This window comes from Cnephaeus nilssonii, assembly GCF_951640355.1.
Source record: "Cnephaeus nilssonii genome assembly, chromosome: 16".
Classification (NCBI taxonomy): domain Eukaryota; kingdom Metazoa; phylum Chordata; class Mammalia; order Chiroptera; family Vespertilionidae; genus Cnephaeus; species Cnephaeus nilssonii.
Window position 1 is genome coordinate 12,715,112 of NC_137087.1, and position 67,891 is coordinate 12,783,002.

Consider the following 67,891-nt stretch of genomic DNA (forward strand, 5'->3'; position numbering starts at 1 on the left):
ACCAACTTGAGCAAAGGCTGGAGGGGACTCTGACAGCAGGGTGGGGGTACAGAGCTGGGGGGCCTCTGGGAAGAATGCAGAGAAGCCTGCCAGGAGAAGAAGAATGAGCTGAAATCTGGCCAGGCCGAGTATAAACAGAAATTTTAGGAGCCTGGGTTCTGGCTGGTAAAAAAATAAAAATAAATAATTGCCTCACAATAGAAAACTTCAAACCAAGGAAAGAAAGCAAATCTAAGTCTTATGTGGCCAAGATCAATGATCAAAGAAGGTTCCTTGGGAGGTTCAGAGCCCTGCCTCAGGGAACTGTGGGTCCTGAGATCCAGCAAGGGCCGGTCATAAAGTAAAAACTGTAGATGAAATGGTTGACACACTTGGGGAAACAACTGCGGTTCTGAGGTTAGGTGGACCCAGAACTGTAAAAGGGATTGTTATGTGAAATGAGAGAATGGATGTCATAACCAGGTCCTGCCAGGAAATGGGCCTTGTGGGAGCTCAAGGCTCCTGCTATAGTTTGAGTCTAGCTCTCAGGCCCACAGGACGGGAAGAAGAGGGAATCTGAAGCCTGCTTGATCCTCACAGACTGGAGTTGAGAGAGGAGCCGAAGCTCACACAGGCAGTGAGCTTGCCTTTGCTCCAGGCCACGAGGAGCAGAGCTAGGTCATTTCCAGACCCCGCGGGCTCTCATGCATAGGGCCTGCCTCACCCCTAAGCCTTGTACCCACATGGGCACTGGAGGCCCAGGGAGAACGGGCTCCTGCCAAGTCCTCTTGCATCTACCTTGGCTTTAGCACTGATTGAATTCTAACTTACTTGTCTGTCTCCTTAGTAGCCTGGGAGAAACTCAGAGTCAAAGCTGGTATGTCTGCTGTCCCCAGCACAGGGTCCAACACACCAGAGGTGGTAGCGAATGTTGGCTCCACAGGATGAGATGAAATTTTTTCCCTGCACTCTCTCCACTACCAGGTGAGGACCATGTTCTGGTTTGTATCACTTCCCACCCTTCTGTGTGTGGTGACAGTGTCCTTCTCAGAACCCACAACCTGTGAAGATGCCCAGAAGGCCTGCTCAGTGATTGCCTGTGGCATCCCGGTCACCAATGGCACCCCAGGCAGAGATGGGCGAGACGGAGCCAAGGGAGAAAAAGGAGAACCAGGTACCCAGGCTGGTCTGACTTCTTGAATCTTTACTCCCCAGAGGGATCTGGGACAGAGCCATGAGCAGGCTCCCCTTACATTATGACGGGCATGAATCACTCAGGGTAATTCTTGTACATTGTCATTCCCTCCTAAACAAAGACGCTGCTGTGACCTGGCTCCCACATTCCACGCAGGAATCGGTGGTGTGTGGTTGTCCATGAAGAGGTGGTATCTGCAGCTGGGCAGCTGGCGCTGGAGGCAGGAGGGCTTTCTTTCTCAGGTCACCACTAGTTTGCTGGTGGTTTCTGGCATCAACGTGAATCTAGTGCTGAGCTTTTGGAGGAAGAGAATGAGTGACAGACACTGGGCCACATGTCCTTCATCTTCCAACAGGGCAGGGGCTCCGAGGCTTGCAGGGCCCTCCAGGGAAACTGGGGCCTCCAGGAAGTAGAGGGGCTCCTGGGCCGCAAGGAGTGAAGGGCCAAAAAGGAGATCGTGGAGACAGTTCAGGTAAGGAGCTCATCTCAGCATGGCGGGGCTGAGGGGCCTGGTCCTGGACCAGGAGGACCTGGTGGAAGGGGCCCTTCTCCAGTGCCCCACTGGCAGACCTTACCTCTGCTTCCTGACCCAGCACTCTCACTCCTCCCAGTCCTACTTGGGGTCTGAAGGGATTCCCACAGGCACCTGAAAGCACACTTGCAACCCTGCCTGATACTCCTCATGGATCCTGCAGATGGACCAGCTCCCTCAGCTGGAGCAGCCAATGCCAGGTTCCAGGATGCACAGGAGGAAACCGGTCCCCTCGGGTGTTGGGTTTAAGCTTGTTGTCACAAGAGTGGCATGACGATGGTCTGCTTCATGAGATCCCTGATCAATAAAGTAATGAATAGAGTAACTAAAGAAAGTAATTAGTACCAACAAAACAAAACTGATGACCTCACATAAATATGTGCCCACCGGCCCATCACGATTATAAGAATGTTAAAGAGCTCGCCTGAAATGAGAAATGAAAGCATGATTAAGAAAATTTTTCAAAAAGGAGAAAGAGTTCTCTTTTCCTATAAATGTGTATAATAGCACAGTATTTAAGCAGTAAGGGAAGAAAAGGATCCAGAGCTATAGTATGCAAGTTACCGTTACTGCTATTGCTATTACTAGTTTCAGAGTTACAGTTTATAAGAGGTATGAATTATGTCTGAGAAGGCAGGAATCCAGTTATGTTTTGTTTTTTTTGCTTCCTTTTGTTTTCTTATTTTTCTGGAATAAGCATACTTCTTAATAAGCATTCCCCCCCCTCACCCCCCAAAAATACTCTGTTCTTGAATTTAGGGTCTTTTTCTCAATATCTGCCCTCTCCCGTTGCTTTGCAGTTACGGAGACTAAACTGGCTAACTTAGAGAGCAAGCTGAGGAGCCTGGAGGCGGAACTGGACCGCATCAAAAAATGTAAGCCTTTTCCTGCCCCACTGGGTTCCCGCTCTCCCCATGTCCTTGAGCGCTCTGGGCTTTCAGGAGGGTGGAGGAGAACTGACAATTGTGAACACGGATTATATACCAGAGCCTGTGCTAGATTGGCATTTTCTCACAATATGGTCTCATTCCGTCCTCTCATCACTGCTGTTTGTAAATTACCCTTATTTAATTTACAAGGAAGAGGAAATAGGTCCAGGAGTTGCAGATAATTCATTCAACATCACCCAGGTGGGAAGCAGCAAAGGAAAGATTGCATGGAGGTCTGCTGCCTCCAAATCTTCGCTCCGTCCGCAGCACCCACTGTTCTCAGGTGGCTGTCCCTGCCCCTTTCTGTCCTGGCGTCCCAGCCTGGCAGCGGGGCCCACGCCTGTTTCCCTGTCCACCTGCATGGGGCACTTTGTGCCAGGGACTGTCTCAGGCACAGGCTCCCCAAGGAGAGGCGGGCTCTCCGCCAGGGCCTTCCCCACGCTGAGGAGCTCCTCCTCACTAGGACCTGACCTGAGGGGGTTGCACAGGAGCTCTTTATCAGAGTCCTGACTCCCCGACAAGGGCTTGGTCACCTACTGGCCAGGCTCCAGGCCTAGTCAATCCCACCCATCCTTTGTGATTTCAGTACAAGCCTTCTCCTTGGGCAAGAGATCTGGAAAGAAGCTCTATGTGACCAACGGTGAAAAGATGCCTTTTTCCAAAGTGAAGTCTCTGTGTGCTGAGCTCCAGGGCACCGTGGCCACCCCCAAGAATGCCGAGGAAAACAAAGCCATCATGGACGTGGCCAATGACCATGCCTTCCTGGGCATCACAGATGAAGCGACCGAAGGCCAGTTTGTGTATGTGACAGGAGGGAGGCTGACCTACAGCAACTGGAAGAAGGATGAGCCTAATGACTTTGGCTCAGGGGAGGACTGTGTGCTCCTTCTAAAGGATGGGCTGTGGAATGACGTCTCCTGCTCTTCCTCCTTCGTGGCGGTCTGTGAATTCCCAGCCTGAAGAGTTGGTCCCTCAACCCTGACTTGGCTCTGCTGAGCTTTCTGCTGCCCTAAAGGAAAATTCAGTGATGCTTTCCTCATGCCCAGTGCTGACTCATTCTTTGGTGGGGATGGGAGGAAAATGAAGGGATGGGTTTGATTATGGGGTTAGGGAGTGAAAAGAGGCTGACATGAGGGTTTCTGGCGCAGTTCTTGGCAGAGGACACCCTCTGTCTTGCCTAGAGCATGGCACTGGGTCACAGTGAAATCGTGGAAAGGGCCAGTCTAGCCTTCTCCTTTCTCAGCGAGGACACTGCAGCCCGCCACAGGGACCCATGGAGGGCCACATCTGTGTCAGTCAGCAGCGGATCTTGGTCTCCAAGAGATCCAGTTGCTTTTGTCCAAGTGCTGCCACTACTAGATGCCCTTGATCCCTCCCCATGGCTCGCCCAGTCCTATCTGTGACTTGGATGTGTCTTTATTGCTCACTAGTGGCCCAGTGCACAAAATTGATGCACATTAAAAGAGGATTAATTAGAGGAAATAATTTAATATTGCTATTTGCCCTTTCTCTATAATAGAAGTGTCAGAGATGAAAGAAAATTAGTAAAATGTATATGAAAACCTTCCTCCTGTCTGAGTCTGGGGTACACCACGGGACCCAGAATAAAGTTCCCGCCCACCCACATGTGCCTCAAAATCACATGAGACCCAGACCCGGCCAGCCCCCCCACACCATTGGGTTAGATCCAGACCCAGCCAGTCCCATACTTGTCAAGCCCCACCGGGCAGGGGGCATAGCCTCAGGTCCCCTGGCCTGGTGATGGGGCAGGAGGCATGGCCTGAGGACCCCATCAAACTCTGCTGGGGGGGGGGTGCGGTCTGAGGTCCCCTGGCCTGGTGCCATTTGGGGGACATGACCTGAAGTCCCCTGTCAAGCCCCACCTGGTGGGGGGTGCAGCCTGAGGCCCCCCTACCTGGTGGAGCAGCCTGAGGTCCCCTAGCCCAGCACCAGGATGGGAAGTGCACCTTGAGGTCTCCCGTCAAGCCCCACTGGGTGGGGGGCATGGCCTGAGGTCCCCTGTCAAGCTCTGCCAGGTGGAGGCAGGGCCTGAGGTCCCCTGTCAAGCCCCACAGGGGTGGGGGAGAGCGTAGCCTCAGGTCCCTGTTGATTGCTTCTTAAGGCTCCTTATGAGAACTTGGCCTCAGCTATGGGTACAGCCATCTTTGTGACAGAGTGATGGTCAATTTGCATATTCCCTTTTTATTAGATAGGATATGCTGCACCAGAAGATCCTTCACCTACTGTAACACCTGGTAATATGCAATGTCCATGTTAGAAGTCCAAACCTGTAGAGAATGTTTATAAAGGTTTATCTGAACCGAACAGAGGATACGCCTGGAAGCCAGACAACAGTCCGAGAAAATGCTTTTAAAATGGCAGTTTGTAGCTTCCTTTGTGCACTTGGAATTGAGGAGGGAACTAAGGGAGATAACCTGAAGGTGGAGGAAAGCAAGGCAGGAAATGGATTGCAGGGTAGGTAACGAGATTCCATGCTCTCTTGAGGGTGGTTTCTCTTGAGGGGTCTGAAATGAGGCCGTTCAAAGGTGTGTTAACTCTTTTACTAAAAACACTAGATGCCTGCAGTGTGACTACTCACTGTGACCTGCCCAGTTAGAAATCTGTGATCAGAGCACCCTGGGAGGTTACATTCCATGGAACCCCTTTTTGCTACCACACCAATACGGTACCATGATTAGTCCCAGGAATCCCCAAGTGGCTGTGGCCTCCTTATAGCCACCAGGGCAATCTTGAGAACAAAGCACAGCCTTTCGTTCCAGCATACCTTTAGGACACTGATTTGATATGGCGCATGCCAGCATCACTGTGGGGGGAAGAAGGTCAGGCAGACTCCTGACCTCCCTCTTCACAGGGCACTCTCAGTCTCAGTCTGTCCTGTTCAGTGTTCCCTTCCTTTGGGGACATCCTCATCCCATTATAGGTCAATGGGTCCATTATTAGTAGATACAAGAGGAAAAATTCCCCAATGGTGAGCGTCACTCCCTGTGGGTCAAATGATGCAGCGTCAACCAGAAGGCCGACCAAACCCGCCTATGAGCAGGATTCTGACACTGTGGGCCCACAGTCCTGCTCATGACCATGCATGTTTGTAGCAATCTCAGGGTCGGTGGAGCTGAGATGCTGGAAAACCCATGCAGCAAATGGAGAGAGTGAATTGCAGCTCCACTTCGAGGCCATTCACCAAACAAGGTTGAAAAATAGTTCATGAATGTGCCAAAGGCCACTTAATAAGATGTTTTTGTTAAAATTAGTTTTCTATTCTGTTCTTCTTTGTATCTGAACTCCCAGAGAGAGAACCATAAACTTAGGAAGTGCTTGATGAGTATTTGTTGAATGGGTACCCCCCAAAAAATGCCCACATGGACACACGGAGTGGATTTGACAAGTGAATGTAGGGAGAGGCCTCTCCCAGGTGCCCTCCTTCTGCAGGACTGTGGGGCAGGGGTGAGAGGTGGCCTGGGAAATGCTGAAGGCTGGTAAAGTAGGGGTGACAGGGCAGGACCTGTGTCACATCACTAGATTTTCAAACCCACGAGACGCTCTCCTTCAAGCACTGCACCGGGGGCAATGCCAAGAGTAATTTTGTGATGTCAAGCAGAACAATTCTCTACTTTCAATTAAAGTCCATTCTGCTTACCAGAGGAGTGGGAGGCTACTTCAAGTTTAGAGGCACCTATCAAACCATTCGTCAAGGCAAATAGAAAAAGGAAAGTCCAGAAACTTTCAAGAAGAAAGGAAGATGCACATATGATGACTCAGCAAAGAAGGATTACTGCAACCAAGCATGAAAGTTAACGCCTGAATTTTTCTACAGCCAATAAAACAAGGAGAAAACGGACTGGTAACCATTATATAATTATTTCTATATTTTGTAAGGGGTAGGGGGATAGTGCTCTGCCCTGAAGGGAATGTCTTCGTGTTTATACTGTGCATAAAGGACAGGATCTTTAGGTATAAAATTGTAGAAGACAGTCATGTACTTCACATGGATTGTTTCCCAGTATGTACTAGTCAGGGAGACAGTAAAAATCTACAGGACAAGCTCAAATTCTTCCATTCCCCTTCCAGCCTTCTCCTCTGCCTGTTATTCCCCTGACCTCACACCTGATCATCTTTTCAGAGCTCCTCTCTCTAAATGCATCTGCCTGCCACGATTCTGCCTCCATCTAGGATTGAGGCAACCACCTCCCTGAAATTCCCTTCCCAATTTTTATCAATAAGTAGTGGAACCCATGCAAGTTTGCTTGGGTGAAGATGGCATAAATCTAAAGATACAGGATTCTCGTGAGAGTCTAACGATAGTAACTACAGTTCATCCAGGCTTCCCAGGACCTGGAACAAGAGGGACTTATGGATTCAAGGAGCCTCTCCAGACACTCTCTCACTCCCTCAAGGGCAGGCAGTTCCCTTAATCCAGGGATATATGATGATGACATCTCTTGCAGAGGGGACCTAATGAAACCAGGGGCTCCAAGAACAGGTTGTTGGCCTTAAGCAGCACATTCCCCTTGGACTTCAGGAGTGGGGAGGACTGAGTGACCTCTTGAGCCCCGCTGTTTGCCAATCCCTCCCCAGGCTGGCTTTTGGACCAAGAAACTCGCAGGCCTATCTGAGCTGCAGTTTTTCTCTGCTGCCTCTTGCAAAGAGTGAGGACCCAAATGTCATGGCTCAGCGCATTCCTGGACAGGAGGCTGGTGCTGAGACCTCTGTGGAGCCTGGGCTCTGAGTCCAGGGTTGTGCCCAAGGGAGACAAGGCCTGGGTGTCTGTGCCATGTTGAGGCTGGAGGGGAGGCAGTAGGTTGGTGGGAAATGCAAGGTTGGGAAGCATGTCCCTGCCTAATGCATTGGGTGGCATGTGAGCTCCCCGGGCCTCAATCTCTATATCTAAATTGCTCAGTCAAGGCTTCTCCCTGCTAAAGCTGGAGGAGTCAATGGTCACACAGATTCAGATCCGTGGGGCCTATTTCAGGAGCAAACGCTGCAGGATCTCACAAATTTTTTCAGTCTTGGTTACCTGCCATTTTGTCCAAAGTCTTTGTGGCCTGAATACTGGTCAACTATTTCTCAAGTCCATCTAAAGCCAGACCGAGTAAGTTAGAATGGCGAGTCCACCTTGCTCTCCAGATGGGAACCTGGAATTTAAAGTTCATGTAAGTCGACAGTCTCCTGAGGGAGTACAGACCCAGCCAGTGTGATTTGCTCCCACCACCAGAGGGGAAGCAGCTACCAAAGCTTGCAACGTTCAAGGCCCGGCTCCAGCTGGGCTCTGCACCTGGAATTGCAGGGCCTCACTCCTGCAGGATCATCTTTTTATGGAGCCCTACAGCTCTGCTGTTCTCACTCGCAGCCATGCCCACGCCAGAGGATGGGGACCTGAGGTGCTGGCTAATGGCCTAGCATTCACATTCCTCAGCCCTGGGCCATCTGCTTCCCTCTGTGTGGCCGTCAGAGATCCACCAGTGCTGGGTCACAGCAGACCTGGACTTGTATTTGCACGTGGCAGAGGGCCTCTGACCTGGAAGGTTGTTTGTCATAATTGTGTAACTGATCTGTGCATCAGAACCTGCCAAGAATCAGAGATTCATTTCCCGTTAACGAGGAAGAGACTGAATGTCATCATGGGGATGTCGGGAAGTGAACATTGCAAAGTGATGTTGTCTTTGTAACCCTGAGTGCCACCTCATGTGGCTCTTCAGAGGCGTGCCAGCAGAGCTACCTGGAAGGCTTGGCAGAGTCATAGGGTTAAGTTGGTTCTGCTCTGGACCCAGTGCATCAAAAGCTCAGAGACCTTCACTGGGTGAGGTCCCTAGGCGATCCAGATGTTTGGCCAGTTTTGGAAACCACTGCTCAAGGAAATACAACCATCCTAGCAGCTTTCTGCCTGCCTTTTACCTTCACAAGGAGACCCAGAAGCCAGGGGGCCAGGGCTTCTCCATCCGTGTAGCCCTTCAACAGGTGAAGGGGGTTCTGCTTAACTTCACAGTGTCAGATCCCAAATTATCTCCTTCAGCTGCTCATGGCCCACTAGTAAAATGCAACTGCTGACCCAGACCCTTCCCTCTGCATTTCCAGGGTCTGACTGCCTCCTGGCTTCAGGCAATGTGCCTGAGTCTGGAACATCTCTGCTGAATATCAGAGAAGGTGAGGCACTGCGCAGGTAAAACCCTGAGTGGGGAATTGTGTGCACATGATTTGGGGTCTTTGTGCATGTGTGAGTGTGTGAGTTTCTGTATAGAAACCAGGAGACCCAGTGCTTGAAATTCCCAGCATCCTGCTGTTAGCAGCTTCAGCCCCTACTTCCCCACCCCTAACCCCAGCCTATATCCAGGTGTTTGCTCTGCACACCCCTCACTGAGGAGCTTTGGCTTGGGTGATGGCAGGGGCTCAGTGTGAGGTACGTGCATGCTTGGTCATGGACAAAGTGTCCACAAGTGGCCTTGAGCTGAGTACTACCACCCCTGGGCTCAACAGAGATTGTGTGGGTGATAACATGATCCCCCTCTTATTGTCGCCATTGTCCTCCCCTTCAAAGCCTTTATCTGACCATCAAATGTAAGGCTACTCCAACCCCAGTCCCCATTACTACACCTAGGTTTATTTTCTTATTGGCCGTTGTGGACATTGTAATCATCCTGACCATTTACTTGTTTGGTTTTGTCAGTGTAGCAAAGTCATTAAGAGGACACTGGAGCCCTGTCTGGTTTGGCTCAGTGGATAGAGCATCGGCCTGCAGATAGAGGGTCCCAATTTCGATTCCAGTCAAGGGCACATGCCTGGGTTGCAGGCTTAATCCCCTGTAGGTTGGTGCAGGAGGCAGCCGATCAATGATTCTCTCTCATCATTGATATTTCTATCTTTCTCTCCCTCTTCCTTCCTCTCTGAAATCAATAAAAATATGTTAAAAAAAAAAAAAAAGAGGATGCTGGAGCCAGACTGCGTGGATTCACACCCCGTGCAGCTGAGGTCCTGAGCAGTCACACACACTCTGGGCGTTGGTTCCCTTCGTGGTAAACATGGGATATGACTAGTGCCCCCCTCACAGGGCTGTGAAGAATAAATGGACTGGCACAATAAGGCAGCCAGAAGAGCACTGGCCCTGATGAATGCCGTGCAAGCATTCCTTCTTGGTGTTACTGTGATCAATATGATAAGCTGAGTCATAAAATGAAGTCCCAGGGCCCAGAACAGGGCTGGGGACCACCTCACTCTCAATAACTGTTGAGTGAATAAAGGAATAAACAAACAAACAAACAAACGAAGGAATTGCAGTGCTCCCCCAAAATGTGTGACCCCACAACCTTCTCAGGTGCTTGACTGAGCTCCAAGCTGGAACCAAGAGAGAAGCTGCTTGGAGAGACTTACTTTGTAATATGGCTCTGGGCACAGCTTCCTTTCTTGGATATGAACAGTGGCTTCATGCTGCCCTCTGCTGGTGTCTCTAAGACAGGGCGAGCAAACTCAGAGAGCCAATATGGGGGCCAGGTGAGTGGTGGGGCCCTTGTCTGCAACTTCAGATGTTCCTGCTTTCTTCCCTGCTGCTCTGATTGCAATACCCAGTTAGAATGCCTTTCCTAAATGCCCCTCCCCTGTAGGGCCAGGGCCAGACACACTGTCCCACTGGGTGAGCAGAAAACCTCATGTCCAGCAATCCCTGGAACTGGTGGAATTCTCTGCTCCGGGTCTGTGTGTCTCTCTCATGTCCACACCTTCACTGTGAGCTCTTCAGACATCCCCCCTCCCCCCATCCTCCTTCTTGTCTGCCCGCCTCAGCTCTCTGCGTCTAGGCTGAAGTCAGAATCCCTGCCAGGACAGGACTGGCTCTGTGGAGGCTGGATGTGTGGGCATCCCCCTTAGCTACCTCTGTGTATCTCTGTGACGTTCAACCAGAATCAAGCCCTATGCTTCCCTCTTCCACGCCCCTCAGCATCAGCCAGGAGAGACTGTGGACTTGTCTCTGAGCCAGGTTCCGCTTTACGACATTGCCAAGTGTTTGCCTGTGGCCTTTGTAGTGCAGAGGAGTTCAGGCTGAGGACCTGTAACTAAGGAAACGTGAGAGACGGCCTGGGACCAATGAGGACACCAGAGGAGGGCTCAGCCCACATCGAGATGGTGGGGATCTCCTGCAGGTCTGCAGTGGAGATGACTGTTGTCCCACTAGCTGTCAGTCTGTGTTGTAACTGTCCTTGGGCTTCCTGGAAGCCCAGCTGATGGGAGCACCGGGATTATTGCAGAGGACCCAGAAGGTGCCTTCACTTGCTCACTGATTCAGCTCAGTGGCTCCCCCTGGTTGGGTTCCCTCAGGTCCTGAGGAGCCTTGTCCTCTTATACCAAGAAAGCAAACATTAAAGCATGTGTTGCCCCTCTCCTCCCCCATATCAGCAGCAGACATGGCTACTCAACTACCATATCTCAGCGGGGATGAGACCCTGGGGCCATTTGAACCCTGCAGTGACTACCAATGGATCTGAGATGGTGTGTGGAAAAGAACCCATTGTCCAACTCTGCCTGATGCTTCTGCCAAGTTCAGCTTCTTGTTCACTTAACAACCCGTGGCATTGGTGACCACAAAAGCACTATCAGATTTTGTAGGAGAGTTGCCTGTGTGACCCTTTACCCAGCAAGAACATCCTCTGAAGAGAAAACCTTGGCCACCTGTGCTGACCCTTTCTCGTGCTCTGTCTGCAGTTCCTAGGTGATCCTCTCCCCTTACACTGATGAGGTCTGGTTCCCAAGCATCCCAAGGGCAGGGACCAGGAAAGGTGGGGGTGCATTTAGGATGCACCATGTGGAAGGGGTCTGAGGAGTCCAGAGGCGGAAGCACCCATGGTCTGAGATGGAAGGTGGATAGATGCTTCAGAGGTGGCTTAACACCACACTCAATGTCCATGCTTTTATTTTGTCATTTTTAATAATGAAAGTAAAGTACATTTTCCTCTGAGTATAGCTTGAACTCTAGTCCATAAATTTTTGGATGCTTATTGCTGTTTAATTTGAGTTTCTTTAATTATTGCTAATATTGTACATTTTTCATGTTTCATTACTATTGGCCATCAGTATATCTTATTTCATGAATTTTCTCTTCTCATCCTATCTAATAAAAGAGTAATATGCAAATTGACCATCACTCCAACACACATGATGGCCGCTCCCATGTGGTCAAAGATGGCTGCCCCCATGTGGACACAAGATGGCCACCACAAGATGGCCGGCAGGGAGGGCAGTTGGGGGGACCAGGCCCACAGGGGAGGGAAGTTGGGGGGATCAGGCCTGCAGCAGAGGGCAATTGGGGGCTACCAGGCCTGCAGGGGAGGAAAGTTAGGGGCAACCAGGCTGGCAGGGGAGGGCAGTTTGAGGAGATCAGGCCTGCAGGGGAGGGCAGTTGGGGGGACCAGGTCTATAGGGGAGGGAAGTTGGGGGGGACCAAGCCTGCAGGGGAGGGCAGTTGGGGGCAACCAGGCCAGCAGCGGAGGGCAGTTGGGAGCAACCAGACCTGCAGAGGAGGGAAGTTAGGGGCAATTGTGCCAGCAGGGGAGCAGTTAGGCATTGATCAGGCTGGCGGGGGAGTTGTTAGGGGGTGATCAGGCTGGCAGGCAGAAGCAGTTAGGAGCAATCAGGCAGGCAGGCAGGCGAGCAATTGGGAGCCAGCAGTCCTGGAATATCAGAGGGCTGTCCGACTACCTGGTGAGATTGGGCCTAAAAGGGCAGTCAGACATCCCTCACAGGGTCCCAGATTGGAGAGGGTGTAGGCTGGGCTGAGGGACATACCACCCCCATGCACGAAATTCGTGCACCAGGCCTCTTGTTCTTAGATATTTCTCTTCTCATTCCTACTTCAATATTCATCATTTTCTTTTTAAATTTCTTTATTGATTAAGGTATCACATATTTGTCCTCATCCCCCCATTCCCATCCCACACCCCTCCCCACACATGCCCCCACCCCCCTGTTGTCCTTAACTGCTGGTTAGGCTCATATGCTTGCACACAAGTCCTTTGGTTGATCTCTCCCCTTTACTCCCACCCTTCCCTACCCTCCCTCTGAGGCCCGACAGTCTGATCCATGCCTCCTTGTTTCTGGGTCTGTTCTTGTTCATCAGTCTATGTTGTTCATTATTTTCCCTAGATGAGTCAGATCATGTGCTATTAGAAATACACTTATAAGAACTGAAAATGAGACAAGAAATAATGGTTATGGTGACAGGCAAATGAATCAGTCTGTAGTGAGTTTCTTTCTGGGCCAACAGTTCTTTTGAGATCTAATTTCAATGTCCAACAGTTCCTTATGTGTACATGTCAGCACTGACATTACAGTACTGGATGGTGGACAAATGGTGGTAATGCAGGTCCGACTCTCTCTGATTTGGTCCTGGGCAACCTGCAGTGATGCACAGCTGCTAACTGCTAGTATGGGAAGGCCACATCAGCGTCTTCTGTCTCTGCACTGCTTCTCTTCTGTCTTCATGGCTGGAGTAGTCCTGTCGATTCCTCTCTGTTGCTGGAATCCACATGGTCTCGGAGTTGTTTTCTGAAAATATACAAACATATTCTCGACCAGAAGTTAATAAAGGAATATTTTCTATAAATTTGACTTGGGATCCTATTTTATTTTTTGCCCAAATGATTTTCCTCTGGCTTGTTTTGTCACCTTGTGTGTTTTTCATGGGTGTCTTGCTTTTAGCCTTTTTTTTTCTTTCTTTTTTTTTAAATTACTTTATTGATTAAGGTATCACATATTTGTCATCAACCCCCTCCCCCCATTCCCTTCCCCCCCCCGTTGTCCGTGATCACTGGTTAGGCTCATATGCTGCTTTTAGCCTTACAATTAATTTTCTAAAGTATTAATTTTCTAGATGTAATTTACTTACAGGATATTTTTCCTTACATGATATTCCTCTACTATCCCCTCCTTTTTTGATTTAAATGCTAGGAGGCTTTTGAAAATTTTATAATGTAGTCTTGATGGCTTTTAAAGTTTAATTTTTTGCACCATAATATTACTGTTTTAGGTGCACAATTTTATCATGAGATGAAGTACCAATAAAAATTTTAGTTAACACTTTAGGAACACCTTTTTGTCCAGTACAATTAATTTTTCTAGAATATTCGCTTGTTTCAACTAGCCAATTTAAATTTGCCTGAAAACTTGACTACTATTTTACTGTCAAATTTATTACTCCAACAACAATCCTATTTTACTCTGTAAATATTGGTGGAAGAGATTATTTGCCTTCTTGAGTAGGTCCTGAGCATTCCTGGTGGTAGGCTGGATTTAGATATCGTAAACCCACTTCCCCACACCATGGGTACAAGACAACTCAAACAATTCTTGTTGGAGTGAGAGGCCTGCTGCTGTCGGCCAAGTCTCTGTCTGTCACCTGGGCCCTGATCTGAGCTGGGCATGGGAAGCACGAAGCAGCCATGGGGGCAGGAGACCTCCCTCAGAAGGGGTGAGGGTTCAGGCCCCTGCAATGTTGGGGGGGTGAGGGTCTGTGCCCCACCTCTGTTGATCCCCAAATTCTCTACTGATGGCCCCTCTGCGACTGTGCCTGTCTTAGGTTGTTCCTTCCTTGAGGAATCTTACCCGTCTCAGGCTAACCAGCCATCCTCCTGGGGCCAAGCAGGGTGACGTGAGATTCAGTTTTGTCTCCTTGGTAGCCTATGCCCCCGTGGCCTCCATGCCCAGCACCTGCCTTGGGATCTCCTTGCCTGCTGGCGGGGCCCCAGCACTAATCACATATCTTGTGGAACCCGGGTTTCTTCTCCAGGGAGGGCTCAGTTCGCCCCACTGGGTGAGAGACAGATCCATGGCACCAGTCATCACGAGACTTCAACCTCAACATGAACAGAGAGCTCATGCAACAGCTGTGAGCAATTGAATTGTGAGAAGAGGGTCTCTCTTGGCCTAAAGGGTAAGAGGGACCAATATAGAATGCTCAGGTGCCTTCCCAGGAGGCCCTCTACACAATGAAAAGGATTAAATCCTTACATGTCCTTTTTAAATTGCTGCCAGACATTCAAAGAATTAGTTTGTACGTTTGCTTGGGATAATTGTATATTATGCTGTTGTAATTCTAAAGTATCAAGAGATGTGTTAAGTTTGTCTCCAAGCACCAAACAGATGTTGTTGTGTGTTTTTTTATCCCCAAGGGTGCGAGGAACTATTATAAGTACTGGGGGTGATCCAAATCTGGGAAAAAATTTAATGATAGTGTAGAATAATATCATGTAAGGATATTCTTTGTTCTAGTCCATGGCAATTCCCTTTCAAACTGGCTGTCCATTTCTTTTTATATAGACAAGGTCTTAGTTACATTTTCTGCACCTCTACGGGGGGCACGTAGTGATAGTAACGACACCCTTTCTTTGGTGTCCACACAAGCCAGAAACCTCTCTTTAATTGTACACACAAAGGGGCATTGTTTTGATTTCGTGTCATACAAAAGGGAAGCTGGGTGGAGACCCCTGTGTATTTATACTTTCTTGCCCCACCCATGGATCTCCTGGATGACCAGGGTGTTTGGTATTATTGGTAACTACATTAGTCAGGGGATCAGCCCGTGTAAGGGGTCTTACCCATGAAGGGTCAGGAGCATAAGACCAAAATACTTACCCTCTTGTCCCAGGTAAAATTACCGTACATCTGATGATTGCTAGCATGGCTAGAAAGGCGTTCTCAGGCATTCTTGGGTTTCTGGTTACCTCACAATTTCTTCCCTGAGGTTTGACGTTCTGATTGATGTTTCTCTGTTTCTGGATCTATTTTCCTCCCCATCAGTTTATGTTGTTCATTATATTCCACACATGAGTGAGATCATGTGATATTTATTTTTCTCTGCCTGGCTTATTTCACTAAGCATAATGTTCTCCATCTCCATCCATATTGTTGCAAATGGTAAGAACTCCTTCTTTTTTACTGCAGCGTAGTATTCCATTGTGTGGATGTACCACAGTTTTTTAATCCACTCATCTGCTGATGGGCACTTAGGCTGTTTCCAAATCTTGGCTATGGTGAATTGTGCTGCTATGAACATAGGGGTGCATATATCCTTTCTGATTGATGTTTCCAGTTTCTTGGGATATATTCCTAGAAGTGGGATCACTGGGTCAAATGGGAGTTCTATTTTTAGTTTTTTAAGGAAACTCCATACTGTTCTCCACAGTGGCTGCACCAGACTGCATTCCCACCAGCAGTGCATGAGGGTTCCTTTTTCTCCACATCCTCGCCAGCACTTGTCATTTGTTGACTTGTTGATAATGGACATTCTGACAGGTGTGAGATGTTACCACATTGTTGTTTTGATTTGCATCTCTCTAATGATTAGTGATTTAGAGCAGGTTTTCATATGTCTCTTGGCCTTCCTTCTCTCTTCTTTCGAAAAGTGTCTATTTAGATCAGTTGCCCATTTTTTGATTGGGTTGTTTATCTTCTTTTTGTTAAGCTGCATGAGTTCCCTGTAAATGTTGGAGATTAAACCCTTATCGTTGACATCATTGGCAAATATGTTCTCCCATGTAGTGGGCTTTCTTGTTGTTTTATTGATGGTTTCCTTTGCTGTGCAAAAGCTTTTTATTTTGATATAGTCCCATTTGTTTATTTTCTCTTTAGCTTCCATTGCCCTAGGAGCAGTATCAGCGAAGAAGTTCTTTTGGCATATGTCAGAGATTTTTCTGCCTGTAGATTCCTCTAGTATTTTTATGGTTTCCTGTCTTATGTTTAAGTCCTTGATCCATTTTGAGTTTATTTTTGTGTATGGTGTAAGTTGGTGGTCTAGTTTCATTTTTTTGCATGTATCTGTCCAATTTTCCCAACACCATTTGTTGAAGAGACTGTCTTGCCTCCACTGTATGTTCATGCCTCCTTTGTCAAATATTAATTGAGTATAGTGATTTGGATAGATTTCTGGGTTCTCTATTCTATTCCATTGATCTATACGTCTGTTCTTGTGCCAATACCAGAACAGGGGCATTGTTTTGATTTCGTGTCATACAAAAGGGAAGCTGGGTGGAGACCCCTGTGTATTTATAGTTTTGAGAACAGTGGCTTTGAGAACAGTGGTAGTTTTGAGAACACTGGCTTTGTAATACAGCTTGAAATCTGGTATAGAGATCCCACCTACTTTGTTCTTCTTTGTCAGGATTGCTGTGGCTATTCTGGGTCTTTTTTTTTTTATTCCAGATGAATTTTTGGAAAGTTCGTTCTAGGTCTGTGAAGTATGCCATTGGTATTTTAATGGGAAGTGCATTGAAATTATAGATTGCTTTGGGTAGTATGGACATTTTGATGATGTTGATTCTACCAATCCATGAACATGGTATGTTATTCCATCTGTTTATGTCTTCCTCTATCTCTTTTTTCAGTGTTGTATAATTTTCTGCATATAGGTCTTTTACCTACTTAGTTAAGTTTATTCCTAGGTATCTTAATTTTTGTGGTGTGATGGTAAATGGGATTGCTTTTTTAGTCTCTCTTTCTGTAAATTCATTTTTGGTGTATAGAAATGACATAGATTTCTTAGCATTTATTTTGTATCCTGCTACTCTGCCGAATTCATTTATTAAGTCTAGTAATTTTTTGATGGAGTCTTTAGGGTTTTCTATGTACAGTATCATGTCATCTGCAAATAAGGACAGTTTTACTTCTTCTTTTCCAATTTGGATGCCTTTTATTTCTTCTTCTTGTCTGATTGCAATGGCTAGTATTTCCAACACTATGTTGAACAGGAGTGGTGAGAGTGGGCATTCCTGTCTTGTTCCTGTTCTTAGGGGAAATGGTTTTAGTTTTTGCCCATTGAGTATGATGTTGGCTGTGGGTTTGTCATATATGGCTTTTATTATGTTGAGGTATGATCCTTCTATTCCCAGCTTGCTGAGAGTTTTTATCAAGAAAGGGTGTTGGATTTTGTCAAATGCTTTTTCTGCATCAATTGATATGACTATATGGTTTTTATTTCTCAATTTGTTTATGTGATGTATCATGTTTATTGATTTGCGAATATTGTACCATCCTTGCATCCCAGGGATAAATCCTACTTGGTCGTGGTGTATGATCTTTCTGATGTATTGCTGGATTCGATTTGCTAGAATTTTGTTGAGGATTTTGGCATCTATGTTCATGAGGGATATTGGCCTGTAATTCTCTTTCATTGTGTTATCTTTATCTGGTTTTGGTATTAGGGTGATGCTGGCTTCATAGCAGGAGCTTGGAAGTGTTCCTTCCTCTTGAATTTTCTGGAATAGTCTGAGGAGGATAGGTTTTAGCTCTTCCTTGAATGTTTTATAAAACTCCCCCATGAAGCCGTCTGACCCAGGGCTTTTGTTTGCTGGAAGCTTTTTGATGACTGCTTCAATTTCTTCCATAGTTATCAGCCTATTGAGATTTTTAGTCTCTTCCTGAGTAAGTTTTGAAAGGTTGTGTTTTTCTAGGAATGTGTCCATTTCCTCCAGGTTGTCTAGTTTGTTGGAGTAGAGTTGTTCATAGTATTTTTTGACAATCCTTTGTATTTCTTTGGGGTCTGTTGTTATTTCACCTCTTTCATTTCTGATTTTGTTTATTTGGGTCCTCTCTCTTTGCTTCTTGGTGAGCCTGGCTAGAGGTTCATCAATCTTGTTTATCCTTTCAAAGAACCAGCTCTTGGTTTTGTTGATCTTGTGTATTGTTTTTTTGGTCTCTATGTCATTCATTTCTGCTCTGTTCTTTATTATTTCCTTTCTTCTGCTCACTGTGGGCTTTTCTTTTTGCTCCCTTTCTAATTCTTTGAGTTGTTGAGTTAGATGATCTATTACCATTTTTTCTTGTTTTTTGAAGTAGGCCTGTAGAGCTATACATTTCCCTCTCAGGACTGCTTTCACTGTGTCCCATAGATTTTGGGTTGTTGTGTTTTTATTGTCATTAGTCTCCAGGATGTTTTTAATTTCGTCTTTGATCTCATTGATAACCCAATCATTGTTTAGTAGCATGCTATTCAGTTTCCAAGTGTTTTAATTTTTTGGAATGTTTTTATTATAGTTTATTTCTAATATTATGCCATTGTGGTCTGAGAAAATGCTTGATATGATTTCAATCTTTTTTAATTTGGGGAGACTTTGCTTGTTACCCAATATATGGTCTATTTTTGAGAATGTCCCATGTGCATTTGAGAAGAATGTATATTTCATGGCTTTGGGGTGAAATACTCTGAAGATGTCAATTAGGTCCATCTGATCTAGTGTGTCATTTAGAATTGCTGTTTCTTTGCTGATTTTTTGTCCAGAGGATTTATCCATTGATGTCAGTGGTGTATTAAAGTCCCCTACTATGATTGTATTGATGTCGATCTCTCCCTTGATATCTTCCAGCAGATTTTTTTAATGTATTTGGGCACTCCTGCATTGGGTGCATATATGTTTACCAGAGTTATAGCTTCTTGTTGAATTGCTCCCTTTAGTATTATGAAGTGGCCTTCCTTATCTCTTATTATGGCCTTTACTTTGAAGTCTATTTTATCTGATATAAGTATCGCAAGCCCAGCTTTTTTCTCATTTCCATTTGCCTGAAAAATGTTTTTCCATCCTTTCACTCTCAGTCTGTGTGAATCTTTTGCTCTAAGGTGGGTCTCTTGTAGACAGCAAATATATGGGTCATGTTTTCTTATCCATTCAGCTACCCTATGTCTTTTGATTGGTGCATTTAATCCATTTATGTTTACTGTTATTATTGATAAGTATCTGTTTGTTGACATATTTTTCCTTAGTGTTTGTGTTTCTTCTTGCCTTTCTCTTTCTTCTTTTTACAGCAGCCCCTTTAGCATTTCTTGCATTGCTGGTTTGGTAGTGATGAACTCTCTTAGCCCTTTTTTGTCTGTGAAGCTTCTGATTCCACCTTCAATTTTGAATGATAGCCTTGCTGGCTATAGTATTCTTGGATGCAGTCCCTTGTTTTGCATCACTTTGTATATTTCATTCCATTCCCTTCTGGCCTGGTGTGTCTCTGTTGAGAAATCAGTTGATATTCTGCTAGGAGATCCCTTGTAGGTAACTTTCTGTTTCTCTCTGGCAGCCTTTAAGATTCTTGTTTTGTTGTTGGTGTTCGTCAATTTAATTATGATGTGTCTTGGTGTCGGTCTTTTGGGGTTCAGCTTGTTTGGGACTCTGTGTACTTCTTGGACTTGGATAGTTTTTTTCTTGCCAATATCAGGGAAGTTTTCTGTCATTATTTCTTCTAACAGGTTTTCTATTCCTTGCTTCTCTTCCTCTCCTTTTATCCCGAAGGTTGTTTCGTTTTGTGTTGTCCTGAAGCTCCCTTAGGCTCTCCTCTTGCTTTTTAAGTCTTCTTTCCAGTTGCTGCTGTGTTTGTGTGTTTTTTCCTACCTTGTCTTCTAATTCGCTGATGCAGTCCTCAGCTTCTTCTACTCTACTCTTTAAGCCTTCCATTGTGTTCTTTATTGCAGCTATGTCGTTCTTCATCTCCTCTTGGTTTCTTTTCATGTTGGTGACATTTTCATTCAGCTCCTTATAGTTCTCATTGAGTTGTGTGTATTTGTCATCCATCGTTTAAACATCCTTATAACGAATACTCTGAATTCTTTCTCTGTTAAGCTGCTAGCCTCAAGTTCATTTAACTCCCTTTCTGGTGATTCCTCTTTTCCCTCCCTTTGGGAATTTCCTTTTTTTCTTCCCACGTTTTCCTATGATGTTTTAATTGTAGATCCGCTTGCTTTGCTACCCAGGTTCTTTTGGGGATGGTGCTACTGGTGTAATCTCTCAGTTCTCCTGGGCTTGGTAATCTAGTGTAGCTCCCTACTTGAGCTACTTGGGTTCTCTTGTTGTAGGCCTGGAAGCTTGAGAGGCACAACTGTGGTGTCTAAAAGTCAGCAGCTATGGAGTGGAGTGTCCCAGTTTTTGCTGTCTTGCACCCTTAGTTGAAATCACATGTGTCCAGTGGGGACTCACAGTGGCACCCAGGAACCATCTGTTGGGAGAGCTCCCAGTGGCTCCAACTAACACCCTGTGTGTAGATGGGCTCAGGGTGCCTGCCTGTTGTAAATTCGCTTCTGTGGAGGTGTGTTTGCAGGCGCAGAGCTCTGATGCACTCTGAGGGGCCCTGGCACTGAAGTTAAACAGCTAGGGTGTATGTGGGAAGTTATTCAGGAGAAAGGAGTTCAGAGTTTCTGCTGTGGAACAGCGCGTCCTTGGCTGTACAGAATCACACCCAGCAGGGGCTCAAAGCAGCTCCCCAGAGGACCCTGTGGATATATGGGCTCAGGGCGCCTTCCCTTGCTGTGGCCGTGAGTTTGCCCGCCGTTGAGTGTGCACGAACTGGTGGTGCGCCCACTGGCGCAAAGCTCTGACGCACCCTGGCACTGAAGTTGCACCTCAGGGGTGTCTGTGGGCAGTTATTTAGGAAGAGGCAGTTCAGAGATTCTACTGTAGGGCTGCGCACCCTTGACTGTGCAGAATCACCCCCTCAGGGGCTCTCAGTGGTTCCAAGCACTGCCTGGGTAGTGGAGTGCCTGGGTGCCTATGGGCTGGGGACTCGGCGAATCCTGAGTTCCGGCGCTGGGGAGGGGGAGGTTGTACTTACTGCTTTCAGCGGCGCACTTTTGGAGGTGGAGGTCTCAGGGTCCGTGCATCTGCAGCTGGGGTGGCAGGTCTTCTACTAGAGTGGCTGTAGTGACCAGGTTTGCTTCCGATACCAGACTGGGTGGTGGTAAGGTTAGGATTCTAGTCTCTAACAGTTCCGTTCTTAAAGATGGCGGGGTCTCTATGCCACTGGTGTCCTCCCCGGAGTGTTTGCAGCGGCCGCGGGGTTTTGCCAACCAAGACTGCCTGGATTGGAAGCCCCCTGGAAGAACTGCAGGGTCTAACTGTCCCTATTTCACTCACACACACACCCACACACATCCACACACACCTCTATCACTCCTTCACTCGATCACACACTCACCCTCCCTACCTTCCTGCCGTTTGCCATCTTCCGTCTCCCCCTTCATCATTTTCTTGATTTATCTGTTATATACTTTGCAAATAAATGAGCATTTCAATTTTAATCTTACATTGCTTATATTTTTGGCAGAGAAGTTTTATATTTTAATTCTAATTTTATTTTTCCTCTAAATGCTTACCGATATAACTGAGAATTATTAATTGAACCAGTCATTATTTTCCTATAACCATGGCAATCTATTTTTATCATGCATATATGACGTATATGTATAGACATACTAAGGCCTGGTTTTGGTGGCCTTTACATTTGGCCCATCTGTTCCTGTGTTAGTAACACACTATTACAATTATGTTAGTTTTATAAAACCATTTAACATAACAGGACCAACTGCATTCTCATTGTTTTTTAAGTAATTTTTCTGACTGTTCTAGGTTGTTTATTCTCTCATAAGACCTCCTGATGAGCTCCTCCCAGCCTCACTCTTTTTTGGAACTGCGTCTTTGGAGAACTCACATTCGTCTCGTCCTCTTACTATCCTCTCAGGCCCTCTGTGGCCAGGGCCAGGTGTCCTGGGCTTGCTCAAAACCCAGCACCCAGCAGCGCTTGTACCCTCCCCTTCCTGCCCCGATCCAGCCCTCTGATCACAGAACGCATTCCCTTGGCCTGAAGGTGTCATCTGACCTTTGGCCTCGGCCTGACCCCAGCCACTTACATGTGAAATGAAGCATTCAGGGAATTAATAAAAGTGCAGGGAGGCTGGCAGGGGGTCACTGTGCTATTTCCTCAGGTCAATGGGACTGGAAATGTCTTGAAAACACTTTCTTCAACCATACAAACAGGCTTACAAATAGGAATTCAGGATTTCATTCACTCAACTCTTTCATTTTTTCAAACTGTCTTCTTACTAAACAAATATGATAAGTACCATTTTGCTCAGGTAGGGAGGGCCCTTGTGAGTCCCTCTGTGGCTCAAGGTTGTTTGAGTCAGGCAGCCTGAGAGAGACTATATTGCTTAGGTAACTGAAAGTCACGTAGGTTAATATTCAAAATTTATGCAGTAAAGATGGGCTACATAAGCTGCAGTGACAACCTCCAAATCTCACTCAAGGTCCAGGTAGATCCATCCTGATAAATATTTAACATATAAATATTTTGTCTCCTTTAGTAGATACCTGGATTCTTGGCTCTAGTATATAAGCACCTGTAGCTTGAAAAGGTCAAAAGCACCATTAAGCTTGAATTAAGGATATCCGGAAGATAAGAGTAATTGAGAATGCCCTGAACTTAAGCAACTCAGTTCTCAGTGTTTTATATCAAGGGAATTCAGGACAAAGATAGAAGATCTTAACACCAGCAAACATCAGAGTGCGCCCCACTGTCAGTTTCTGATGGGAAGTGGGTTAGTTGAGTAGCAGGAAGGTTGAGAACCAGGAGGTGATCTGAGAATATACTATTGAACTGAGCAGGGGCTTCCCCATGGAGCTGCTGTGGTTGTCACCCTCCACATGTGGAAGGACCCCAGGCTGCTCCCAGGATGTCACCTGGCCAGGTGAGGGTCATAGCATCTCCTTAAAGGTCAGAGTCACGCAGTCCTGGCTTGACTTGGCACCCAGGCTACTACACTAGGGACCAAGCTACTATGGGTGGGGCAGGGCTAATGCTGTTTAATGCCTGTGTTCACCTCTGCCCATGGATGTGAGTGTAGGAGAGTCACTGTGCTCAGAAAGGGTTAAAACCTGAATTTTCTGAAATACTTGCCTTAGTCCTTGGCTTTTGTGGGGCTGTGTCTACAGAACCCAAATCGCCCTCCTTACTTGCTCTCTGTGCTGGAGATAGAACCAGACCCCGTGCTGAGGTGGATATAAAGCTTCTCCTAGGGCCTGGAGTATCCACAGTCCTGGCCTTCAACACCACTGGACACTTCTTTTCTTCCTATTGACTCAGTTATGACATTTACCTTCCACTCTTGTCAAAGAAATAGGTTGCCTTATGTGCTGGGTGGGAAGTGGTCACTTTTAGAGGGACTGCCAGGCCACCATGACCTTGCATGGGTCCCAATGGCCATACTGTGCTGTGTGGTCCACCCCCAGGCCTAGTCTCTTGGGCCAGAGGTGGGCACCTGAGACAGGCCGATTCACTTCCACAGGAATTTTGACCTGATATCAAGCAAGAGTTTCTGATATCTGTGTGACACATGACTGTGCTTGGGCAGCTGAGAACCGGAAGCAAAAGGAGGTGGTGGGAAAAGGAGGAAGAGAGGCGAGGGTGCACAGAGGCAGAAGCAGGGAGACCGCACAGCGCTGCGTGTGCACCCGCAGTCCCTGAGCCACCTCAGAACTCTTCATTCTTAGAAAATATGCCTCCCTGGGCTTAACCCACATCCACTGCTTTTTCCTTTTTATTTGCAATGAAATACCTTTCTCAGTGTCCTGGCGGATGGTGACCAGGTGTGAGTTCTGAATTGAAGATTATTTGCTCACTGTTATATAACCGACATATTTGAGAAGCTGCCAGGACCTGGGGCTTTTTTGTCAGTAACAGGAACAAGGTCTCAGCAGAGAGACTGAGCTGAGTGCTGCTGGGAGGTGTGGTCTTGTTTTTCTTTTTTTACCTATCAATAATCACTTTATTTATTTAAGTTATTTTTCATTTTTAAATTATAGGTGACATACTGTGTTATATTAACTTCAGGTGTACATCCCAGTGATTAGTCATTACATAACTTACTAAGTGATCATCCAGATCAATCTGGTACCATCTGACAACATGGTGATTAGATGTGGCTTTTTGCTCTCAGACCTACTGTCCTACATCTGAAGTGTGGCTGGGGAGTGTTGGGAAGAGGGGTGTGGCTTCCGGTCCCTGGGAACAAAGGAGGGCTGGTTTCCTGTCTGGGGAGGAGTCTTGTTGCCTCTCCTATGAGCCTGGGTTTCATCCAGGAGTCCTTCCAATTTCTTAAGCACAAGTGTCATTAAAATCAACTGGTACACAGAGGCCTTTGGCCCAGAAGTTGACAGGTCAGAAGTATAAGGGTTGGGATCAGATGACCTTTCCACGTGACCAAGTTGTAGCACTGACACACCTGGGGCCTTGAGCAACTCTCCCCCTATATGTGGGATGACGAGGAGGAACTGGCCAGCTGTCTCTGAGGCTGCGTGGGGGGAGAGTCTCCTGGACGGAGGCAAGGGGAGGGCTGAGGGTGAACCTGAGTGTGGCTGGAACCTCTGTGCCTGAGATGACAGCTGGAATGGGGTTTGTGAGGTGGGACTCCCTCCCATGAGCTGACAGGCAGTCACAATGACAGGGAAGAATGAGGTCCTGGTGTGCAGGGATGCAGAGGAGGCTACTCAACTGGGCCACACAGTCCTGCCTGGGAGGCAGATGACCTGCCAGGTCAGTCCACAGCGCTGTGCACCTCCTGGGGCTCAGGCCTTGAAGCAAGGAGCAGCCACTGGAACCTCCCAGCCCTGGGGCTCCAGCTAGCATTGGCCAGAGGAGTCCAGGGCTCCGGGAGAGGTCTGAGCAGGCATGTAATGTGGATGCCAAGGATCTGAGCCCTGGACAGAACAAGCTAATCCCTGGAGTGAGGGTGAGGTGGAGAGAGAATGGAGAGCTAAGACTTGAGCACATCTCCATTAAGTGGTCAAGAGGAGGAGGGGCTAGCAAAAGAGGAAGATAAGGAACTGCCCTAAGGGGACACCAAAGCAAGAGGAAGAAGAGTGACAGAGGAGGGAGTGACAGAGGAGGAAGAGTGACAGAGGAGGAAGAGTGACAGAGGAGGAAGAGTGACAGAGGAGGAAGAGTGACAGAGGAGGGAGTGACAGAGGAGGGAGTGACAGAGGAGGGAGTGCCAAGCTGGGTGGACAGTTTGAGGAGGCAGAGGGCTGAGGAGGAGCCTTTGGATTTTGGGACCTAATTTTATTCCTTGCAACTGGGAAAGCAGGCTGGCCCCTTCTCCCCCTGACAGGGCAGCCAGTGTGTGAAGCCAGTTTCGCATTTTATTCTGAGAGAGGAGTTCCATGGGAGCCCTTGGCTGGCCTCATCCCAGGGCTCTGTGCAGAAGCCCGGCCACAGAGCCGTCAGCTCTTCATTGTCATGTGGGCAGCACAGGGGAGGGCTCAGAACTCGCAGATCACAAGGCGCTTCTCTCCACAGGACTTGTCGTTCCACTTGCCATTGGTGAAGATCTCCACACAGTCCTCATTGCCGCCATTGTTGTTGGGCTCCCCGGGGGCCCAGTTGGAATAGACCAGGGGCTCCCCTCCTGGGTAGGTGAACGTGCCCTCCGTCTCGGAGTCAGTCATGCTCAGAAACGCAGCACCCTTGTTCTCTACCTCAACCAGCTGTTGCAAGGCCTCGTTCTCAGCTGCAGAGCGTGGGGAGGGCAGCTGCCCCCCGGCCTGTGCGCACACTTGCTGTGCCTCCTGGAAAGGTTTCTCAAAGCCTGCTGTCTTGAAGACCTTCTGGCCAACACCTCGGCCGTTGGGGAAGAGCTCCACTAGGAGGAGAGGACAGTCAGGTCAGGGTTCTGGGGGCACCTGCCAAAGCTCCATGGCTCTGAGACCTTTGTGCTCCAACCAGAGCCCAGGGCCTGTCATAGAGGGCCTCAGAGCACCAGAGAGGACAAAGGTGAGACCCAGCTCTATGGTGCGCTCTGGAAGGTGGACCTGCCTGTCTAGTTACAGGTGAAAACACTGGGCTCAGAGAGGGTAGCTCAAGGTCATGTGACCATCACATGTGGAGTTGGAGAGTCACCCTTATCTGATCTCACACTGAAGCTGAGACGTGCTCTTTCTATCTCACCCCATGTTGCATGGCAGAATCGGTTTCCCAGTTCCTGGGTGGGACTGGAAAGCTTTGGCAGGGTGCAGCGAAATGGCATCGTGCGGCCTCTGAGAGCTGCAAACAAGGAAGGTGCCCCCTCTGCTCTCACTGGGACCCTGCATAACAGCAGGGCAGGTGGCATTGGCTGGGAGGTCCATGCCGTGTGTGGATGTGGGAAAGAGGGGAGGGTGGGCCCTCTGAGGGCAGCGATGTGCTAGTCTCTGCACTGGGTGCTGCCCAGTGTTGGCGCCTAGGTGTGCGTGTGGGTGAGGCTGGAGGGCTGGGAGAGAGGACCAAGACAGCTGAGAGGTGTGCATGGGCGTCAGGGGCAGGAGAGAGTCAGTGCTGGAGAGAGCGCTGTCTGGGAACCAGAGGGCCAAGTGTTCAGCCCCTCTTGGCCATGGCTGTCTAGGTGGCAGGGAAATCACTTCCTTTATCGGGGTTTCTGTTCCTCATCTCTAAGATGGGAATGCAATTGATAAAAGCATCACCTGTGGGACATTCATCAGCTCTTTTCATTCCATCTCATTTTTCACCACTTGTTTGTGTGTGTGCGTGTGTGTGTGTGTGTGTGTGTGTGTGCTTTAATATATTTTTATTGATTCCAGAGAGGAAGGGAGAGGGAGAGATAGAAACATGAATGATGATAGAGAATCATTGATTGGCTGCCTCCTGCACGCCCCCTACTGGGGATCACGCCCACAGCCCAGACACATGCCCTGACCAGGGATAGAACCATGATCTCCTGGTTCATAGGCTGACACTCAACCACTGGGCCACGCTGGCCAGGCTCATTTTCCATCCCTTTGACTTCTGGGTTCGTGCATAGAAGCTTTCAGGGCTCCTGAGAGGGCTGTGCTCCAGCCCCAAAGGGCTGCTGAGGAGCCCAGGCTGCACCCCGACCCACCTTGACCCTTCCACAAGGGTTCAGGGGGCAGACTGTCAACAGGCTCAGGAGGGCACCCACAGCAGCCCTGGACAAGAGTTCATCTGCCATTCATTACATGCGCCCGGGAGGGTCTGTGTGTGCACACATGAATATGGCCACGTGTCCAACTGAAGGTACATGGGAACACTGAAGGCCCACCTGGGTGTGTGTGAATATGCGTGAGTGCTCATGGGTGTAAATAACATGAGGTGAGTGATGGCATGTGTGTCATACACACACATGTGGCAGGTGCATATCATGAATTTTCCTTTGTTTGCATCAGTGTGCATGTGAGTGAGTGAGTGCACATGCATGTTTGTGGAGAGAGGGAGACATACCAAATGCTTGAAACCTCTCCCTTGGAATGTGGGTACTCAGTGGCCTTAGGTACGTAGGAGCCAACCCTATGTCGAATCCCGCATGCCCTCCTCCTTCAGAAACTCCTCTTTGGATCAATGAGATTTGCTGAATGATCTGAGCTGAAAGCTGACATGGGGAAAGCGGGGAGGAGGAGGGGCAAATTAGGGACTCAGGTGGAGATGCCCACAGGCACAGGGCACTGGCTGTGCTCCTGGGGGCCTCTGACTCCTCAGCACCCAGGTTAGGGAAGAGTCTCCACCATGAACACCCAGGGAGGAGCAGGGGAACCCAGCACTGGGCAGAGCCCGAGGCAGCCTGCCCCCGCCGGACCCAGGGCCTGTCTCAGGTGAGATGCTCAATGGCCACATGCCAAGGTCACACCTTCACAGCCTTGAACCCAAGCAAAGCTTCCAGCCCCAACTCTCAGGACAGTGTCTGGAGGTGCTGCTGCTGTGGGCTTGGCAGCAACATCTTGAGGGGTTTGTATACTTAGCCCCATAGAGATAAGAAATGCATCCTGGGTAGTGGGGTGTCCTGGGCCCAGCACAGGTCGGCGGGAGGGAAGGTCTGAACAGCTGGGCTTGGGGCATTGATCTGACTCGGGTCCCAGGTGGCTGTGATGTTGGGGGCTGGAGCCAGGTAGCCTTGACCATGCTGGCGCCAGCCCACTGAGCTGGTGTAGGGGCCACAGCCTGCATGTGTCCCTTGCATCTGCTTCCAGCTCCTGGAACATGTGGCTGCCCTGCTCTGCCCCACCCTATGCTTAGCCCCAGGTCCTGCCCCAGTCCCAGGTCCAGCCCATCGTCCAAACCCACTACCATCCTAGAGCCCCCAATTCTAGGACCAGGCCTGCCTCAGGGCCGGCCAACTCCAAACCCAAACACAGACCCCGCCTGGGGCCTGCCCTTGGCGACTGACTCAGGTCCAGGTCCAGATCCAGAAACTCACCTTTCTTATACTGAAGGAAGTCTCCCTGAAGGCGTCCTACCTGCCCCTGCAAGGCCTCCACCTGCTGCCTCAGAGCAGCGATGTCTGCAGGAGAGAGAGGCCCAGTGAAGACCAGGCCCTCACAGCCAGGGATCGGCTCAGAGTCCGGGTCCCAAGGGAAGGGTGCTCAGTGACAGGCTTTCCTGGGGGAGGGGAAGGAGCTGGGCCCCAGGAATCCAAAGCCACTGACACAGCTGGCCCTGCTGCCCTCGGGTTCCCTGGGGCTCTGTTGTGAGCACACTGTGCCCTGGGCAGGTCCTGGCACCCCACTAACTCTGATCCAGATGACATTTCACAAGAAATACTTAGAGTCTGGGAGCACATTCCCGGGGTGGTGGGGGAGGGGTGGGATTGCATGTCCCTCAAGTGCTCCCCATCCCTGGGTTATTTGATTCTCAAAGCTCTCTGATGAGCTGGGAAGAGAGCTGAGCTGTCCCAGTGACCAGATGGGAAGCTGCTCAGGCTTGTCCTCCCCCGGTACTAAGTCTAAACCAGAGCCTCATCTTCCTGCCTTCAGCCCCACAGCCTTTCCTGCTTTCACAACCCCACCCCACCCACAATGGGCTGACCACTGAGCAGAGGGCCCTCCTCCCTCTGCACGCTGGTGGGGCGCCCAGAGCTAGGGGAGGTGACCTTACCTGGAAGCCCACTCTCTCCCTTTGCTCCTCTCTCCCCAGGAGCACCTCTGTCTCCCTTCAGTCCTGGGAGGCCCCTGGCACCTGGAGTTCCCTGTAGTCCCGGGGGTCCTGCAGGCCCTGAGAACAGACAAGAAGAGTTGGTTGAGCTCTGCACACATTTTCCTGCATTTTCCCCCTCCCAGCATATGGACTCTGCAATTGTCCAGCAATACACCCTCCCATGTACAGTCTGTCCCAAAGCCAGCCACGCACCCTCTCTGTACACTACTGTCCCATCACCCAGCACCTGGCCTTCCCAGGATGCAGACTATCTCTGCTGCTCACACCCCGCTCTCCCCAGTTACAGAGCTCAAGCCCAGTGAGGCACCTCCTTGCACAGACTCCCCATGCCCAGTGTTGCAGCTCTGAGCTGGCGGGGTGATGGGGCAGGGACAGGAATCCACAGCTTCAGGTGGACACAGGAGAACCAAAGTCCTGCCCCAGCTTTGCCCATCACTCACCTGCTTCCCCTGCATTCCCAGGGGCTCCACGCTCACCAGGGGCACCTTGCTCTCCTTTGAGACCTGGGGGGCCTCTTGTCCCTGCAGAGCCCTGCACGCCTGGGGCACCCACTTCTCCTGAGGAAGGAACAGATTGGGACAAAGGCTGCTGAGAGTGTGTGCTGGCTGGATCATTTCCTCGGCTCCACATGGAGAGGGAGAACTGGGGGGCTGTGCACCCCACTGTCTGGGCTCCTCCAGACGTGGGGGTGTGGGGGGCAGGGGCCACAGCAAGGCCTGCCAAGGTGATGCCCTGGTTTCTCTGGCACGCTGAGCATCCTTAGGTGACATCATGGATTGCCATTGTCACTCCTCTCTCTTCCTTCCGGGCCACCACACACCAACCTCCTACCTTTGGGCCCAGGCTGTCCTTTGGGGCCTGGTGCGCCTTGGGGTCCTACATCCCCCTGCATTCCCGAGGGACCTTCTCTTCCAGCCGGCCCGGGTGGACCTGCAGGTCCCCGAAGTCCTGGGAAAAGGACCAGCCAGTTAGTGCACCGAGTCTTCTCGGAAGGGGGAGAGCATGAGAAGGTGAGAGCAGTCATAGAGGACAGAGAACAGGACAATCCCACAGACACCGCCCAGCAGTATTACAGCCTTCCCTGCGTGAACCCAGAACCACCGGCAGGGCACCCTCCTTCCTGGGATGGTATGTGCATCCTCCCGCATGGCCTAGTGGCAGGCTTTGCAGTCCACGCCCAGTGCTCACCACGTGGCCCTGAGTCTCCCTTCGGTCCAGGTTCTCCAGCAGAGCCGTTGTCCCCTTTGGGCCCAACTGGGCCAACAGGTCCAGGCATCCCCATTGGCCCTGTAGCTCCTGGTGAACCTGTAGCAGCAGAAGAAATGGGCATAAACCTGGCCCTGGGCCTAGGAGAAGCCAGCACTGCAGGGCCAGCCCCTGCGTTCCTTCAGGTCCACAGGTGTAGACATTCCACCTCCACACTCCTCAGTCCAGTGGTGACCCAGGAGACGGGTGTGCACAGCCCCGTTTCACAGGTGAGGAAACAGGCCTGCCAGAGCTGGAGGGAGGTCCAGCCAAGGACTGTCTGATTTCCATGCAGTGCACCCTGCCTGCCCCGAGGCTGCAGGATTACAGCAGGGGATCTGCCAGCTTTTACCCTGAATCAGTGGTCGGCAAACTCATTAGTCAACAAAGCCAAATATCAACAGTACAACGATTAAAATTTCTTTTTGAGAGTCAAATTTTTTAAACTTAAACGTCTTCTAATGCCACTTCTTCAAAATAGACTCGCCCAGGTCGTGGTATTTTGTGGAAGAGCCACACTCAAGGGGCCAAAGAGTTGCAGGTGGCTCGCGAGCTGCAGTTTGCTGACCACTGCACTGGAACATGGACTCCTGGCTTTCCCCTTCCTAGAACCAAACTTCATATCAGAAGTGATCCCTGACATGAGTCACCAGGGAAATGCAAATCAAACCCACGAGATATCATCTCACCCCTCCTAGAATGGCGACTATAAAAAACACAAAAGAGAACAAGTGTTGGTGAGGATGTGGAGAAGAACCCCTATGCACTTTTGGTCGGAGTGTAAATTGGTACAGCCACTATATGGAGACCAATATGGAGTTTCCTGAAGACATTAAAAAAGATAATTTTTTTAAAAAGTATGATCCAGCAATACCACCTCTGGGTTTTATCCAAAGGAAATGAAACACTCATTTGAAAAGATATCTGTACCCTCATGTTCATTGCAACATTTTTTTAGATAGCCAAGAGGTGGAAACAACCTAATAGTGTCCATAATGGATGGATGGATGGATAAAAATGTCACACACACACTGGAATATTATTCAGCCATAAAAAGAATCCTACCATTTGCCACACATGAATGGATCTTGAAGGAATTATGCTAAGTGCCATAAGTCATACAAATTAAGACAGACACAGTGTGATCTCACTTATATCTGGATTCGAAGAAACAAAACAAAGAACATGAACTCGCCCTAGCAGTTTTGGTTAGTCATCTGCCTCCTGGTGATCAGTGCACGACCAGTCGAGCAGTCGACGATTTGGTTGACCGCTTGGTTGGACAACTAGCATATTAAGCCTATATATATATATATGTATGTATATATATATATATATATATATATATATATATATATATATATAACATCTCCATAAAAAATAGAAAAAGCATGGTCACATGTTCTGGTACCTATAGAAAACAGACCAAATTATTGTCTAATGCATCATTAAGGGGAAAAGGACATTGTAAACATTATATTGAATATGGTTCTGCTTCATAAACATGTACAGACATTGTAGGGTGTGTGCACGTCATACTTATTGGAAAACACCCAGAAAAGGCATATACAGAACGTTAAGGTTTTTTTTCTAAGTGTCACAAAGGTAATTTTAACTTTCTTCTTTTTATTTATCTTTAGTGACCACATAGTATTTTTCTATTGGAAAAATAGTCAAACATTTTTAAAAGACCTGTTACCTGAAACAGGCTGCCTAAGTCTTAAATTATACAATATTTACCCAAAAAAGACAAAAGGAAGTAGCCCTAACCAGTTTTTCTCAGTGGTTAGAGCATTAGCTCACGTACTGAAGGGTCCCAGGTTCGATTCCAGTCAAGGGCATGTACCTCGTTTGCAGGCTCTATCCGACCAATCAATGTGTCTCTCTCACATTGATGTTCCTGTCTCTTTGTCTCTCCCCCTCCTTTTCCCTCTCTCTAAAAGTCAATGGGAAAAACATCCTGGGGTGAGCATTAACAAAAGAAGATACTAAAGGGAGCAAATGGCTATTAACATTTAAGGATTTTATACTTAATTGTATGAGTTTGGTTCTTCCTTTTTATTGAAGTGAAAGGTGTGGGGAAGCACGGGACTTGGTTGGAATGTCTGTAAGAAGGATTCTCTGAAAGGTCGGGACCTCTGGGGGGACCTTGCCGAAGGCAGCAGCCCCTACCTTGACTTTTCCAAACAAGTCTGATCCTGGGGTGTTTCGCTAGAATCTCTATGTTTAGTCTTTAAAGACCTGACCTTGTAGAAGCATATACTTCCTCAAGGATACTTGCCCTGCTGATTGTATTTGGAGGTTAGTTTGAGTTCAAGCTGTTGTTACAATAAAAAGCCAACAAGGCAGGCGTACAGGACTGCTTTTACAACTGAAGTAAAAGAGTCCCTTAGCCCTCTCTTTCACAAAAACCTGTGTCGAGTATTCTGTTCATCCGTCAGTCAGGGTCTGCTAATCAGCCCCGGCAGAAAGTTCTAGAATGTAAAAGCAACCTTTTTAAAGTATACAGTTCAGTGGCATTTAGCACCTTCACAATGTCGTGCAACTACCACTTTAGTTCAAAACGTTTAACCACCCTGCCGAAACCGGTTTGGCTCAGTGGATAGAGCGTCGGCCTGCGGACTCAAGGGTCCCAGGTTCGATTCCAGTCAAGGGCATGTACCTTGGTTGCAGGCACATCCCCAGTAGGGGGTGTGCAAGAGGCAGCTGATCGATGTTTCTAACTCTCTATCCCTCTCTCTTCCTCTCTGTAAAAAATCAATAAAATATATTTTAAAAAAAACACAAAAAAACGTTTAACCACCCCAAAGGAAAACCTCATAGGCACTGGGCAGTCACTCCCTATCCCCCAATCCCCCTTCCCATCCCTGGCTATCACAGCTCTGCTTCCTGTCTCTATTACCTACTCCAGATAATTCTTGTGAATGGAATTATACAATATATGACCTTTGGTGTCTGGCTTTTTAAACTTGGAGTGAGTTCTTGAGGTTTATTCATTTTGTAGAATGTCTCATTTCTTTGTATAACTTAATAACATGCTATTGAATGGCTCAATAATATGCCATTGTATAACTGAATAATATACCATTTTATTAATAGAACACATATTGCTTATCCATTCATTAGTTGATGGACATTGGGTTGTTGTGAATTAAGGGGCTATGAACCTTCATGTGCAAACAGAAAAGAAAAGAAAAGACACCAGAAGGAAAGGCGGGGGGGGGGGGGGGTGTGGGAAGGTAAGAGAGGGTAAATCAGTGATAAATGGTGATGGAAGGAGACTTGACTTGGGGTGGTGAACACATAGTACAATATACAGATGATGTATTATAGAAACCTATATAATTTATTAACCAGTGTCACCCCATAAATTCAACGAAAAAATAAATGAGTAACACTGATTTATTATGAGTAATAAATCAAGGAAAGAGAGAGAGGGGGAAATAACACCCAACTTGTTCATTCACTTCTTCGTCCGTTTACTCATTATTTTATTTGTTCACTAGAAACATAACGTTATGCTTAGCACCCTATTCTATAAGGGAATATTGAACCGTGAGGCACAGCAATGAGTGTGGAAGACAATGTGTGAGGTGCCCCTCATCCCATCCAGCACCCCAAGTTCAGCAGACACTCCTGTACTCAGAGCTCTTTTCCTGATTGAGGAAATGGGGCTTCAAGGTGAGGAAGATTTAGAGAGATTTTGTAGAGGAGCGGTGAGGTTTCAGACAGGAAATCCATGCTCCCAGGGCAGGAGGGCCAGGCCCAGAGGGGCAGGGGGTGGAGGGAGGGGGGATGGTGACTTTAAGAGGCTGGTGCTGGGCATTGTGTCCTGCTTTGAGCTACAGCCCTCCCTAGGAATGAAATGGAACCCAGAGGGTTAGAGGATGGGCCCCACATTCCACATTCAACAGGGGCAGAGCTGCTGTGACCCCATCTGAGCCTCTCTTGGGCTCCACCCTGGCCGAGATGGCAGTAGGTAGATGGGCCAAGGGAAGAAGCCATTCCCTAGAAGGGAGTGTCAGAGGTTGCCCATCCCTGGCACTCAACCATGGAGGCCATGAGAGCTCTGAGGTGGGGGAAGCGACATCCCCATCACCAAGCACGCATGCCTCCTAAAGCACTAATTTTGTTTGTTTGTTTTGTTTTAAATTCTTTCAACTGTTTACAGTATTACTAATGTCCCCCATTCCACCCCTTTGCCCCCATCCACCCAGCCCGATTTTGCATCCCAGTATTGCCAGGATATCTAGCCCTGTACCCTAATGCCACCTGAAGTGAAGCTTTACGGACCAGCAGTTTGGCCACTCCTTACTGTACCCAAATTCCTCCTCTCCTTGCATCTCACATTCATTCTACTACATTCTGTCCTAAGTGCAGGGACGTGGTGAAGGAGATGGACAACCAATCAGATTCCTTACTCATGGACCTTAAATTCAACTGCATAGAAGCAGATAATAAAAATTAAATGCACAATATGTGGTTACTGGATCAGAGTAAGTGCCACAGAGGTAATAAAACATGGAGAGTGTTGTCAGGGGCTGTCTTCTCAGGCGGGTGGTCTGAGAGGACTCACTGAGCCCGGTCTGTGAGTAAAGCTGTGAAGGAGGTGAGGGGTGTGCCTATGGGAAGAGCAGTGACAGGGCCCTGGAGGAGCAGCGGGACTGGTGTGGAATCGGACCACTGAGGAGCCGGTGTGGTCAGAGCCCAGTGACTGTGGGAGGAGGATAAGGAGATGAGATCAGAGAAGTAAGCAGGGGAGAGAGGGGCCCTGTGCGCTGCTGTGAAGTGTGTAGCTTTCCTCTGAGGGAGGGGCATGTTCCTTGGGGGACGCTCACTGGGTCCCATCCAGGCAGGTATCTAGATGCTGAACGAAGGTAATTGTGCCCATAAACACAGCCCCCAAAACAGAGTCCAGGTCTCACTGGCCCTCCATGATACATCTGGGCATCGCCACGGGACCCCAGCTCCACCCTCCTTCTCTGCTCAAGGGTCTGCCGTTCAGACCCATCTTGACCTTGATGGCAACTTCTTGGGACCATGTGCATCAGAATCTGCAGGGCAAGTGGTCATAAGTCTCACACAGACATATTTGTATCAGGGTCTGAGGCTGCTCCAAACTTTCCAGGAAATTCTGGACCCATAAGGGTTACGTGACTGAAGTGCCTGGGATTAAGGAGTCAGTGTGGAGCATGGTCCCCAGTCTGACTGGGCACTGTTCTCTCTCCAAGCCCCAACCCAAGGCCAGGCTTGGAATGTGCATGAAGCACCTGCAGAAGAGAGGGAGGTCTCAGTCATACTTCATGCCACAGTTCAGAGGGAAAGGCTCTCTCTGGCTTCAATTCAGGGCCCCACTGAGAGTTAGAGCTGGGATTCTCCAAGAGAGAGCTGGCACCTTGCATATCACCCTTCTTCTGGGTCCACTTCCAGGTGGCCTTCTTAAGCCCCAGCCCATTCCTGTAAGGACAGATGAATACTCCCTTGTCCCTCACCCACAAAGCTGGCAATGTTACCTATTTTTTCCAGCTTAAATGTCTTCTTCTTACTTCAATCAAAATGCAAACTCCACAAAGATAAAGGTCACACTTGATCCCTCTCTTAGCCCAGCTCAGGGCCACAATGGTCCCTTCATCCTTGTTGCTGGTTTATTGGATTCTCTCATCTTGTCAATCAGACCCGGACCCTCCCTGATGGGGGGTATGTCTTGGATAACACCCTTAATAATAGCACCTTTAGAAAGTGCAGGAGAATACACCTGGTGGTACAGAGGAAAACACAACTTTATCCTGAAGACTCAACAAAGAATAAAGCCTTGGCTCAATTTTTGTCACTGTGTGGATTCTTCCCACTTACAGATGCACACCTAGTGGCTTGTCCCAGGGGTCCCTGCTGTGGAGTGGAGCCAGCAGTCAAGCACAGATTTGCCTGACACAGAAGCCGATGTCCTTATCACCTTCCACATAGGGTGTCACAATTTCATAACCTATTAAATGAGGTTAATATGTCACTAATAAGTAGGATTAAATGAATTACGCAAGTGAATGCCCAAGCAGAGGGCTGGACAAAGAAATATGAGCTCCATTTCCTCCTCTCCGTAGTGTATTTAGGTAAATCCTTTTGATAAGGCCTGAGTGTGGGGCCACAAGGCCTCATCTTTGCCCACTTATCATGCAGTAGAATTTAATTAGATATTAACACACTGCACAGAAATCATTCCACCACAACGAACAAATGTAAGTGCCGCAGCTTGGTTCCAGAGGGCCTCAAATACCAGTCATTTACCCACGATTTGCAATTCTTGGGGTGAGAGGAATCAGAAGATCCCAGGGGAGGAATCCCCACCCCTAGGGGAGGGGCAAAAACACCTCAGGGCTCAGGACAGCCTGTCATTTGCCAACTGGTAACGAGGTGTTTCAGGTGGACTGAATGTCCAGGGGACCTCTTCCCCAGGAGGTGGGCTTCCATTCCCAGGGCTTGCACGGCAGAATAGCCAGAGTTGCTGAGTTGGTCACAATTCCATGCCCACCCATGCCCACCAGGACAAGCGCATGGCTCCAGCCCTACCTGGATCCCCCTTCTCGCCCCGGGGGCCCTCTCTCCCATCTCGTCCATCACGACCAGGCAGGCCATTCTCCACAGGGCCACACATGACCAGGGTGCAGGCATCAACCAAATGTTTCTGGGAAAGGGTCGTCACTTCTGCTCCCCGTGACCTTGGAGGCTGTGTGAGCAGGACCAGAACGAAGAGGAGGAGAAGCATGGCCTTCAGGGGGGGGGGGGGGGGACAGAAAGAGAAAGGACATGCTCTTGGTTCCAGAACACGGGTTAGTGCTTAGCCCACCGCCCAGAAGTCAGAGGGGCACTTTCCTACCGCCTCTCCCTTCTGTGGGATCAGGAGCTGCAGGACTCCCAAAGCAACATAGGACAAGGTGGCCAGACAGTCTGGCCTGGGCGGGCATGAGTTACCAGCTGAACTCTGACATGGGTTATCAGCAACATCTACCTCTTCTCAGAGCCCCGTTTTGTCCCTTCTGGTGACTTCCCTTTCACTGCCATCCGCACGGCTAGGATGTGATCTCCTCACTGAGGCCACCTTCATGGACTAGCACTGGCAGTTTCAGTGCTTGCCTGGAACGGAGCCAGAATGCTCAGTGCCATGTGTCCTAACACAAGACGGGCACATGGCTACATGTTTGCCGGTGGTCTGCCATTCCTGGACTAGACGCTGTCTCCATGAAGAAAGTTCCAGATGGAACCCAGAAAAAGTTCTCAGAATAGCTGGAGAGACCCGGGGACGCCTAGAGTGCTGGCCCTCCACCTGGGACGACTTGGGAGAGGGGCCTCGTGGAGGAGGGCATGTGAGGTGTGCTCCGTCAGGGAAAGGGGGGTTTTAGGTGTAGGAAACACAGATGTGCAATAGGGTGTCCAGTGGCATGTGAGAGGGACTCCGCAGCTAAGTGAGGTCAGGGTGGGTGCAGGACCTGGTCACTCCCAATGGTGGGCTTCTTTCCTCTTGAGAGAAACTGTACAGTTAGGAGCCAGGAAAGCACGCACGGGAGTTGCAGAGGCTGGGAACAAGCCTGAGGGACGGAGCAAAGGAGGAGGGATCGCCAGGCAGCCTGAGGGGCAGGCAGTGGAAGGCCTTCCTGGCCACACAAGTGCTTTCTTCTCCACCTGCTGGTGGTTCTGGGCTGCGGAGGACCCTGTTTGCACCAGTTCTTTCTCATTCCGAGTTTACCACATCCTCGGGCATCATGGGAGTCTCTAAACACCAGGCAAGCTCACAGGCCAACAGCGTGGCCCTTGCTGCGGCAGAGACTCGGCCATGAGCACCAAAGCATCCAGCCTGAGCCAGGGCATGGCCCCCTGGTTGCAGCTGCCACAATTCAAGGGCCCTGTGCCCACATCTGGGGAAGAATGAAAAGCAACAAGCATTCTACCCGTGAGCTCAAGATGGCACCGAGGGCACCAGAGCTCATTGTAGCAGAAAGCGGCCTGGGCAGGAGCCACCTCACAGGGTTGGAGACTTGGATGAGGCCTCTTCGCTGGGCCTATAGAGGTATTGGGCAGAGCCACATTCCCTTAAACCACATAGTGTTCACTTTATGCCTCAATGTCAGACTAAAGTATTATTTTAAAAAATGACGCCTCTAAAAATTAATTGGAAATCAGTAAACTTGTCCAGTGGGTGTATTTTTAAGACAAAGATTTGAAGCTAAGAGGAAGGATGTTTATCCATGTCCAACCGGCAGTTGGTACCAGGATGGACTTTGACCCCGGGCCTGGGAAGGTCTGGGCTGTTTCTCCTCCACCACCTTCCTTTCTGAGAAATCAGGGATGCAGAGAGCCAAGCGAGAAATTGAAATTGAATGCCCACCTGAGGCTTCCTGACAATGGCTTCTGGGGACCGGGTGGGTGTCATATCCCACTCACCCACCCTCCCCCAGCCCAGAAGGCAAATCTCCCACTGAGCAAAGGAAGCAGAGTGAGGGGCAGAAGAACGGTCCTTCTTCCCCCACTATGCTGCCCTCTCACGCCCACACCCAAACCCACACCCACACCCACACCTCCCAGACGAGAAGAGCTACATAGACCCTCTGATCTTCCTCAACACCAGTACATTAGACCACCCCAAATGGGCAGGGGGACATTCACTGGACACAGAGAAAACGAAAAGAGAGGCAGGCCCAGAGCCACTCACCATTGCTTCCTCGAGGGCTCAGGGTCCCCAGGCAAATGCGCACTTCCTGGCACGCACAGGCTATTTATGCTGCCCTGTTACCTGAGCCACCAGGCGCTGGTCTTTTAAGAACTCTTTTGGATAACTTTCTTCCTTATTGACTCACTAATCTCACCCCCACCTGGGTTCTGGAAACTTGCCACTGAGTTCCCAACACTACATACATGTCACTTTAGAGTTCACAGAGCACCCTCAGGGCATGACCTCATCTGTACCTCACTGGGCTCTGTGAATTCAGTGGCAATCATCAGTGTCTGGGTTTTACAGATTTACAAGAATCTGAGGTCCTGAGAAGACGAAAGCCAAGGATGCAGGGTGAGGGGCAGATGAGGAAGCAAGTTGCCCAATAACCTACAACTATTGCAAAAGCACATGCATTTGCATATTTCAAGAATCAGGGCTTTCTGTGACACCTTCTCTTTGTCCTTCACCTCAACATTACTACGCAGATAGCGGGAAAGCGCTGGGAGCTTCTTAGCATTTCTGGGCAGGGGTGGAGTAGCTAGAGGATTGAGAGGCTGCAGCTTTCTCTGAGGACGGTGGCTGAGGAGTCACTCTTTTGCTTCCTGGTCTAGATCTGGGTGCCTCTCACTTGGTTTTTATGGGATGGATGTCCTTAAATCCTTGCCATCATCTCTCCACTCCTTAGCTGGTGTTTCCTCTGTGTGTTGCTCTAGTGAGCAGTTTGGACCCCTGAGCTGCTGATACACTATTGCAGGCCTCCCCCAGGAAACTCTGACTTCCAGTGGCCATGGGGCAGTTGCCTGCCCTCCTGCTGTTGCTGTCATCTCTGGTCCCTTCTAGGTCCCTGTGGCTTCATATCTTGCATCAATGAACTTTTGCCTAGGTCCACATACCAGCTGCCCAATGCCTGCAATACTCTCCTTTGGCCACTCCATTGGGGGTGCTGACTGCTCCTGGGTTTTGTTGCTGCTGTGGCATCTCCTTGTGTATTGTAGAGTCTATAATGCCAGTTTTCCTCGGCTCGTAGGAAAGGCTCTTGTTTCCCATACTGCAATGTTTTGAAGCAGGATCCCATAGTAGAGCCACTTTTGCCCCAAATGATAAAACTCTTTCATTATTAACATCCCCATGCTAGGATGTTCTTGTGCCTCCCAGAGATCTGGATCAGCATGGAGGCTGAACTAACCTGAACTATTGCTCTCCACTCCCCACAGAGCTTACCTGACAAGTCTTATCCTGGTAGCTAGATAAACTCCTATTTATGGTGACTTTTATTTCAGAAGGCCTATATGTCTTCTCTGTTTGCAACTTAGCTTCTATTAGCTGCTACCTCCTGGCCTAATAAGTACTCCCTTTCAATGCCTGACATCCCCCTATAACACAGACTATAGTGTTTCCTTCATCTAACTCCACATTACAACAGAGTCTAATTTTATTTATGACCCAACCCAGACACTCCTATTATAATGATAACCTTTGCCTTCCTCAGTTACACCAACACAGGTGAGGAGAGTCAGATCTCAAATGATGATAACAGTGGCTTTCATGAGTAAGAACCAGTCAGAAATGAAGATTACCATAACTGACATCAAGAATACAGTGAAAAAAATTTTAAAGTAGGCTAGATTAACCAGAGGCTATAATTAATGATTTAAAAGATAATGTAGGAAAAACACCCAATCAGAGCAACAAAAACAGAAAAGAATTAAAAAAAAACCACAAGGGAACTTTGGGACAACATGAAACATAACAATACCCACAAACTGGGGTACCAGGGAGAGAGGAGAGTGAGCAAGGAATAAAGAACCTGTTGAAGAAAGAATGAAAGGAAAATCCCTAACCTGGAGAAGGATAATGTCATACAAGTTCAGAAAGTCCTAATAAAGATGAAGGCAAAGAGACCCACATTAAGATACATCATAATTCAAATGGCAAACTTTAAGAGAATCTTAAGGGCAGCAAAAGAATGACAGTCAGTTGCCTACAAGTGAGTTCCCTAAAGCTGTCAGCTGGTTTCTCAACAGATCACTATAAGCCAGAGTGAATGGCATGAAGTATTCAAAGTCATGAAAAACAAGGATCTGAAAGCAAGACTACTCTATTCAGCAAAGCTATCATTCATAATTGAAGGTGAAATAAAAAGCTTTCCAAACACAAACACACAAACCTAAAGGACTTTATTACCACCCAACCAGCATTGCAAGAAATGCTAAAGAGGCTGTTGTAAGAAGAAGAAGAGAGAAGGGAGGGAACATAGGCATAAAAACTAAAAATGGCAATAAATACAATAAATAAGTACCTATCTATACTAAAAAAAAGCCTAGGTGGCCCCCGCACCCTCACAAGACACCCCCACATCATCACAAGATGGCCACCACAGATGGCCACCACAAAATGGCTGCCACAAGATGACTGGCAGGGGAGGGCAGTTAGGGGCGACTAGGTCGGCAGGGAGGGCAGTTGGGGATGAACAGGCCAGCAGGGGAGGGCAGTTGGGAGTGATTGGGCCAGCAGGGGAGAGCAATTGGGGGCAACCAGGTTGGCAGTTGGGGGTGACCAGGCCAGCAGGGGAGGACAGTTAGAGGTGACCAGGTGGGCAGGGGAGGGCAGTTGGGGGGATCAGGCCAGCAGGGGAGGACAGTTGGGGGCGATCAGGCTGGCAAGGAGGGCATTTGGGGGTGATTGGGCTGGCAGGGGAGCAGTTAGACATCAATCAGGCTGGCAGGGTAGCAGTTAGGGGGTGATCAGGCTAGCAGGCAGAAGCGTTTATGGGCAATCAGGCAGGCAGGCAGGCAGGCGAGTGGTTAGGAGCCAGCAGTCCCGTACTTTGAGAGGGTTGTCCGACTGCTGGTTTAGGCTCAATCCCTATGGGTTGGGGCCTAAACCAGAAATTGGACATCCCCTGAGGGGTCCCAGATTGGAGAGGGTGCAGGCTGGGGTAGGGACAGCTCTCCAGTGCATGAATTTCGTGTACTGGACCTCTAGTCTATATATATAAAAGCCTAAGCGACAGGCCGACCAAGCACTGAACACCAGGGGTCAGATGCTCAACGCAGGAGCTACAAAGTGACAGCAACTATGCAGAATGCCCTCTTGCATTCCGGGACCCGTCGGGGGATGTTTGAGAGCTGGTTTTGGCTGATCCACGCAGGCCAGGTTGAGAGAGCCCACTGGTGCATGAATCTGTGCACCAAACCTCTGGTCAATTATTAAATTAAATATAAGTGGACTAAGTACTCCAATCAAAAGACATAGAGTAGCTGAATGGATAACAAAATAAAACAAAAAACAAACATGACCCATATATATACTGTCTATAAGAGACCCACCTCAGAACAAAAGATTCACACAGGATGAAAGTGAAGGGATGGAAAAAATTTTCCAAGCACATGGAAATGAAAAAATAGTGGGGTAGCAATACTTATATCTGACAAAATAGACTCCAAAACAAAGATCATAGCAAGAGCCAAAGAAGTTCATTACATAATACTAAAGGGATTGTTCCAACGAGAGACTATAACCCTGGTAGACATATATTTAACCAATATAGAAGTACCCTTGGAGTACTCAAAGTCCTCCAAGAGTTTTAAAACAAAAACTCTTGGAGGACTATAAGGGAGAGATTGACATTAATACAGTCATAGTAAGGGCTTTTAATACCCCACTGACATTACAAAAGAGAACTTCCAGACAAAAACTCAACCCAAAATCAGATGAAGAATGGAAATAATGAAAATTAGAGCAGAGTTGAATAAAATAAAGAACAAAAGGACTCTACAAAAAATTAATACAAAGAGCTAGTTCTTTGAAAAGATGAATCAAGTTGACAAATCCCTGTCTACACTCACTAAGGAAAAAAAAGAAAAGACTTAAATAAACAAAATCAGAAGTGAAAGACAGGAAGTTACCACAGACAACACAGATATACAAAGGATCACACTAGAATACTATGAAAGACTATCTGCCACATAATCAAGAATAAATGGATACATTCCTAGAAATATATAACCTTCCTAAAATGAACATGAAGAATTGGAAACTCTAAATAGACTGATAAACAGTGAGGAAATTGAAACAACCATCAAAAACCAAGACAGAAATAAAAGTACAGCACCAGATGGCTTCACTAGTAAATTCTACCAAATATTCAAAGATTTAATGCCTATTCTTCTGAAAATCTTCCGAAATATTGAAGAAGAGGCAATACTTCCTAACACATTTTATAAGGCCAACCTAACCCTCATACCAAAACCTGGCAAGAATAACACAGAAAAAGGAAACTACAGACCAATATCTCTGACAAATGCAGATGCAAAAATCCTAAACAAAATACTAGGGAATGGAATGCAATAATACATTTTAAAAAATAACACATCATGATTAAGTGGGGTTCATTCTAAGGACACAATGATAGCTCAGCATATACAATCAATCAGGGTGACACACCACAGTAACAAAACAAAGGATAAAAAGTCATATGATCTTATCAATAGATGCAGAAAAAGCATTCGATATGATACAACATCCAGGTATGATTAAAATACTCAATAAAATGGGTATAGAAGGAAAGTAGAAGGAAAGTACCTCAACATAATAAAGACCATATGACAAACCTCCAGCCTATATCATACTCAAAGGTGTAAAATTGAAAGTTGCAGGATATAAAATCAATGTAAAAAATCCACTGCTTTCCTATCTACTAACAATAAAACCTCAAAAAAATAAATGAAAAAAAAAGTCCTTTTGCAATTTCAACCATAAGAGAAAAATACCTTGGAATAAAATGAACAAAAGATGTGAAGGACCTATATATAGAAAACTACAAAACATGATTAAACGGGATTGAAAAAGACACAATGAAATGAAAAGATATTTTGTATTCATGAATTGGAAGAATCAATATAGCTAAAATGGCCATATTACCCAAAATAATATATAGATTTAATATGAGCCCATAAAAATCCAAAGTCATTTTTTTAAACAAACAGAACCAAAAACATCAAATTTGCATGGAATCACGAAGACTCCCTAATACCAAGAGCAATCCTGAGAAAAAAAGAACGAAACCAGAGGTATCACACTACCTGGCTTCAAATTATACTACAGAGCTATAATAATCAAAACAGCATGACATTAGCAGAAAAACAATCACACAGACCAATGCATCAGAATTGAGAGTCCAGAAATAAAACCACATGTATATGGGCAAATAATTTTTGACAAAGGAGCACAAAACACAATAAGGAGAAAAGAAAGCCTCGTCAATAAATGGCGCTGGAAAAGTTGGAAAGCCAGATGCAAAAGAATGAAATTAGATTACAGTTTGTCCCCATGTACAAAAATTAATACAAAGTGGATCAAATACCTAAATATAAGATCTCAAACAGTAAATTAGATAGAAGAAAACATAGGTACTAAACATAGGGTCCTTGTTTGTAGAGAACATTTTATGAATTTGACCCCAAAGGAAACAAAAGGACAAAATAAATGAAATGAACTATATCAAACTAAAGAGCTCTGTGCAGCAAAAGAAACTGACAACAAAACAAAAAGGCAACCAATAGAATTGGAGATGATATTTGCAAACAACTGTTCCAACAAGGAGTTAATTTCCAAAATATATAAAGAACTTATACAAAAACTAGATGCCCGGTGCACGAAATTTGTGCATGAGGGTGGGGTGTCCCCTCAGCCCAGCCTGCATCCTCTCCAATTCAGGACCCCTCAGGGGATGTCCAAAACTGGCAGTCGGACATCCCTCTCACAATCCTGGAAAGCTGGCTCCTAATCGCTCACCTGCCTGCTGATCTGGTTGCCCCTAAATGCCCCCCCCCCCATCCCCCGCCGGCCTGATCACCCCTCACTGCCTCTGCGTGCCAGGCTGATCTCGTCCAACTTCCCCCCTTGCCGGCCTGGTATCCCCTTATTGCCCCCCCCCCTTCCAACCTGGTCACTACCCACTGCCCACCTCTGCTGGCCTGATCCCCCTTATCTGTCCCCCCTGCTGGCCTGGTCACCCCCAACTTCACCCCCTCTGCCAGACTGGTCACCTCTTGCTGCGCCCCCTGCTGGCCTGGTAGCCCCTAACTGTCCTCCCCCATGCCAGCCTGGTCATCCCCAACTGCTCCTCCTGCCGGCCTGGTGGCCCCTCATGGCTTGCTGTCCAGTTGTTTGGTGGTCCCTCACTAACCCCCCTGCTGGCCTGGTCGCCCCACGCAACATGCTTGTTCAGTCATTTGGTCATCCCTCACTAAGCTCCCTGCTGGCCTGGTCGCCCCATGCAGCCTTCTTGTTCAGTTGTTTGGTTGTCCCTCACTAACCCCCCGGCCGGCCTGGTCATAGGCAACCATCTTTGTGAGGGAGTGACAGTCAATTTGCATATTACCTCTTTATTATATAGGATAAGCAAACAAACAATATGATTAAAAAATGGGCAGAGGACCTAAACAAGCAGCTCTCCCAAGACATACAGTCAACAGAATATGCAAACATGTTAAACTTCACCAGCTACTAGAGAAATGCAAATAAAAATTACAATGTGATACCACATCACACCTGTTAGAATGGCTATTATCAACAAGACAGGTAATAACAAGTGTTAGAGAGGTTGTGAAGAAAAAGGAATGCCCATTCACTGCTGGTGAGAATGTACACTGGTACAGCCACTATGGAAAACAGTATGGATAATTCTCAAAAAATTAAGAATAGAGTTATCATAGAATCCAATAGTCCCTCTTCTGGGTATCTACCTGCAAGCTTAAAAACATTTATACTCGCGCAGATTGGTTTGGCTCAGTTGATAGAGCATCGGCCTGAGGACTGAAGCATCCCAGGTTCGATTCTGGTCAAGGGCATATACCTTGGTTGCGGGCACATCCCCATTAGGGGGTGTGCAGGGGGAAGCTGATGGATGTTTCTCTCTCATTGATGTTTCTAACTCTCTATCTCCCTTCATCTCTGTAAAAAATCAATAAAATATATTTTAAAAAACAACACATTTATTCTCAAATATATATATATATATACTCCTGTGTTCATTGCAGCGTTATTCATGGTGGCCAAGACAGGGAGACAACCAAAATGTCCTTCAATAGATGATTGGATAAAGATGTGGTACATACATACTATGGATACTGCTCAACCATAAGAAAAAATGAAATACTACCATTTGTGATAACATGAATTGACCTTGAGAATATTATTCTAGATTTTGAAAATGGCAGCAGGCAGGATGGAGGTGAGGGAGAGGATGAGAGTGAGTGAAGGGATGAAAGGAGAGTGTGTGGATGTGTGTGGTGTGTGTGTGAGTGAGTGAGGGACAGTTAAATCTGGCAGGAGCAGCAGGTGCTGGCAGACCAGGCTCTCTTGGACAGAGAGAGATTACCACCACTGCAGGCACTCCCTGGACTGTGGGACTCAGGCATGGAGCCCAAGCTGTCTTGAAGGGGAGAGCAGCTTCTTCTAGGAACTCATCAGCACCACCACCCAGACAGGCCTTGGACACTGCCGGCGACCCAGCAGCAACTCCAGCCAAAATCCTGCTTCCCTACCTGCACACCCAAGGACCCTGGGACATCCACCTCCAAAGGTGCACCACTCCCGCAGCAGTAAATGTGACTTCCTCCTCCCCAGTGGGACACCTCCAGACATCAAAGGGCACAGGCCTCCAGGGCACACCACTCCTGAGGCCACTCTTGGAAGCCACTATTAGCCCCTGCTGGGTGTGATTTTGTACAGACAAGGGCGCACTGCCCTGCAGTAGAAATTATGAATTCCCTCTTCTTGAATAACTGCCCACAGACACCCCAGCTGCGCAACTCCAGCGCCAGGGCCCCTCAGAGTGCATCAGAGCCCTGCGCCGGCAAACGCACTGACACATTCACACATTTCCAGCAAGCAGGTCCCCTAAGCCCATCAATCCACAGGGTGCCCTTGGGAGCCTCTGTGAGCCCCCACTGAATGCGATCTTGGACAAACATGGACGCACTCTCCCAGCAATAGAAATTCTGAATTCACTCATCCTGGATACCTGCCCATAGACACCTCAATTGCAAGGCTTCAGTGCCAGGGCCCTTCAGAGTGATTCTGTGCGCTGAGCTGGCAAATGCACCGCGGGTGCCCCTGTGAGTCACCCCTGGGAACGCGCGTATCCAACCATAGGTGCAGTAGCAAACACTGAGTCTTCCCACCCTGCAGCTGCGAATTCTGGATACTACAGTCACAGGATTTTCCAGCGTGCAGGCATCCCAAGCCCACTGCTCCACAGGCAGCCCTTGGGCGCCACTGTGAACCCCACTGGGTGTGCACTTATACAAACAGGGGCACACTGCTGGGCTGTAGAAACTCTGAATTCCCTCTTCTGCGATACCTGCCCACAGACACTGCGATTGCGTGACTTCAGCGCCAGGGCCCTTCAGGGTGTGTCAGTACACCCTGCTGGCAAATGCACCATGGGTGCCCCTGTGAGCCACCACTGGGGATCCATGCATCCAACCACAGAGCAGAAGCAAAAGCTGAGTCTGCCCACCCCACAACTACAGAACTCTGGACACTACAGTCACGCCTTTCTAGAGCACAGGCCTCCTGAACCCCACCACCCCAACAACAGCTCCTGGGTGCCACTGTGAGTCCCCGCTGGGCACGTGCAATTTCAACCAAGGGCGCAAGACAGCAAAAATTGGGATACTCCCCTACATGGCAGCTGACTTCTAGACAATGCAATTGAGCCTTTCCAGCTCGCAGGCCTACATCAAGAGAACCCAGATAGCTCAAGTAGGGAGCTACGCTAGATTACCAGGTAGGAGACGTGAGAGATCACACCAGTAGCACCATTCCCAAAAGAACCTGGGTAGCAAAGCAATCGGATCTACAATTAAAACTTCACAGCAAAACATGGGAATACAAAACAAAACAAAACAAAAAAATAATCCCTAAAGGAAAGAAAAAGAGGAATCACCAGAAAGGGAGTTAAATGAAATTGAGGAAAATAACTTGTCAGAGAAAGAATTCAGAGTAATGGTTATAAGGATGCTCCAATGGCTGGATGACAAATACACACAACTCAACGAGAATTAAAAGGAGCTGAATGAAAATGTCACCAACATGAAAAGCAACCAAGAGGAAATGAAAAACGACATAGCTGCAATAAAGAACAAAATGGAAGGCTTCAACAGTAGACTAGAAGAGGCTGCAGACCGCATCAGCAAATTGGAAGACATGGTAGGAAAAAACACACAAGCACAGCAGAAACTGGAAAGATAATTTAAAAAGCAAGAGAAGAGCCTAAGGGAGCTTTCGGACAACACAAAATGAAACAACATTCACATAATATGGGTACCAAAAGGAGATGAAGAGAAGTGAGGAATAGAAAACCTGTTTGAAGAAATAATGACAGAAAACTTCCCTGATATTGGCAAGAAAAAAACTATGCAAGTCCAAGAAGCACATAGAGTCCAAAACAAGATGAACCCCAAAAGACTGACACCAAGACACATCATAATTAAATTGGCAAACACCAACGACAAAGTAAGAATCTTAAAGGCTGCCATAGAGAGACAGAAAGTTACCTACAAAGGATCTCCCATTAGACTATCAACTGATTTCTCAACAGAAACACACCAGGCCAGAAGGGAATGGAATGAAATATACAAAGTGATGCAAAGCAAGGGACTGAATCCAAGAATACTGCCCAGCAAGGCTATCATTCAAAATTGAAGGTGGAATCAAGAGCTTCACAGACAAAAAAGGGCTAAGAAAGTTTATTACCACCAAGCCATCAATGCAAGAAATGATAAAGGGACTGCTGTAAAAAAGACGAAACAGAAAGGCAAAGAAGAAACACAAACATTAAGAAAAAAATTGATGACAAACAAGTACTTATCAATAATATTAAATGCAAGTGGATTAAATGCTCCAATCAAAAGACATAGGGTAGCTGAATGGATAAGAAAACATGACCCATATATTTGCTGTCTGCAAGAGACCCACCTCAGAACAAAGGATTTACACAGACTGAGAGTGAAGGGATGGAAAAAAAAATTTCAGGCAAATGGAAATGAGAAAAAAGCTGGGGTTGTGATACTTATATCTGACAAAATAGACCTCAAAGTAAAGGCCATAACAAGAGATAAGAAATACCACTACATAATACTAAAGGGAACAATTCAACAAGAAGATATAATTCTGGTAAACATATATGCACCCAATACAGGAGCACCCAAATACATAAAACAACTTCTGGAAGATATCAAGGGAGAGATTGATAGCAATACAGTCATAGTAGGGGACTTTAATACCGCACTGTCACAAATGGATAAATCCTCTAAACAAAAAATCAGCAAAGAAACAGCAATCCTAAATGACTCACAAGATTAGATGGACTTAACTGACATCTTCAGAATATTTCACCCCAAAGCCACAAAATATACATTCTTCTCATGTGCACATGGACATTTTCAAAAATAGACCACATATTGGGTTACAGGCAAAGACTCCCCAAATTCAAGAAGATTGAAATCATATCAAGCATCTTCTCAGAACACAATGGCATAATATTAGAAATAAACTATAATAAAAACCATCCAAAAATTCAAACACTTGGAAGCTGAATAGCATGCTATTAAACAATGATTGGGTTACCAAAGAGATCAAAGAATAAATTAAAAACATCCTGGAAACTAATAACAATAAAAACACAACAACCCAAAATCTATGGGACACAATGAAAGCAGTCCTGAGAGGGAAGTTTATAGCTCTACAGGCCTACCTCAAAAAACAAGAAAAAAATGATAGTAAATCATCTAAATCTACAACTTAAAGAAATAGAAAGAGAGCAACAAGAAAAGCCCAGAGTGAGCAGAATGAAGGAGATAATAAAGATCAGAGCAGAAATAAATGTCATAGAGACCAAAACAACAATACAAAAGATCAATGAAACCAAGAGCTGGTTCTTTGAAAGGATAAACAAGATTGATGAACCTCTAGCCAGGCTCACCAAGAAGCAAAGACAGAGGACCCAAATAAACAAAATCAGAAATGAAAGAGGCGAACTAACAACAGACCCCACAGAAATACAAAGGATTGTTTAAAAAATACTATGAACAACTCTATTCCAACAAACTTAGACAACCTGGAGGAAATGGACATATTCCTTGAAAAATAGAACCTTCTAAAACTTAATCAGGAAGAATCTAAAAATCCCAATAGGCCGATAACTATGGAAAAAATTGAAGCAGTCATCAAATAGCTTCCAGCAAACAAAAGCCTGGGGCCAGACAGCTTCACAGGAGAGTTTTACCAAACATTCAAGGAAGAACTAAAACCTATCCTCCTCAGACTATTCCAAAAAATTCAAGAGGAAGGAACACTTTCAAGCTCCTGCTATGAAGCCAGCATCACCCTAATACCAAAACCAGATAAAGATAACACAATGAAAGAGAATTACAGGCCAATATCCCTCATGAACATAGATGCCAAAATCCTCAACAAAATTCTAGCAAATCGGATCCAGCAGTACATCAGAAAGATCATACACCATGACCAAGTAGGATTTATCCCGGGGATGTAAGGATGATACAATATCCGCAAATCAATAAACGTGATACATCACATAAACAAATTGAGAGATAAAAATCACATAGTCATATCAATTGATGCAGAAAAAGCATTTGACAAAATCTAACACCCTTTCTTGATAAAAACTCTCAGCAAGGTGGGAATAGAAGGATCATACCTCAACATAATAAAAGCCATATATGACAAACCCACAGCCACCTTCATACTCAATGGGCAAAAACTAAAACCATTTCCCCTAAGAACAGGAACAAGACAGGGATGCCCAGTCTTACCACTCCTGTTTGACATAGTACTGGACGTACTAGCCATTGCAATTAGACAAGAAGAAATAAAAGGCATCCAAATTGGAAAAGAAGAAGTAAAACTGTCCTTATTCACAGATGACATGATACTGTACATAGAAAAATCTAAAGACTCCATCAAAATATTATTAGACTTAATAAATGAATTTGGCAATGTAGCAGGATACAAAATTAACACCAAGAAATCTATGGCATTTCTGTACACCAATAGTGAACTTATAAGAAAGAGAGACTAAAAAAGCAATCCCATTTACCATCGCACCCAAAAAATTAAGATACCTAGGAATAAACTTAACTAAGGAGGTAAAAGACCTATATGCGGAAAACTACAGGAAACTGAAAAAAGAGATAGAGGAAAACATAAACAGATGGAAGAATATACCGTGTTCATGGATTGGTAGCATCAACATCATCACAATGTCCATCCTACCCAAAGCAATCTATAGATTCAATGCACTCCTCATTAAAATACCAAAACATATTTCACAGACCTAGAAAGAACTCTCCAAAAATTCATCTGGAATAAAAAAAGACCCAGAATAGCCACAGCAATCCTGAGAAAGAAGAACAAAGTAGGTGGGATCTCCATACCAGATTTCAGGCTGTATTACAAAGCCACTGTTCTCAAAACAGCCTGGTACTGGTACAAGAACAGACATATAGACAAATGGAACAGAATAGAGAATGCAGATATTGACCCAATCCACTATGCTCAATTAATATTTGACAAAGGATGCATGAATATACAATGGAGTCAAGACAGTGTCTTCAATAAATGTTGTTGGGAAAATTGGACAGATACATGCAAAAAAAATGAAACTAGACCACCAACTTACACCTTACACAAAAATAAACTAAAAGTGGATAAAGGACTTAAACATAAGTCGGAAAACCATAAAAACACTAGAGAAATCCACAGGCAGCAAAATCTCAGACATATGCCAAAGCAATTTCTTCACTGACACAGGTCCTAGGGCAATGGAAACTAAAGAAAAAATAAACAAATGGGACTACATCAAAATAAAAAGCTTTTGCACAACAAAAGAAACCATCAACAAAACAACAAGAAATCCCACTGCATGGGAGAACATATTTGCAAATGTTATCATCGATAAGGGTTTAATCTCCAACATTTACAGGGAACTCATACAACTTAACAAAAGGTAGATAAACAACCCAATCAAAAATAAACAACGGACCTAAATAGATACTTTTCAAAAGAAGACAGAAGGAAGGCCAAGAGACATATGAAAACATGCTCAAAGTCACTAATTATCTGAGAGATGCAAATCAAAACAACAATGCGGTACCTTCTCACACCTGTCAGAATGGCTGTCCTCAACAAATCAACAAACAACAAGTGCTGGTGAGGATGCAGAGAAAAAGGAGCCCTCGTGCACTGCTTGTGGGAATGCAGACTGGTGCAGCCACTGTGAACAGTATGGAGTTTCCTCAAAAAACTGAAAATGGAACTCCCATTTGACCCAGTGATCCCACTACTAGGAATATATCCCAAGAAACTAGAAACACCAATTAGAAAGGATACATGCACCCCTATGTTCATAGCAGCATAATTCACCATAGCTAAGATTTGGAAACAGCCTAAGTGCCCATCAACAGATGAGTGGATTAAAAAACTGTGGTACATCTACACAATGGAATACTACGCTGAGGTAAAAAAGAAGGAGTTCCTACCATTTGCAACAGCATAGATGGACCGGGAGAGCATTATGCTAAGTGAAATAAGCCAGTCTGAGAAAGATAAATATCACATGATCTCACTCATTTATGGAATATAATGAACATCATAAACTGATGAATAAAAACAGATCCAGAGACAGAGAAGCAGCAATCAAGGTAGGGGAGGGTGGGGGTAAGGGGGAGAGATCAACCAAAGGACTTGTATGCATGCATATAAGCCTAACCAATGGACACAGACAACAGGGGGGGTGAGGGCATGAGTGTGTGTGTGGGGGTAATGGGGGATAAGGACATATCTGTAATACCTTAATCAATAAAGAAATTTTTAAAAAATAAATAAGTGAAATAAAAAAAGAATATTCTATGCAAAAAATGTCAGTCAAGCCCGGTCAGCATGGCTCAGTGGTTAAGTGTTGACCTATGAACCCAGAGGTCACGGTTCAATTCTCTGTCAGGGCACGTGCCCAGGTTGCGGGCTCGATCCCCAGAGTGGGGTGTGTAAGAGACAGCCGATCAATGATTCTCTCTCATCATTAATGTTTCTCTTTCTCTTCCTCTCCCTTCCCTTCTGAAATCAATAAAAATACATTAAAAAAGAAAAAATGTCAGTCAGAGAAACCTAAGAACAATATGATTGAATTCATATATGAGATATAACACTGAAACTCATAGACACAGACAACACTATGGTGGATACCAGACAAAAGAAGATGGAGGGTAGTCAAGGGTAAAAAAACAAAAACAAAAAGCCAAATGTAAGGTAATAGATGATTTGACGAAGGTTGTGGGCACACAATGTAATGTAAAGATCATGTATCATAGAAATATACATTTAAAACCTCATATGATCCTATTAACCAATGTTACCCCAATAAATTTAATACAATAAATAAATAGATAAATTTCAAAAGGAAGAAAAGAATTAAATTATTTCATTCAAAAGAATTAAATTATTGCCAAAATAATAGGGGGATGAAAATCACAAGGATCTTGGCTACCTGAGGACACTGAAGCCCAGAGATTAACTTGCCTGAGGTCAAACTCTAAGAAGAGGAATATGCCCAGAGGAACATAAAGCAGGTGAAAGCACGATTTTTAATGGGGAAGTCAATGGCTGAGGTGCAGGCGGAGGGAGTGTCTGACTTGATTCCAGCATAGATCATGCTCCCCAACCCAAATGAAGGATAAGCACGAGGAACAGACTTGATGGGCAGATGAACTCATGGGAGGCCTGTGAGCCATGCCTGTAGATGGGTCCTGGCTGCTGCTAGGAGTTAGAGGCCTTGAGAGCTCAGCCAGTGCATTTGAGCGGCACTAGGTGTTCTGAGGCAGGAGAGAGCGCCATGTGCGAAGCTGGAAGTGTTGAAGGAGTCTGGGGACTAAGAGAGCGAACCAAAATAAGGTTCAACCTAAACTGATTTAGGCTGCTTTTTCCTCCCCCACTAATCCCAAGTTCACATGAGGTTTTTTGGTTTTATTTTTTCTCTCAGTACCTTGAATTCACACCAGGTGGCAACCTTCCCTGTGCCTCCTCTATCAAGCTGCTTCCAAAACACATTTCCACCAGACTTTCAATTCCTTGCTTTACATTCTTCTCTCAACTCCAGTCAGTAGTGCCTCTGTTCCTACTCCACTATTTCAGTCTCATTGGCAAAGGTCAACAAAGGCCCTAAGTTGCCCAGCCTGATGGTTAATCTTCCTCCCTAAGTCATCAAAACTTTTTAAAAATCTCTCTTACTTCAGATTCTTATTTTAAGCTTAGCTTCATGGTATATCCACTGAGTCCTTTATGCTTTTGAAAAATATCCCATCCTACCTAATAAAAAGGTAATATGCAAATTGACCACACCATCGACATGCCCACAAGCCACGCCCACAAGCCAATCAGAGCAAGTATGCAAATTAACTCAACAAAGATTGCTACAGCCACAGAGAGGAAGGTATCCCAGGTAACAGAGCAAGCCAAGCTTTCCGAGAGCTATTGCAGGCCTAAGCCTCCACTCAAGCTACAAAGTTTCAATTATAGAAGGTAACCAAATTCAAACAGAAATGGCGGCAGAATGGAGCTTGAGAGAGCAAGCCAGGGTTGCGGGCGGCAACAGGGGAAGCAAAGCTTTCTGCACACCCTGGCCGGGCCCAGGCCTCCGCTTAAGGCTACAAAGTTTCAATTATAGAAGGTGAATTAACTGCCACAGAAATGGCTGCCGGCTACAGAGGGAGCAGCAGGCTTGGCTCCACTCCAGGCTACAAAGTTTCAATTGTAGAAGTAAAATAAATTCCAGATACTAGGGCCTCCGCTTGGGCTGCCAGGGGGCATGGCTGGCCTGCAAACGACCACAGGCCCCTCGCTCAGGCCACCCCACGCCCCAAGGGAACCCCACCCTGATCAGGGACACCCTTCAGGGCAAACCAGCTGGCCCCCACCCCTGTACCAGGCCTCTATCTTATCTAATAAAAGAGTAATATGCAGATTGACCATCACTCCAACACACAATATGTCTGCCCCCATGTGGTCAAAGATCCTGCACCCATGTGGACACAAGATGGCCACTACAAGATGGCCAGCAGGAGAGGGCAGCTGGGAGGCACCCAGCCTGCAAGGGAGGGCAGTTGAGAGGAACCAGGCCTACAAGGGAGGGCAGTTGAGAGGGACCAGGCTTGCAAGGGAGGGCAGTTGGAGGTGATCAACCCTGCAGGAGAGGGCAGTTAGGGGAGACCAGGCTGGCAGAGGGGGGAAGTTGGGGGCATACAAGCTGTCAGGGAAGCAGTTAAGCATCAACCAGGCTGGCAGCGGAATGGTTAGGGGCGATCAGGCTGGCAGGCAGAAGCGGTTAGGGGCAATCAGGAAGGCGGGCAGGCAAGCAGTTGGGAGCCAGCAGTCCTGGATTGTGAGAGGGATGTCCGACTGCCCGTTTCACTGGGATCGGGCCTAAACGGGCAGTCGGACATCCCTCCAGGGGTCCCAGATTGGAGAGGGTACAGGCTGGGCTGAGGGACAACCCCCCTCCGTGCACGAATTTCGTGCACCGGGCTTCTAGTATCATATACCAGTGTATGGTATGTGAGCCTCCCACCCTGGGAGAATATGAGGAAGGCCATCTGGAAGTGGACTGTGGGTCCTTGGGAGCCTGGTGAATGTGTGAGCCCAGACTGCAAACTACAGGGAAACAGCCAGCATTTGGATCTCACACAGTTTGCACACAAGTTCACGCCATCGCCTGCCCACACCTGCTTGCTTAGTTTTCTGGACTCTATATAACCATGAACTGTGAAAGCCTGTGATGCAGAAAACTTCACCTGCAGGCCACACTGGTGTGCTCATAAGTCTAATAAACCCATGCCTTTCACAGCCAGTCCTCTGGTTTATTTCTTTAAAATCGGCAGGCAATCCCTAGCCAGTTTTGCTCAGTGCACAAAGCTTAAGCCTGTGGCCAAAGGGTCCCAGGCTCCATTCCCTGTCAGGGCACATGCCCGGGTTGTGGGCTCGATCCCCAGTAGGGGGCATTCAGGAGGCAGCCAATCAATGATTCTCATCATTGATATGATTCTCATCATTGACATTTCTCTCTCCCTCGATATCTGAAATCATAAAGAAAATAAAAAATAAAATCAGCAAGCAACACATTGCTGTTTTTCTCAGACCTCAGCTCTTTGCAGAACAAGTCGAGTAGTCCTGTTGGTGGAGGCAGGATGCAAGGTGGTGTGGATGTAGTGGGGGAAATCCCAGGTGGCAAGCCTGATTGACAGTTGGGGACCACCTGGAAAAGCCAATAGGACTATTTTTGGTCCTGGAATCAGTGGTGTGAAAGCTGCCACTGGCAAATGAAAGGAAAATGAAGACAATGGGTCTTTTGCCTGCCAGAGTGGCTCAGTTGGTTGAGCATCATCCATGAACCAAAAGATCACCGATTCAGTTCCTATCTGGGCACATGCCTGGTTGCAGGCTCCATCCCCAGCTTTCTTAAAAGTTGGCAAGGACACTAGGTAATTAAGCAATGCACTAAAGGGATGCAAAAATTGCCAACAATTCAAATCGTGGTTTAAGGTTAGTGAATGTCTTTCAAAATTATTAACATAAAATACATGTTTGTTTTACCTGGGTTTACAAAACGAAGTTCATGTTATTTATCTCTGTTACAATATTTGTCAATAAAATGGCTTGGGTAATAATTAACTTTAAAATCTCATACAGTTGGTAAGAAAAAATAAATTTGAATCTGTGAATGAATATATTTTGTACTTTATTTGAAGTATGTCTCTTGAAAATGTGAATCTATTTGCAAATGAAAAACACCTGTTTCTAGAAGATATGAAGTGTATTCATAAATTTGGCAATCTAGAAAATGCTAATTACTTGCTTTTAGATGTCACTACAAGTTAAGTGTTCTAAGAATTAAGAATTTTAATTCAGTTGGAAAGAAGTATATGGTCTTGGTAATGGAATGTGTAAGTTGTCTGTCTCCTAAGTAGCCTGGGAGAAACTCAGAGTCAAAGCTGGTGTGTCTGCTGTCCTGAGCACAGGGTCCAACACACCAGAGGTGGTAGCGAATGTTGGCTCCACAGGATGAGATGAAATTCTTTCCCTGCACTCTCTCCACTACCAGGTGAGGACCATGTTCTGGTTTGTATCACTTCCTAACCTTCTGTGTGTGGTGACAGTGTCCTTCTCAGAACCCACAACCTGTGAAGATGCCCAGAAGGCCTGCTCAGTGATTGCCTGTGGCATCCCGGTCACCAATGGCACCCCAGGCAGGGATGGGCGAGACGGAGCCAAGGGAGCAAAGGGAGAACCAGGTACCCAGGCTGGTCTGACTTCTTGAATCTTTACTCCCCAGAGGGATCTGGGACAGAGCCATGAGCAGGCTACCCTTACATTATGATGGGCATGAATCACTCAGGATAATTCTTGTACATTGTCATTCCCTCCTAAACAAAGACGCTGCTGTGACCTGGCTCCCACATTCCACGCAGGAATTGGTGGGGTGTGGTTGTCCATGAAGAGGTGGTATCTGCAGCCAGGCAGCTGGCGCTGGAGACAGGAGGGCTTTCTTTCTCAGGTCACCACTAGGTTGCTGGTGGTTTCTGGAGTCAACGTGAATCTAGTGCTGAGCTTTTGGAGGAAGAGAATTAGTGACAGACACTGGGCCACATGTCCTTCATCTTCCAACAGGGCAGGGGCTCTGAGGCTTGCAGGGCCCTCCAGGGAAACTGGGGCCTCCAGGAAGTAGAGGGGCTCCTGGGATGCAAGGAGTGAAGGGCCAAAAAGGAGATCGTGGAGACAGTTCAGGTAAGGAGCTCATCTCAGCATGACGTGGACTGAGGGGCCCGGCCTGGGAACTCGAGGGCCAGATAGGAGGGGTCCTTCTCCGGTGCCCCACTGGCAGACCTCACCTCTGCTTCCTGACCCAGCACTCTCACTCCTCCCAGCCTACTTGGGGTCTGAAGGGATTCCCACAAGTGCCTGAGAACAGACTTGCAACCCTGTCAGACACTCCTCGTGGATCCTGCAGATTGACCAGCTCCCTCAGCTGGAGCAGCCAATGCCAGGCTCCAGGGTGCTTGGGAGAAAACTGGTGCCCTTGGGGGTTGGGTTTAAGTCTGTTGTCATAGGGTGGCATGAAGATGGTCTGCTTCATAAGATCCCTGGTCAATAAAGTAAAGAATAGAGTAACTAAATATATTCATCCCAAGTGAAATAAAGTAATTAGTATCAACAAAACAAAACTGATGACCTCACATAAATATTTGCCCACCAGGCCATCACAATTATAAGAATACTAGAGAGAACAGAGTCAAGTCCCCGCCCACCCACACATGCCTACCCACGCACACAGCCCCGCCCACCTGTGCATGCCTCAGTGTGCACACAGCCTCCTGGTGACCAGTCTTTGATCGTTTTGGTATGACGGCCATCACGGGCAAGGGGTTTTTATAATAGAGATTAAAAGGTTCACCTGGAATAAGAAATGAAAGCATGATTAAGAAAATTTTTCAAAAAGGAGAATGAGTTCAGTCTTTTCCTATAAATGAGTATAATATCACAGTATTTAAGCAGTATGTGAAGAAAAGAATCCAGAGCTACAGTTTGCAAGTTACTGTTATTGCTATTATTACTAGTTTCAGAGTTACAGTTTATAAGAGTTATGAATTATGTCTGAGAAGGAATACATGTATGTTTATTTTTCTCTTCCTTTTGTTTTCATATTTTTCTAGAATAAGCATACTTCTTAATAAGCTTTCCCCCCCCAAAAAAAAAAAATTCTTGAATTTAGGGTCTTTTTCTCAATATCTGCCCTCTCCCGTTGCTTTGCAGTTTCGGAGACTAAGCTGGCGAACTTAGAGAGAGAGCTGAGGAGCCTGGAGGTGGAACTGGACCGCATCAAAAAATGTAAGCCTCTTCCTGCCCCACTGGGTTCCCGCTCTCCTCCTGTCCTTGAGCGCTCTGGGCTTTCAGGAGGGTGAAGAGAACTGACAATTGTGAACATGGATTACATACCAGGGCCGGTGCTAGGTTGGCAGGTTCTCACAATATGGTCTCATTCCGTCCTCTCATCACTGCAGTTTGTGACCATTACGCTTATTTAATTTACAAGGGAGAGAAAATAGGTACAGGATTTGTAGGTAATTCATTCACCGTCACCCAGGTGGGAAGCAGCAAAGGAAAGATTGCATGGAGGTCTGCTGCCTCCAAATCTTCGCTCCGTCCTCAGCACCCACTGTTCTCAGGTGGCTGTCCCTGCCCCTTTCTGTCCTGGCATCCAAGCCTGGCAGCGGGGCCCACGCCTGTTTCCCTGTCCCCCTGCACTGGGGCAGTTTGTGCCGGGGACTGTCTCAGGCACAGGCTCCCCCAGGAGAGGCAGACTCTCTGCCAGGGCCTTCCCCACGCCGAGGAGCTCCTCCTCACTAGGACCTGACCTGAGGGGGTTGCACAGGGGCTCTTTTTCAGAGTCCTGAATCCCCGACAAGGGCTTGGTCACCTACTGGCCGGGGCTAAAGGCCAAGTCAATCCCACCCATCCTTTGTGATTTCAGTGCAAGCCTTCTCCTTGGGCAGGAGATCTGGAAAGAAGTTCTATGTGACCCAAGGTGAAAAGATGCCTTTTTCCAAAGTGAAGACTCTGTGCGCTGAGCTCCAGGCCACCGTGGCCACCCCTAAGAATGCCGAGGAGAACAAAGCCATCAAGGACGTGGCCAATGACCATGCCTTCCTGGGCATCACAGATGAAGTGACCAAAGGCCAGTTTGTGTATGTGACAGGAGGGAGGCTGACCTACAGCAACTGGAAGAAGGATGAACCTAATGACTGTGGCTCAGGAGAGGACTGTGTGCTTCTTCTAAAGGATGGGCTGTGGAATGACGTCTCCTGCTCTTCCTCCTTCGTGGCCGTCTGTGAATTCCCAGCCTGAAGAGGTGGTCCCTCAACCCTTCATTGACTCTGCTGAGCTCTCTGCTGCCCTAAAGGAAAATTCAGTGATGTTTTCCTCATGCGCAGTGTTGACTCATTCTTTGTTGGGGATGGGAGGAAAATGAAGGGATGGGTTTGATTATGGGGTTAGGGAGTGAAAAGAGGCTGACATGAGGGTTTCTGGTCCAGTCCTTGGCAGAGGACACCCTCTGTCTTGCCTAGAGCAGGGCACTGGGTCACAGTGAAAGCGTGGAAAGGGCCAGTCTAGCCCTCTCCTTTCTCAGCGAGGACACTGCAGCCCGCCACAGGGACCCATGGAGGGCCACATCTGTGTCAGTCAGCAGCGGATCTCGGCCTCCAAGAGATCCAATTCCTTTTGTCCAAGTGCTGCCATGACTTGATGCTCTCGATCCCTCCCCATGGCTCGCCCAGTCCTATCTGTGACATGGATGTGTCTTTATTGCTCATGTGCTGCATCAGAAGTCCCTTCACCTACTGTAACACCTGGCAACATGCAATGTCCATGTTAGAAGTCCAAACCTGTAGAGAATGTTTATAAAATTTATCTACACCGAACAGAGGATACACCTGTTAGACAGACAACAGCCTAAGAAAATGCTTCTAGAATGACAGTTTGTGGCTTCTCTTGTGCACTTGGAATTGAGGAGGGACCTAAGGGAGATAACCTGAAGGTGGAGGAAAGCAAGGCAGGAAATGGATTGCAGGGTAGGTAACGAGATTCCATGCTCTCTTGAGGGTGGTTTCTCTTGAGGGGTCTGAAAAGAGGCTGTTCAAAGGTGTGTTAACTCTTTTACTAAAAACACTAGATGTCTGCAGTGTGACTACTCACTGTGACCTGCCCAGTTAGAAATCTGTGATCAGATCATGCTGGGAGGTTACATTCCATGGAACCCCTTTTGCTACCACAGCAACATGGTACCGGGATTAGTCCCAGGAATCCCCAAGTGACTACGGCCTCCTTATAGCCACCAGGGCAATCTTGAGAACAAAGCACAGCCTTTCCTTCCAGCATACCTTTAGGACACTGATTTGATATGGCGCATGCCAGCATCACTGTGGGGGCAAAAGGTCAGGCAGACTCCTGACCTCCCTCTTCACAGGGCACTGTCAGTCTCAGTCTGTCCATGTTCAGTGTTCCCTTCCTCCGGGAACATTCTCATCCCATTATAGGTCAATGGGTCCATTATTAATAGATACAAAAGGAAAAACTCCCTAATGGTGAGCTTCACACCCTGTGGGTCAAATGATGCAGCGTCAACTAATAGGCCGACCAAACTCCCCCCTCCCCGCACCCGCCCTCTGAGCAGGATTCTGACGCTGTGGGCCCACAGTCCTGCTCATGACCATGCATGTTTGTAGCAATCTCAGGGTCGGTGGAGCTGAGATGCTGCAGAACCCATGCAGCAAACGGGAGAGAGTGAATTGCAGCTCCACTTGGAGCCCATTCACCAAATAAGGTTGAAAAGTAGTTCATGAATGTGCCAAAGGCCACTTAATAAGATGTTTTTATTAAAATTAGTTTTCTAGCCCTAACCGGTTTGGCTCAGTGGATAAAGTGTCGGCGTGTGGACTGAAAGGTCCTAGGGTCGATTCGGGTCAAGGGCATGTACCTTGGTTGTGGGCATATCCCCAGTAGGAGCTGTGCAGGAGATAGCAGATTGATGTTTCTCTCTCATTGATGTTTCTAACTCTCTAGCCCTCTCCCTTCTTCTGTGAAAAAAAAAAATCAAATATATTTTTAAAAATAAAAATAAATAAAATTAAATTTCTATTCTGTTTTTCTTTGTATCTGAACTCCCAGAGAGAGCACCATAAACTTAGGAAATGCTTGATGAGTATTTGTTGAATGGGTACCCCCAAAAAATGCCCACATGGACGCATGGAGTGGATCTGACAAGAAAATGTAGGGAGAGGCCTCTCTCAGGTGCCCTCCTTCTGCAGGACTGTGGGGCAGGGGTGAGAGGTGGCCTGGGAAATGCTGAAGGCTGGTAAAGTAGGGGTGACAGGGCAGGACCTGTGTCACATGACTGGATTTTTAATCCCTGGAGACTCTCTCTTTCAAGCACTGCACCTGGGGGCAATGCCAAGTGTAATTTTGTGATGTCAAGCAGAACAATTCTCTACTTGCAATTAAAGTCCATTCTGCTTACCAGAGGAGTGGGAGGCTACTTCAAGTTTAGAGGCACCTATCAAACCATTCGTCAAGGCAAATAGAAAAAGGAAAGCCCAGAAACTTTCAAGAAGAAAGGAAGATGCACATACGATGACTCTGCAAAGAAGGATTACTGCAACCAACATGAAAGTTAACGCCTGAATTTTCCCACAGTCAAGAAAACACAGAGAAAATGGACTGGTAACCATTATGTAATTATTTCTATATTTTGTAAGGGGCAGGGGGATCGTGCTCTGCCCTGAAGGGAATGTCTTCGTGTTTATACTGTGCATAAAGGACAGTATCTTTAGGTATAAAATTGTAGAAGACAGTCATGCACTTCACATGGATTGTTTCCCAGTATGTAATAGTCAGGGAAACAGTAAAAATCTACAGGACAAGCTCAAATTCTTCCATTCCCCTTCCAGTCTTCTCCTCTGCCTGTCCCTCTCCTGACCTCGCACCTGATCCTCTTTTCAGAGCTCCTCTCTCTAAATGCATCTGCCTGCCACGATTCTGCCTCCATCTAGGATTGAGGCAACCACCTCCTTAATATTCACTTCCCAGTTCTTATCAATAAGTCGTGGAACCCATGCAAGTTAGCTCTGGTGAGAGTGGCATGAATCTAAAGATACACTATTCTCATGAGAGTGTAAAGGTAGTAACTACAGTTCATCCAGGCTTCCCAGGATCTGGAACAAGACGGACATAAGGATTTAAGGAGCCTCTCCAGACAGCCTCTCCCACTCCCTCACGGGCTAAGGGCAGGCAGTTCCCTTCACCCAGGGATATACGATGACGACATCTCTTGCACAGGGGACCTAATGAAACCAGGGGCTCCAAGGACAGGCCTTTGGGCCCTAAGCAGCACATTCCCCTTGGACTTCAGGAGTGGGGAGGACTGAGTGACCTCTTGAGCCCCGCTATTTGCCGTGTCCCTCCCCAGGCTGGCTTTTGGACCAAGAAACTCGCAGGCCTATCTGAGCTGCAGTTTTTCTCTGCTGCCTCTTGCAAAGAGTGAGGACCCAAAGGTCATGGCTCAGCGCAATCCTGGACAGGAGGCAGGTGCTGAGACCTCTGTGGAGCCTGGGCATGAGTCCAGGGTTGTGCCCAAGGGAGACAAGGCCTGGCTGTCTGTGCCATGTTGAGGCTGGAGGAGAGGCAGTAGGTTGGTGGGAAATGCAAGGTTGGGAAGCATGTCCCTGCCTAATGCATTGAATGGCATGTGAGCTCCCCGGGCCTCAATCTCTATATCTAAATTGCTCTGTCAAGGCTTCTCCCTGCTAAAGCTGGAGGAGTCAATGGTCACACAGATTCAGATCCATGGGGCCCATTTCAGGAGCAAACGCTGCAGGATCTCAGAAATTTTTTCAGTCTTGGTTACCTGCCATTTTGTGCAAAGTCATTGTGGCCTGACCATGGATCACCTGTTTCTCAAGTCCATCGAAAGCCACACATAGTAAGTTAGAATGGCGAGTCCACCTTGCTCTGAAGATAGTAACCTTGAATTTAAAGTACATGTAAGTCCACAGTCTCCTGAGGGAATAAAGACCCAGCCAGTGTGATTTGCTTCCGCCACCAGAGGAGAAGCAGCTACCAAAGCTTGCAACGTTCAAGGCCCGGCTCCAGCTGGGCTCTGCACCTGGAATTGCAGGGCCTCATTCCTGCAGGATCATCTTTCTGTGGAGCCCTACAGCTCTGCTGTTCTCACTCGCAGCCATGCCCACGCCAGAGGATGGGGACTTGGGGTACCGGCTAATGGCCTAGCATTCGCATTCCTCAGCCCTGGGCCACCTGCTTCCCTCTGTGTGGCCATCAGAGATCCACCAGCGCCAGGTCATAGCAGACCTGGACTTGTATTTTCACATGGCAGAGGGCCTCTGACCTGGAAGATTGTTTGTCATAATTGTGTAACTGATCTGTGCATTAAAACCTGCTAAGAATCAGGAATTCATTTCCCATTAACCAGGAAGAGACCGAATGTCAGCATGGGGATGTTGGGAAGTGAACGTGGTAAAGTGATGTTGTCTTTGTAACCCTGAGGGCCACCTCAGGTGGCTCTTCAGAGGCGTGCCAGCAGAGCTTCCTGGAAGGCTTGGCAGAGTCATAAGGTCAAGTTGGTTCTGTTCTGGACCCAGTGCATCAAAAGCTCAGAGACCTTCACCGTGGTGAGGTCCCTAGGCAAGCCAGATGTTTGGAAACCACTGCTCAAGGAAATACAACCATTCTAGCAGCTTTCTTCCTGCCTTTTACCTTCACAGGGAGACCCAGAAGCCAGGGGGCCAGGGCTTCTCCATCCGTGTAGCCCTTCACCAGGTGAAGGGTGTCCTGCTTAACTCCACAGTGTCAGATCCCAAATAATCTCCTTCAGCTGCTCATGGCTCACTAGTAAAACGCAACTGCTGACCCAAATCCTTCCCTCTGCATTTCCAGGGTCTGACTGCCTCCTGGCTTCAGGCAATGGGCCTGGGTCTGGAACATCTCTGCCAAATATCAGAGAAGGTGAGGCACTGCGCAGGTAAAACCCTGAGTGGGGAATTGTGTGCACATGAATTTGGGACCTTTGTGCTTGTGTGAGTGTGTGAGTTTCTATATAGAAACCAGGAGACCCAGTGCTTGAAATTCCCAGCATCCTGTTATTAGCAGCCCCAGCCACTACCTCCCCACCCCCACCCCCAGCCTATGTTCAGGTGCCTTGCTCTGCACACCCCTCACTGAGGAGCTTTGGCTTGGGTGATGTCAGAGGCTCAGGGTGAGGTACATGCATACTTGGTCATGGACAAAGTGTCCACAAGTGGCCTTGAGCTGAGTACTACCACCCCTGGGCTCAACAGAGATTGTGTGGGTGATAATGTTACAGAGAACTGGAACAATCAAACAATGCAGGAGAGTTTGGAGATACACTTTATTCACTGCGGTGGGCTTAGAGAAAATGAATTCAAATTGTAAGTAAAGCTACAAGGAGAACTTCCCTTTTTATTAAGGAGCCAGCCCTATGTGCAATTAGTGGTTATCTCGCTGCTGTCTTTAAAACAAACACAGTTCTAAAAATTATGGGCATACCTAGTCTTGACCTACAAGGTCAGACAGCTAAATTTATGGGCATATCTAGTCTCTGGCCTACAAGGGCAGACAGCTAAGTTTATGGTCCTCATTATTCAAGCAGACTAAAGCAGGCTAGAAAGCAAAGTTATTTTTTTAGAATAAGAGGCCGTCTAAGAAAAACAGCAGAGAATTCCAAACAGCAGTTTTTACAAAATAGGGGTTTGCCTTCTCAATAACATCATCCCCCTCCTGCAGGGCCTGGCTCTTATTGTCACCATTGTCCTCCCCTTCAAAGTCTTTATCTGACCATCGAATGTATGGCTACTCCAACACCAGTCCCCATTACTATACCCAGGTTTATTTTCATATTGGCCGTTGTGGACATTGAAATCATCCTGACCATTTACTTGTCTGGTTTTGTCAGTGTAGCAAAGTCATTAAGAGGACACTGGAGCCCTGTCTGGTTTGGCTCAGTGGATAGAGCATCGGCCTGCAGACAGAGGGTCCCAGGTTCGATTCCAGTCAAGGGCACATGCCTAGGTTGTAGGCTTAATCCCCTGTAGGGTCGTGCAGGAGGCAGCTGATCAATGATTCTCTCTCATCATTGATGTTTCTAACTCTCTCTCCCTCTCCCTTTCTCTCTGAAATCAATAAAAATATGTTAACACACACACACACACACACACACACACACACACACACACACACAAAACAGAAGCTGGAGCCAGACTACCTGTATTGACACCCCGTGCAGCTGAGGTCCTGAGCAATTCACACACACTCTGGGTGTTGGTTCCCTTCGTGGTAAACATGGGCTATGACTAGTGCCCCCCTTACAGGGCTGTGAAGAGTAAATGGACTGGCACAAGTAAGGCAGCCAGAAGAGCACTGGCCCTGATGAATGCCGTGCAAGCATTCCTTCTTGGTGTTACTGTGATTATTATAAGCTGAGTCATACAATGAAGTCCCAGATGCCCATAATAGTGCTGGGGACCACCTCACTCTCAATAACTGTTGAGTGAATAAAGGAATAAACAAATAACTGAAGGAATTGCAGTGCTCCCCAAAAAATGTGTGACCCCACAACCTTCTCAGGAGCTTGACTGAGCTCCAAGCTGGAACCAAGAGAGAAGCTGCTTGGAGAGACTTACTTTGGAATATGGTTCTGGGCACAGCTTCCTTTCTTGGGTAAAAGCAGTGGCTTCATGCTGCCCTCTGCTGGTGTCTCTAAGACAGGGCGAGCAAACTCAGAGAGCCAATATGGGGGCAGGTGAGTGGTGGAGCCCTTGTCTGCAACTGCAGATGTTCCTGCTTTCTTCTCTGCTGCCTTGATTGCAATACCCAGTTAGAATGCCTTTCCTAAATGCCCCTCCCCTGTAAGGCCAGGGCCAGATACACTGTCCCACTGGGTGACCAGAAGCCCTCATGTCCAGCAATCCCTGGAACTGGTGGAATTCTCTGCTCCGGGTCTGTGTGTCTCTCTCATGTTCACACCTTCAATGTGAGTTCTTCAGAAAGCCACCCCTCAAACCCCCCATCCTCCTTCTTGTCTACCCACCTCAGATCTCTGTTTCTAGGCTGAAGTCAGATCCCTGCCAGGACAGGACTGGCTCTGTGGAGGCTGGATGTGTGGGTATCCCCCTTAGCTACCTCTGTGTATCTCTGTGACGTTCAACCAAAATCAAGCTCTATGCTTCCCTCTTCCCCCGCCCTTCAGCATCAGCCAGGAGAGACTGTGGACTTCTCTCTGAGCAAGGTTCCTTTTTACAACATTGCTAAGTGTTTATCTGTGGCCTTTGTGGTGCAGAGGAGTTCAGGCTGAGGACCTGTAACTAAGGAAACGTGAGAGACTGCCTGGGACCAATGAGGACACCAGAGGAGGGCTCAGCCCACATCGAGATGGTGGGGATCTCCTGCATGTCTGCAGTGGAGATGACTGTTGTCCCACTAGCTGTCAGTCTGTGTTGTAACTGTCCTTGGGCTTCCTGGAAGCCCGGCTGATGGGAGCACCGGGATTATTGCAGAGGACCCAGAAGGTGCCTTCATTTGCTCACTGATGCAGCTCAGTGGCTCCCCCTGGTTGGGTTCCCTCAGGTCCTGAGGAGCCTTGACTTCTTACACCAAGAAAGCAAACACTAGAGCACGTGTTGCCCCTCTCCTCCCCCATATCAGCAGCAGACATGGCTACTCAGCTATTATTTCTCTCTCAGACCACCACCAGCCACGGCTAGAGAGCAGTGCATGAATGCTGAGTAGGGGCAGCTGGGGATTGAGAAAATGAAAGAAAGAGACACAGAGACAGAGTGGAAAAGCTGGTACCGGGTGGGAGAGTTGGTCCTCTGATGGAGAGACAGTGACCCAGAGCAGGT

General features: G+C 47.4%; 2 protein-coding genes and 1 pseudogene across 3 annotated transcripts; 2 read left to right on the plus strand and 1 right to left on the minus strand.

Annotated features, from left to right (window-relative positions):
- Positions 1-972: 972 nt before the first annotated feature.
- LOC307112624 (mannose-binding protein A-like) lies at positions 973-3,595 on the plus strand (the record flags this gene model as incomplete). Its single annotated transcript, XM_079793411.1, has 4 exons — positions 973-1,153; positions 1,530-1,646; positions 2,507-2,581; positions 3,222-3,595. The coding sequence occupies 4 exons, from the start codon at positions 973-975 to the stop codon at positions 3,593-3,595; spliced, it is 747 nt and encodes a 248-aa protein (XP_079649537.1).
- Positions 3,596-25,695: 22,100 nt separating this feature from the next.
- Positions 25,696-37,854, minus strand: LOC307112622 (pulmonary surfactant-associated protein D-like; the record flags this gene model as incomplete). The annotated part of the gene is made up of 8 exons (XM_079793410.1): positions 25,696-26,075; positions 28,638-28,721; positions 29,315-29,431; positions 29,815-29,931; positions 30,206-30,322; positions 30,563-30,679; positions 37,184-37,382; positions 37,816-37,854. 8 exons carry the CDS (start codon positions 37,852-37,854, stop codon positions 25,696-25,698), a joined length of 1,170 nt encoding a protein of 389 aa, XP_079649536.1.
- A 19,659-nt stretch (positions 37,855-57,513) lies between these two features.
- On the plus strand, positions 57,514-60,305 carry LOC307112623 (mannose-binding protein A-like; annotated as a pseudogene). The gene is made up of 4 exons: positions 57,514-57,694; positions 58,071-58,187; positions 59,214-59,288; positions 59,932-60,305. The product of its transcript is annotated as a mannose-binding protein A-like (transcript).
- Positions 60,306-67,891: the final 7,586 nt, after the last annotated feature.